The sequence below is a fragment of the Sapajus apella genome, unplaced genomic scaffold (assembly GCF_009761245.1).
Source record: "Sapajus apella isolate SASKATOON/1434 unplaced genomic scaffold, GSC_monkey_1.0 scaffold5, whole genome shotgun sequence".
NCBI classification, from domain to species: domain Eukaryota; kingdom Metazoa; phylum Chordata; class Mammalia; order Primates; family Cebidae; genus Sapajus; species Sapajus apella.
Genome location: NW_022436945.1, coordinates 2,413,138 through 2,485,226, shown reverse-complemented (window position 1 = coordinate 2,485,226; position 72,089 = coordinate 2,413,138). Strand labels below are relative to the sequence as shown.

Genomic DNA, 72,089 nt, shown 5'->3' with positions numbered 1-72,089 from the left:
GTCAAAAGTCCTAAAACATGGTAAGCACAGATATTAGGATCCACTATTATTAATGTTTGATCTTTATTAGCTTATAAAACTAAATATTTTAATGGAAAGACCAGTTGGAAGAAAAAAAAAGAAAGAATCTATTTATCAAATTCAATGAGGTTCTCATGGCTGAACTTGGCAATTTCTTTGATATTTGCTAAAAGCTTTCATAGAATGTGAGGCAAGATGATGTGCTGTGCCTGGAAGACCTTAGTAAATCTGAATTTAAGCAAAAAGAAAAACAGTCTTGGCACAGTGGCTCTCCAGCATGGGGGTTACATACTCACTTTTGTCAACATTGGGGTGCTCCACCAGCTTTCCTACAGCATTTTCATTTTGCAAAGCATTTTATTTGACAATCCCTCATTTAACCGCTCCTTGTAGCCAATCTATACACAAAAATAGGCAATTAATTCCTACATACTGCTGAAAAGTGAGACTTTTAAAGCTTCAGCCAATAGCCTCTCTTTGTTCATTGATGGGTCCCATGTTCCCATCTTCACCCCAAACTGCCCTTCTAATCTCCAGACTAAGATGTCTAATTGCTGCTAATCCATGCTATGAGGTCTCAGACTCACATCACACTTAAGATATCAAAAACAAGAATCCATCATCTTCCCTCTGTATCTTGGCCCTTGGCCCCAAGCTGTGGCTTCAATTGGATCCTTATCTCAGTACCCAAACCAGAACCTGGTGACATCCATGACTCCTCTCTCTCACTTTCCCTTTCTCTATTCCTTTCCCCAGGCATCCAGGTTCTCAGATCACTTCACCTCCCATCATCACCTCTTTTATGTCATCTTTTCCTCGTTAATAGTAAAAATCTCCCTCTATGTCTTCCTGTTTCAACTTCTCTTCTACCTTATATCATTTCTCTGTCCTCCAAGTTGAGCTCTTTCTGCTTTTTTTCATATTACTTATTATTGATCAGCATCTTCTTTTTACTGTGTATATCTGTCTATGTGTGTCTGTATGGGTGTATGTGCATGTGTGCATGTTTTCCTAAGTATGCTTCATTCTCCCTATTGCACTGTAAATTCCTGTCTTCAGGAGTCATGCCCAGAATTTTGTTTACACTCAAGAAAAACTTGGAGACCTAATCAAAATTCAGATTAGATATTTAACCAAACTCTCTGGATGTTTCTACTCCTTCATTCCCATTTGTATTAGTCTATTCTCACATTGCTAATAAAGACCATCCTGAAACTGGGCAATTTAGAAAGGAAAGAGGTTTAATTGACTCACAGTTCCACATGACTGGGAAGGCCTCACAACCATGGTGGAAGGTGAAGGAGGAGCAAAGTCATGTCTTACATGGTGGCAGGCAAGAGAGAGCTTGTGTAGGGGAACTCCCTTTATAAAACCATCAGATCTCCTTAGACTTATTCACTGTCATGAGAATAGCGTGAGAAAGACCCACCCCAATGATTCAATTACCCCCACTGGGTCCCTCGCATAACACATGGGAATTATGGGAGCTACAATTCGAAATGAGATTTGGGTGGGGACACAGCCAAACCATGTCACCATTTATTAAAGCAGAACCATTTTGAGGGGAAAAGCAACAATGAGTTCAGAACAAATATCAGTCTACTAGGGATCAGTTCAATCCCAGTTCAGAGTACAGCTGTCTATAATAGCTTATGTAGGAAAGTCTCTTGATAAGAGCAAGGGCTGAGAGGGATATCAAAACATAAAGTGAAAGAGTGGTTGGGCATGGTGGTTCACACCTGTAATCCCAACGCTTTGGGAGGCTAAGGCAGGCAGATCACTTGAGGTCAGCAGTTTGAGACCAGCCTGGCCAAAATAGTGAAACCCTGTCTCTACTAACACTACAGAAATTAGCTGGGCATGGTGGCACAGGCCCATAGCCCTAGCTACTTGGGAGGCTGAGGCATGAGAACCGCTTGAACCCAGGAGATAGAAGTTGCAGTGAGCCAAGATCATGCCACTGCACTCCAGTCTAGGTGACAGAGTGAGACTCTGTGTCAAAAATAATAATACTAATAATAATAAGGTGAAAGAAGAGGAGATGCTAACATTACAAAACACATGCAGATTCCCAGGTGCTGCTCTGGCTGTGTCTCCCCCTTGTCTGATTCATCTTCAGAGGGTGGGAGGTAGGAAGAGGGACCGGCAGGAGGTTGAGAGATGAGGCCCATCTGCAAAGGTCTGCATCCACAACATGCTAGCTACATTTTTTACCATGTTTATAATACAGTTCTAACATATATCATACAGGGATGATGATTAAAGTATTTACCTTTAAAGTCACTTTGAGAAATAAATGAAATAAAACCTCATACAGTCTCATGCAATCCTCAATGCCACTATTTAGAGGTTGTTAATATCCATTTTACAGGCAAGATAAACCCTCTCAGAACAGCTTGGTAATTGATACAAGAGAAGAGTAAAGTTGAGAATCCAGTCCTTATTGAGCCTAAAGTCCAATTAGAGGGACAAGATGGGAGGCGATATGCAGGAATAATCTCTAGGAATTGCCCCTTGTGACTCACGACCCTCCCTCTCTCTAAACACCTTTCTCCACACATTTACCTCTTTCATCTGGCCAAAGGTTTTCCTTTCTTTAAGGACCACCAGAAATAGTGCTTCCATGATGATGTCAGCGAAGCTCATGGTGCTGCCCCGTGGGCTCTACCTCAGACCCTGATTCTGTCATTGTCTTTCCAAACCTTGAGATGACAGTTACTGTGTCAGCTGTGATTTCTTTTCTTTTCTTTCCTTTTTTTTTTTTTTTTTGGCTGTCAGAAGTCAAAAGGGTTAATTTTCTGAGGAAAAAAATAATCTTTTCATCTGTCTTATTATGCATCATTTTTCAAGGAGGATATTGGGAATTACAGAGATAGTGCACACAAATGAAATGACCTTGGTGGTGCTGGCAAAGACTTGGATCTGCTCTGAGTTTAAAGGAAGAAGACGAGGACGCTCCAGGATACCTGAGCAGGCTGACTATCCTAAGCGGGAGAATGGCTGAGTCCTACCTGTCTTTTAGAAGTCAAGTGCATTTTTTCTCCCCTGAGAAAGAGACTGTTTTGTTTATGATATGGCTTTGGGTGGATTAAGTTGGGCAGGCAGCACACAAAAGAATCCTCTTAAGCCTCATCTCCTCTGAGGCCCCCTGTTTTCCACTTTCTGACAGCACAGGCTGTGACTTCAGTCTTGCTATCTAACTGATCTTTCACCCTAAGACAGAAACAAAGGTGATGAAATTGAAGGCTCAGGGAGGGAGTCTGGCTTTTCACCTTGCAGGTGTAAGGAAGAAAAGGCTGGTGTGGGGGAGGGAACTGTAAGGAATGTCCCTGCACTCTGCGGTAAGCTTTCCCAAACACAACCCAAAAAGCCCGTGTAGAGTCACACATGCACCCCACCCTCCAGCAACGGTGCAACGAGTCAGAGTGGAGGGAGGAACACTTTTGAGAATGCAGCTGGTCGACATTTTAGCTCTTAGTAGGAGAAGAAAAGGTGCAGACTAAATAAGCTCTCTGGACAAACCACGAGATGGATTAGTAATGGCTGAACTTGACAGAGAAGCCGGAGCCCAGGGTCAAAGGATAAACTGATTGGTGGGAACTTTTTTGATGCCTGAATTTTAGTGAAGCGATTAATGCCAATTAGAATGACACTGGAAAGAGGCTGGGGCCTCCGGAGCATGTCAAGAGAAGGAGTTTGTCGGCTGAGGGGCAAGAAAAGATTAGGAAACATAATTTGCTTAATTACTTATGATTTGGCTCAAGTTGGTTTTTAGGACTATTTTTGTAACCTGAAAATAGGGCCTTAGAAGCCTTTGAAATGTAGAGTGAAATAATTTCAACGCAGAGCAGACTTTAAGAACATAAAATCTGCCAGGTTAGATTGGCATCACCGTGGGCCCAGGCTGCTATTTGTCTTTGACAGAGGCACTGGGGCAGGAGGGAGTTGGATAGGGAAAGGACTGAACTGTCAAACACAAGAATTAAGGAAGTACCTGAGGTTTCTCTAGCTGTTGTCTTAGTCCACTTGCATTGCTACAAAGGCATTTCTGATGTTGGGTAATTTATTTTTTTAAAAAGAGGTTTATTTGGCTAGCAGTTCTGCCAGCTGTACAAGAATTATGTCAGCCGTTGCTTCTGTAGAGGGCTTCAGGAAGCTTCCATTCATGATGGAAGGCAAAGTGGAGCTGGGGAGTACATATTACATGGAGAAGGAGGAAGCGAGTGAGAGTTGGAGGAGGTGCTAGACTCTCTTTAACAATCAAACCTTTCAGAGACAAACAGAGCAAGAACTCACTCATTGCCTCAAGAACTGGCACCAAGCCATTCATGAGGAATCTGCCCCTGTGACCCAAACACCTCCCACTAGGCCACACTCTGGGGATTACATTTCAACATGAGATTGGAAGGAGACAAATATCCAAACTATATCAGTAGTCTATCATGGACTGTCACCTAAATCAGCCACTGAAATTATCCCTAAGCTATCATTGTGTTTGCCTTTCCTGCTTTTTGGGGTAAAATGGTGCTATGTCGACCTGACCCCTTGCTAGCTGTATGGACTCTGGCAAGCTACTTAAACTCTTAGTATCAATATCCACATTCTAAATATAGGTCAAATAATAGCTATTCTCATAGAATTGTTTTGATCAGTAAGTGAGGAAATAATAAAATATGGGTAACAATATTATAGCACTTCGGGAGGCTGAGGAGGGTGGATCACGAGGTCAAGAGATCGAGACCATCCTGGTCAACATGGTGAAACCCCGTCTCTACTAAAAATACAAAAAATTAACTGGGCATGGTGGTGCGTGCCTGTAATCCCAGCTACTCAGGAGGCTGAGGCAGGAGAATTGCCTGAACCCAGGAGGCGGAGGTTGCAGTGAGCCGAGATCGCACCATTGCACTCCAGCCTGGGTAACAAGAGTGAAACTCCGTCTCAAAATAATAATAATAATAATAATAATAATAATAATAACATAGCACTTACAACTTACCACACACTGAACTAAACAATATACACATACATTAACTCATTCTTCCTCACACACCTAGGAATTTGGATGTCATAAAGCCCATTTCAGAGAATAGGAAACTGTTTATTCTACACTTGGACTTACTTTGGGCATACAGCTAAGAGCTTTGTCTTCCAACCTTTGTGTCTCAGGATCTGCTCAACTCACAGAGTAGAAGGTATGAATGAATGGACTGGTTCTTACTTCAGTTTTAGTTGTTTCAGAAATATGCATTCACTCAGTTGCCTGAAAGATTGGGCAACTCAATGTGACAGAAACTGAGACAGTTGCATACATATTATCCCAAATAATGAAGAGTCCTTTCTGAGAAGTAGAAATAGCTGGCCTCAAACTGTATTTATAAGCCCTTTCTCCTGGGCTTAGCACACAGAGTCCAAGAACCACAGTAACCAAATTGTATAGAATAAATTAAGATATTTGAGGTTAAACAGACAAAATATTTTCTTTTTAAAAATAACTTGATATAATATTCACTGGTTGCTTCAGTCTCACTTCGTTTCTTCAAAAAAAATATATATGTTTTGAAGAAAACTGATATATATTAAAATATATAAGAAATATATATTAAATGTATTTGAAATACATATTAAAAGTGCATAAATATCTATTAAATATATTAAATGTACAAGAAATATATATGAAATATATAAAATGTATATACAAACATATACACAATACATATGAAATACATACACAAAATGTATATATAAAATGTATGTGAGATATATACACAAAATATATACATGAAATACATATATTTCAACTTCCTTCAGAACAGTATGGGACCTAAAATATAGGGATGTCTAAACTTCTGTGTAATTCTTTCCTCTATGTTTTCCACATGTATGGAAGAAAGTATATGCATTGCAGTAGGGACATTTTATTTCTAGTGATTGCCTATTCTAGACAACTTGATTTTGTCAAGCCAGATAGAAGAACTCATTTTAAATAGTGGCAATAGACATGAGTAAAATATCTGTTAAAAAGGCACAGAGAGAACCAAGAACTAGGTTGAACTGTCATCAGCAAAGATGCAAAGTTCATTGAACGTTAAACGAGTTGGATTGGCCAACTCTGGTAATCTGCCTTGAGTATTAGAAGGGTTTAACTATCAAGCTGCATTAGAGTTTCTCAGACTCAGCACTATTGAGATTTTGAATTGGGTGATTCTTGGTTGCAGAGAGCTGTCCTGTGGCTTGTTAGCAGCATCCTTAACCCCCTTCCATCAGATGTTAGTGGCATCATCGCCCCTCAGTGTTGCAACCCAAAATATTTCTAGACATTGCCAAATGGCTACTACGGGAGCAAAACCACTCCTCTTAAAAATCAGATGTAATTTATATTTGACTTACATTTATACCAGAGATTAGCAATTTTTTTTTATTTTTGCAGAGTAATGGAGTAAATATTTTTGCCTTGAGACCTACTTCTATACTAGTCATTATTGTGCAAAAACATATATACATAATATGTAAATGAAAGAGCATGATATTGTTCCAAAAAACCTTTATTTAGAAAAAAGCATTAAAAATGTGACTGGTTTTGGCCCATGAACTGTAATATGCTGACCTCCAATTTATTTCACTGAGAAATAACAGGGCATAAGATAATATAATGTGTTGCTTGTACTGAGTGAAAAAGAACATTTCCAGTCAAGACTCAAATAAATGCACTGATAGCTCTATTCACAGATATCTGCTGCAGTCTTTTCAACACACACACGCACACACACACACACACACACACACATGTGCATACATACTTTTTTTGTTAAGAACACAAATTTGAAATCTTACTATATAACTTTATATCCGAATGTTTACCTCATGACATTATTTATAATATAAGTAATTTTTGGTGTTGTATATTTTTAATAAACCCGATTTTTAATGACTTGGTAAGTCATTCATTTTACTGATATAGCACAGTTTATTTCCTATAATTGGATATTTGTATTTTTTCATTTTTTTCTTATAATGTGAATAAAAGTGCAATGAACATCCATTTATCTGATAATTTTTATAGGACAGATTTCTAAAAGAAGATTAAAGAATAAAAATAGTTTTAAATTTTCTTTTTTTTTTCCCATTTATTTATTTTATTGCATTTTAGGTTTTGGGGTACATGTGAAGAACATGCAAAATTGTTGCATAGGAACACACGTGGCAGTGTGATTTGCTGCCTTCCTCCCCATCACCTACATCTGGCATTTCTCCCCTTGCTATCTCTCCCCAGCTTCCCACCCCCCACCGTCCCTCCCCTATTTCCCCCCAACTGACCCCAGTGTGTAGTGCTCCCCTCCCTGTGTCCATGTGTTCTCATTGTTTAACACCCGCCTATGAGTGAGAACATGCGGTGTTTGATCTTCTGCTCTTCTGTCAGTTTGCTGAGAATGATGGTTTCCAGGTTCATCCATGTCCCTACAGAGGACCCAAACTCATCGTTTTTGATGGCTGCATAATATTCCATGGTGTATATGTGCCACATTTTCCCTATCCAGTCTATCGTCGATGGGCATTTGGGTTGGTTCCAGGTCTTTGCTATTGTAAACAGTGCTGCAATTTTCTTGATCATTTTTACAAATTGACATTCAGAAATTATCTGATGGCTTATATTCCCATCAGAGAATTAGATATTTGGAATTTAGTGGCATCCTAGATTGTAAACTTCCAACAGGAAGGGTGCCCAGCTTTTCCACTTTAACCATTCGCCATAGTACCCTGCACAATGTCTGCTATAACCCTCCATATGTAGAGTAGAACACAGAATTCCAAAATTGAGATATACGCTATTGTAAAAAATATAAAATTTATTTCCATTTCTTCAGAACAGCTCTGGTTTGCAGTCCATGAGACTGACTGTACGTGGACTGTCCCTACAAGTATGGGACAAGCAGTAAAGGCAACAGACTCAGTATCCAAGCAGCATAAATGAACATGTCATAGATTGAGTGGGTGTAAAAAAATGACATAGGACTCACATAGTGCAGTTATCGACATGAAAGGAAGACCAGAAGGGGTCCCATTTCCTTGAACAATTCTAGGGTTTGTGTCCTTTAAATCTGCGGAATATTGCCATTAGGAAAATATCATTTATGTGGATCATTGGATTTCCTGTTTTTAATCCCTGCAAGCATTCTGGCAATCTTCAGAGGTAGCAGAAACCACAATCATGCTGCACAGAATCTCTAGCTTGTACAGGCCACCCATTCCTATGGGGAAATTTCTTATAACTTGTTCTTTCTCACAATTCCTCCAGGCCTAGGTGAGACAGCTGACCAGACTGCAGACCTGGGCTCTGTCGAAGGAACAAGGAAAGCTAAAATCTAGCACGTCTTGTGTTTTATCCTCCACGGGTTGTGTTTAATATGGGATGAGATGTCTGAGCCACACAAATTTTTCCAGAGAAAACTGGAGAGAACTAGTACTTTGCCTCTGAATGCATATTTCTGTGGCTCTTTGGCAGTATTCCTTGAGCTCATTTCACCAGAACAGATTGTCAATATTAGACCAGTCCTCCAAAATCTCTGTCTTTCAATCTCAGCAAACTATATGTATATCTATCTCTGCAAGTGTGTTTGAAAATTTAAAGATCATGATGGAAATGATGAACCCAGTGCCCTGTGTTTACAACCTTATCATCCTGATCATGTGCTTTTAAATGTTTCAGTTACAGATTCTTCAGCCAGGAAATCAATACTGTCTTCAATGATCATTATGCACTACTAGCTCTCAGTGATACTGGTTACTGAACGGGCACAGAAAACAGATTCTGAAAGAACTGTGACTGTTTTTGGTGAAAATGAGTAAATATGACCTAACATTTTGAAAAGAACACGTCACCCATGTCAGGCTCTCGGCTTGGATTGACACTCTTGGCAGCATCTTAAGGCACTTGCAGCCTGTCTTAATCCTTCACTGAGAAGGTGACATATGATTAAAGCCCTCAGTTCCATTACACACTTACATAAATGCCATATTCCTGGATGAGGCACTTTGTGTTGCTGGAGCTAAAATTGCAGCCCGTAACCCACACTTAGCACTTTCTGTTCTCTTTCTTGGCTTTATTTTCCCCTGTAGGACCAATCACTATTTAACATGTAATAGATTGACTTCTTTACACTGAGTGTTGACTGTCCTCCTCACTGAACTCTAAGCTCGGCAAGGACAGGTTGTGTGTGCTTGTTTCTGTTTTTATTCGCTATGTGGAACCATTAACTAAAACAGTTAGCAATGTACTTTGATTGCAGAGCACACGACAGTAGCTAGTGGATAAGCTTCCTTCTTGGATAGCTTAGGAGCTTCTGTGGGCAGCCATTACGTTTAGGAGTAGTGAATGTTTAATTAATTATTGTGGCTATGATAATGGCTTTTTAGGAGAGCCCTGTCTGGAGAACATTAAGTTGAGGTACATCGATTAGGTGTGAAACGGGTCAGGCAACACAACAAAACAGAAAATGAAAGAAACATTTGATCACTCACAGGTCCATGAGAGAAGAGGTGTGCCCAGGAGGGCTGGCTGGAAGTCTGAAGACAGCATGCTGTTCAACCAGTGGGTGGACAGCAGGAGCCAGAGATGACATACAGAATGAGGACTTCAGGTCCATTTCTATTATCCATTGGACTTTCCCGTAGGGATTGTGGATCGGTCAATTTAAAGAAAACACTTGTGAACAGGAGTGCTTATCTACATGATTCTGACATTGACCACTGACTTTTATCCTGGACAGTAGCTATGGGATTTTAGGCTAGTGAAATATGAATAAACGGTCCATATTGCAAACAACAACATGGGAAAGAAAAGTTTTAACTAAGCCAAAGGTGAAGGGATATAAACAGGTTTCCAACAATGAATACCAGGTCTAAAAATGGATGCCAAGGCAACAACTATATTAAACAACTTTATGACATGTACATTTCTCATATAAATAGTCAGTCCTTTTATATGAAAAGTAACCAAATAGAGTACATTTGTCATATAAATAGTCAATCATCTTGTATGCAAAGGAAAGCATTTAATCAAATAGTCCTTTCGTATGTAGAGGGAAAGAATATTGAATACTACGTAACATCGTTAGATATTTTGCTTAATGGATCTGCTTTTAAATGAAAAGGTTACACATAAGCCACACCCCCAGTACTTGCCAACCATTATTTCAACTTTATAATGGCCCTATGAGGTCACTTTTATCTTTTTTTTTACCAATTAAGAAAATGAAAACTGAGACTACAAGGTGTAAAATGATTGCAAAAATTAGTGAACTGTGCAACTTTTCCACAGTATGAGGGTGGCCCCAAGAATTCCTTAAGAGATGTGGAGTAGGAGTAGCTTTGCATTTATTATGAAGTCCCACAGGCACAAAAGTGCCCTCTAAAGGCATGATTTTTTTTTCCTGAAAATTTTTATTGGGTCAAGACATAATAACATGACATTTTTATGGGACTTTCATCTCAGAATCCCAAAGCAACCCCAAAGCACTTAAAATATATTAATTAGCTCCCACTACTTACAAGGTAGGTAGCAAATTATTTTGATAGGAAATTAACTATAATAAGGCCAGCAGCAACAGCATAACAAGTGCTAGTGAATTGCCTTAAAAGAATGCAAAGGACTCGTTTACATTTCCCAGGTTAGAGGAGAGGCTTCTTTTTAAACGAAAGTGGAACAGGAACAAGATTTGAGAAGCTCTAGAATCTCTTTCCATGGGTGGATGACTTAGAGGTAGCAATGGTTCTTGTGCTATAATTAGTAGTGAGGTTGACTTTTAAATCTCAACAAACATACGGTCATATATCCAAAAATAATTTTTTTGAAAATATAGTTAAAGAGTTATGTGTGTCATTTAGTTCACCATATTTTACACCACTATATAAAGTTTGTAGGATGATAAGTTTTGGCTATTTTTTAAAACATCATTTTCTGTCTACTCCTGTGCATGGCATCTAAGTAGAAAATGCCAAAATGAGTTTTCCTGTGCAAAGAATCCAAGGTATCTCTTTTCTACTCTATTAATAGGAATATTTAGCCAGGTGTGATGGCTTACACGTGTAATCTCAGCACTTTGGGAAGCTGAGGCAGGCAGATCACCTGAGGTCGGGAGTTCAAGACCAGCCTGACCATAGAAAAATCCCGTCTCTACTAAAAATACAAAAATAGCTAGGAATGGTGGCACATGCCTGTAATTGCAGCTACTTGGGAGGCTGAGACAGGAGAATTACTTGACCCTGGGAGGCGGAGGTTGCAGTGAGCTTAGATCATGCCATCGCACTCCGGCCTGGGCAAAAAAAAAAAGAGCGAAACTCCACTCAGAAAAAAAAAAAATTAGCCATATTTATTGAAAGGCACATTTGTCTTTTCACTCACCTCTTTACTGAGGCCTTGAGAATAATTCCCAAATAGAATCACAAAGTTCCATTAATCTGAGAAACTCTTATGATTTGTCTATTATAACTGGGCTATCCCCAGAATAATTAAGAATCATTAACATAGTCTGTGTTGTTAAAGGTGATCCCATGTGGAAGACAGGTGAATTTGCTTGAGTAAAATAGAAACACATGGAGAAAAATGGTTACCAAAGTTACCACAGCTAAATGCTGGTGAAGATGAGATTCACCTTTGACCTCTGACTCAAATCTGGTGCTCTTTCTCTTTTACCCCACTGATAAAGCAAACTGGCTTTGATTTTAATTTTTTTTTTTTTTAACCAAGGGCTTAGCCAATTAACCTATTGTGTACAACTGATAGGGACAGGGGTCAGAGAAATTCTAGGCAGAAAAAGGCAGGTCCCTGGTGAAACCCCCACCTGAAGCTGAAAAGCCTGAAATCATGGTCCAAAGTGAGAAGTTATATCTCTGTTTTCTCACTTGAAATTTGCCTTTTCCTAATCCACCATGGCCCTCCTCCACCCCATCGTGTGCCTATAAAACTCCCAGACTCAGCCAGTAAGATGAGACTATGGCTGGACGTCAGAGAGAAGCATCTTGACTTCAGAGGAACAACTAGACCATGTAACTTTGCAGAATACTTTGGCTGGAGATGGCTGGACTTCAGGGGGAGATTACCTCCCCACTCCATCCCCTTTTCAGCTCCCCTTCCCACTGAGAGCCACTTTCATTGGCAATAAAATCCCCCTGCATTTACCATCTTTCTATTTGTTCATGCAGACTCATTTTTCCTGGATGCAAGACAAGAGCTCAGAAGCCACGAGTGCATATACAAAAGGCTGTCACACAGGCCCTTTGCCCTTGCTGGCAGAGGGCAGCTGTCTCACACAAAAAGCCAGAGGACCCACTGAGCTGTTAACATTTAAGCTGTCCATGGATGGCAGAGCTAAAAGAGCTCTGTAACACACCCTCTGGGGCTTCTGGGGTCACAGGCATCCCTGCCTGGATGTTGCCATGGAGGCTGCATGGAGTTTTGCTAAAGCATCCAGCTGGTTCCTGCCCCTGCTTTCCTGTGTGCCCCCTCCCTCAAGGGGTAGAACACAGTGGGTATGAGTGAGTGGACTTTGATCCCACTGGTGCTGAAGCAGTCAGTCTGTTGAGCTCTCATTCACTCCAGTTCCCACACTCATATGGTCACATGCTCTCTCCTGAACCTTGGGACATTATTTACTTGATCTTTCAAAGGGATCACCTGACCTGAGGTTTAGAGTTTATGTCTGTGGACTCAAGTTGGATGTATTTGTTTGCTAGGGCTGCCATCACAATGTTCCACAGACTGGGTGGCTTAAACCGCGGACACTTATTTTCTGGAGGTTAAAATTTGAGATCAAGGTGTCAGTAGTGTTGGTTTCTTACTAGACCACTTGCCTTGGCTTGTAGATGGCCCTCCCCTTGTGTCTTCATATAGCTTCCCTCTATGTCTGTGTCCTCCTTATCTCTCTTCTCATAACAACATCACTCATACAAAGTTAGAGCCCACCCAGAGGACCTTATTTTAACTTAATTACCCCTTTAAAGACACTGTCTTTAAACAGAGTCATATTCTGTGGGGGTTAGGACTTCAACAGGACATACATGAGCCCATAACACTGGATGTATGGAAAGACTGAGCTCTATAACCTGGAGGCAAGATTATGCCTATCATAATAATAATAGGCATTTTAAATTCAATTTCACCACATGCCAGGGAATGTACATGCTTTGTACCAGGTTGTGTCATTAAAGCCTCACAAATCATGTCTTACTGGGCCTGTTTTCTAGGTTAGGTAGCTACGAGAAGGTAAGTGATTTCCATGAGGTCACACAGCTAGTAAGTGCCACAGGCTGAGATTCCCAATGACCTCCAAAGCTCCTGTCAGTTTCTCTCGAGCTGGATTCAAATGCTGCAGCACACTCAGGGGATGCCCTTGCTGAAACACAACGCCAGGTCTGTCACTCAGAGCCTAAGTGTTCTTAACACACGAGAGTGGAAGCCCCAGTAGTGAGGGGAAACAGCCCAGACCAGAGGCACTGCAACTCTCAATGCGAGACCAGAAGTCTTTCATGAAAGGCCACTCAGCCAGGCTCAGGAAGGCTGAAAGACATTTAAGCACTTCATGTTCTAACATGCAGAAAGTAACAGCTCTCTAACAGGCAGGCCTGAAATCAAAAGCCCAATGCTGTTGCCTCTCTGAGGGGCAGCCTGTCTCCCAGGAATGTGGCCATGATAAACGAGAAATATGTATAAAGTGTGAGCTCTTGCCCCAAAGGGTGCTGAATAAATGCCGGGTATTATACTATTGTTTATTTGGGCTACCCAAGTGCATTGGACTGAACAAGGGTATTTATTTCACTGACAACCGTGGTCATTGTGGTGAAAAGATTTATGTTAGGACGTATGAATGATGCCTCTGTGTACATGTGTGTGTTTATGTGTGCGTGTGTGTGTGAGTGTGTGTGTGAGTGTTGCTAATATTTGGTGTCCTGTGTGGGGTAATGGGGGCTGCATTTATCCTGGAAAATGAGCTGGAAATTTCAGGAAAGTTTTGGTTACCCACAATTCCCATTTGACAGCCTTTCCGAAAGTTTTAGATTTAATCACAGAATATTTAATTTGAAGAGGAGCTCAGGGATTGCCTAATCCTTGTGTCCACCTAGTTTCAAGGCTTTACTATAACAGTCTGGAGATGTGGTTAAACAACTTCTGATTGAACGCTTCTGCTGATTGTGGGCACACTACCTCTGGAGGGACATTTGTTTCTTTTGCTGACAGCTTAAGAGAACGGAGGAAAGCAACCTGTATAGGGCACTTTGGATGTTTCAGGCACGGTGCCCAAAGCTTTACATGTGCCATTGCATCTACTTGTCTTCATGACACTTGACGTGGTTTTTACTTCTTTTATTATTATTACCAGTAGCAAGGCTTATTGGGAGCTGCATATACTTCTTTGCACTTTACAGACAGTAAGTCATTTAATTTTTTCTAACAACCCTCTGAAGTAGCTGCTTTTATTTGTCTCATTTTATGAATGATGAAACTGAGGCTCAAAGAGGTTAAACAGCTTGCTTGAGTTCACACTGCTAGAAAGTGGATTTGAACACCGGGAGTAGGATCCAGAACTCACACTTACATAGTAATGCTCTGCTGCCTCTAATTATCTTTTTTTCTCTTTGGGTAAATGTTAAAGGTTTTCCTATAAAAGTTTTACATATTTTGTTATATTTATTTAAAGAAACTTTACACTTTTAGTTGACGTTGTAAAGGTTATCTTATAATATTGTTTTTGAACATAAGTTTTTTAACATTCTAATACTTTTTGTGTTTTATTTGCATTTTGACAATTATGTTTTCACAGTATGTTTTGTGGAATTTTTGCCTTCTGGGAAGGTGCAGCAATTATAGGGGTCTTGAGGTGGGAGTAATTCTGATGCAGAGAGAGCAGGACTCAGGAACCCTCTCCTCTACACCACTTGGATTTGCTCCATTCTAATCGAAATTATATATTAGACATTCATGTTTGAAAACCATGCTACCAGAAAAACTACTGTCATATATAAAAGTATATATAAAAGTGTTTATATATATATATCACACATACACACACACACACAGAGAGAGGCTGTAGATAACACTACTTATGGGCTCTGATTACACCATTTTATTTCTTTTGTTTTCCAAAAACTTGAAGAAGTAGCCATCTTTAGTAATTACTAATCTCTGGTCTACATCATCTTCATCCTCTTTTTTATTTATTTCAGAATTTCTAATCCAATATAATAATATTACTGAATTAGGCCCACTAATTAAAATCCATTGTTTGAAAAAATATAGACACTTTAAAGCTATGCTGTGCTTTGACAGTGATTCACAAAAACAAAAGCTTTACCTCTCACTTATGCCATACATTGAGGTCTATCTGTTGGATCTGGCTTCATATGTATCTTTATTCTGGGATCAGACTGAAGGAACTTCTCTTGTTTAACCATACCACCCTCATGTCAAAAGAGATTGATGGCTGGACCATGCTATGGCTCTCAATGTTAAGATGTAGTATGCTCCATGTTACACCTGTTCCATCGACCAAAGCTTGATGTCAACAGCAAGGAAATATAATCTGCTTAGTAGGAGACAAGGCAGGTCACATAGCAGTGGGCAGGTAGGTATTATGAATAATTGAGGATAGTAAACTGTCTACAATAACACATATTGCCAAATAAATTAAATCAGTTTTTATTTTAATGTTTAAGATATATGTATATAGAAGATTTTGCCAAAATGACTTCAGAAGCAGCAACATTTTTTAGTCTTTTAAAATTTTTGAATAAAAATGGAACAAAAATAGCAAATCCAAATAGGCACAATTAGGTCCAAGCCAGATACCAAAGTATCCCCATGAACCCCAAAATGCAAATGAATGGGGACCTACAGCCACCAACCACAAAATCTGTATGGAATTAGCATCTGTACAGGAGAAGAAGGAAGCAACTGGCTGGGGTTGAGCAATCAGAACACAAGAACCTCGGCAATGCTGCAGGTATTCCCTGAAAGCATGGTGACCAAATGAACTGAAGAATGCCAGGGCTCACAGTGGGAGGACGAGGAGGCTGGGGCAATCTGACTGCTATGAACATTCTGAAACTGACTTTCTGAGGTTCCCTTCTAGGACAGAAGCCCACACTGAAGAGAAACTTCTGAGAGTGGAATCAAAATTTATGAAGCTGGAAGCAACACAGACAAAAGAGAAAGTCTGGACCAAAGAAGGCAAGAGGAGGATACAAAACAAGGAAATCGAAGGAACCAAGGCTGCACATTTTAGTGCACTCTACAGAAACAAAAAGGAGCTTAAAAATTTGAAAAGCTTTCCTGACTACACCTCTTCTCAATTCTAAAGATCACAAAAATTTATTTCTTATTAAAACGTACATCAGGAAGGTACTGAGGTAACATCTCACACAAAGTTACTACAATACTAAAGTGAATAAGTAGCAGAATAACAGCCCTACAGAGTGAAAACATGTGAGGAAGATAAGTTACAGAATGAAACTGTGACTTATCATTTGAACATGAGCTAAAAATACATTATGAAAAACAGAAGACGTGAAAGCATAGTACAAATTAAAATTATAAGAACTCAAATTAGTTGACAGATCTCAGGAAAGAATTAGAAATAAAAGAAAAAAGTTTCAGAAGAAAGGTAAACTAGAAGAGAAATTTAACACAGGAGATAATGCCTGAAGAGAACTAGAAAGTGAAAAATAAAAAAAAATGTTAAATATAAAAAAGAAATTCATAAAAGAGAGAAAAGGATTCAAGAGAAGGTGATAAATATTAAGGAGCCAAAAAAGATCAAAATGCAAATAATTAGAATGCTTGAAAAAATAAAATCAAAACAGGAAGCAAAAAAACCATTAAAAAACAATTCTCAAAAATGTTCTGAGAAAACAGAATAAAGCAACATATTAAAAGTTGTTCCTGAGACTACAGATCCAAAATGATCAAAACCAAAATATTACCTGATTAAATTATTGAACCTGAAGTCATCTTTAGGCTTCTAGAATGAAAGAGCAATTACTTTTAAGGGAGTAAAATTGGACTATCCTCAGACTTTTTTAAAACAATGCTTTATTCCAGAAAAAATAGACTAATTTAAGATACTCAGAAAAAGAAAATATCTTTACAATAAACCTGACTTTCAGTATAAAGTATTAAAGCTGTACTTTACCTGTAAGCATTCAGGGAATATTGCTTCCATGAGCCTTCTGAGGAATTTACTTGAGAATGAGCATTAGGGAACCAAAATGACTAGAGAAATAATGACACCATAACTGGTGGTGAGTTTTCAACATGTCAATATTTGTATAAATAAGACTAAATGAGAGTTAACAGGGAGAGACACTGTAATAGCTTTATATTCTGGAAATGAAGATGTAGGACAACTTTCTACATATCTGGGGGAATGGGGATCATATACAACAATCATTTTAAATGGTGTTAGTCATCATAGGTGATACCGGTTTTGTTATTTTGAGACTGTTGCTTGTATAATATGAGATGAAATAAAATCATGCTATGAAGTATTCTAATTTTATTATTCCCTGTGTCCTGAGAACCAAAATTTTCAAGGTTGAAGACAGGTGTACAGATGTAATGGGGAAGAGGTTATGTTAAAGCTCTGTAATTCTGATTTTGAATTGAAAGTGTCTATAGGTACTTATGTATGTGCATGAACACATATGTGTGTCTTCTTTGCTCTGTTCACTAAAACGTCCTCAGGACAATTATCAACCCAGTAGCAATAAGCATTCTTAGTGCCCAGATAGTGACTTTGTCATATACTTTTATGCTATATGTCATTATGAATACTAGAAATACTGCTAATTCTAGCTCTCAGGTGAGAAATGTATAAGATGATCATGGAACTATGGAAAACTATTAGGATCATGTTAGAAGACTCAAGATCCAACTTGAATAGGTTTTCACTGGCCAAATATGGCATTATTTGAGTTTCACTGGTAAGAATAATTGCAATGAATGGAAACCCATCAAATATGTTTATATCCATGTTTGAATAATGATTTTTTTAAGAGGGAGAATGAATGATCACCTTATGAAGATGATAAGGAATCAATCTATCATTTTGAAAACTAGTGAAACGACACTTTAAGCATTTATTTTACTTTTCTGTTATGAACAATATCATTAGGTAACCAAGTAGACAATGAAGGCAAGGGTCTCTTTATAAAAGTATTCAACTAACTAAAAAGATAATTTATTTAATTAGAATTTCAGCAGCTTGCAGTGAATTAACAGATATAGCATTATATATCAACAGATGCTAACCACAAAAAGGACACAACAAGAAATTATCTGTCTCCTGTAGTCTTGCCAAACACCAGCAGTCTTTCCAAGGGTATCAAACCTGAGTCTGATCAAGCCTTTGGGTCTACTTACCAACAGGCAGGAAACCCGGAGGACAGAGGAACAAGCTAATCTGCACCATGTGTATGCAGTCAACAAGTTCAGTTCAAATATCTTGGATCCTTCAGCAAATAATGTATAAGGGACATAAAAGGTGGAGAGAAAAAATCTGGATAAAAGAAGACTTAAATGTGAAAATTTAAAAATAAAACAAGCCTAATTATATTTGGTAAACATGGATGTTAGAACTGCTTTTAAAAGCTAGAAAGTCATTACTATAAAAGTCAGGAGTGATTACCTGTGTGGGAAAGAAAGGGTTGTGATTGGACTGACGCCTTGGTTGGTAAAGTTTTGTTTCTTTACCTGGTAGTGGTTCTGAGGCTGTTTGTCTTAGAATAACTCATTAAACTACACTTTTATTTTACATGGTTTTATCTGTGTTTCATCTTTGAACAAAGAGATTATTTTTAGTACTACATTGTCATAGAATGAAATTCAAATATTCTATAATAAAGTGAAATGTAAAGGGTTCCTACTGTAGCTAATTTTTAGTTTTACTTTCCAGAAAAAGTCATCAAGATCAGTTGCTCAGAAAACCTTTTGAATATTTCATGTGTATTTGTTTTACACAAGTGGGATGACATCATTCATATTGTTTCAAGATTTTAAAAAATATTTACTAAATCTATACTATTTCCTGGCCGGGCATGGTGGCTTATGCCTGTAATCCCAGCACTTAGGGAGGCCAAGGTGGGCAGATCACCAGGTCATTCTTTCCTTCATCAAACACTTATTAAACAACCACATTCTATTGGGCATTGCAAATACAGAGATAAAAAGAGCAGAGTGCTTAAACAAGACACAGCTAGTTAGATAAGCATTTGTAAATAGTCCAGAACACCACGGGAGTGTAAACAGAAGATGAACACCTACCTCAAACTCAAGCCAACGCTTGATCTGAATCTTAAAGTGTCAGTGAGAGTTAACTAAGCAGACATAGATGATAGAGGAAGGACACTGAATTATGATGAAATAATGTGGACATATGTAGATACAACAAAGAGCTTTTGCATTTCACAATTCTAAGAAGTTTCATTAACATTTTATTCTGTGTGCACCTGGATTATTGCAGCACAGCAATAATGTGGGAAACAGCATAATTTAATTTTATTAGAATTTGGAAAATGAAAGAGCTAGAGAATTAGGCAAAGCCTACTCATAGAAGAATGTTCTAGATTTTAGAATAATTAACACAATGCAGGAAATTCATATATGGGTAAGATGAAGTAAAAACATTCCATCCTAAATCTTCCACGGAAAGTAGCTGTAAAACCTGGACCAAGTGCATGGAGAAGATACTTTGAGAACTCTTAAAAAATAAATAGTAGCAGAAGCGTTGGCAAAGATGGCCAAAATTCAAAGTATTGCTGAATCAACAGTAAGTTTTTCACTCTTTTTCACTCTGGTATCCAGATGGCCTGGTGCAATCCACCCCAAAGTCTGAAAGAGGAGACAGCTTTGGACAAAAAGAACTCAAGAGAAGTACTCTAGGTATAGCTTGAGTAGTAAGAACAAATTTCCTAATGGCCAGAGAGAATATGGTAAATGCTTATTTGCAAAATATCTTGTATTTCAGCCTGTAGCTTCTCACAAACACCTAGAATTCTGAGGGAGTGGATCCTTCCTATTGGATAAAGAAGCTGTGCTTTGAAGATGGAGGGGAAAACTCTTATTTGTATACCCCTACCCCTACCTTTTCTGTCCTCCACAGCTTAACCCCAGAACTGTGCACAGCAAAGGGGAGGATGGAAGACTACGGTGAATAAATCAGCATTTGTAATGGTAGACTAAAATGGGGAGTCCTAAGAAATGAAAATATTTTGAAATTTCAGAGAGGGAGGACCTCCAAAAATTCACCTAAAAATTATTTGTGAATTTCTGGGCACATCCCAAGCTTTGCATGCATCTCATAAGGTAATATATCTTATGAGATGCTGGGTCTTGCTTAAGCCATATGGATAATCTTCAAAATATCTACAACACAATCCCAAAATTACTCAATATATGAAGAATCAGGAAAATCTTAAGGGAAACAGAAAATCAACAAATGCTAGTTGGAATTATCTCACAGACTCTAAATGGCTATCTTTAAAATGCTTCAACAAGTTAAGGTAAACACTGTTGAAGCAAATGGGAGGGTAGAAAGTCTTAACAAAAACAAATAGAAGACATAATAAAAAAAAAAAAAACGAGTGGAAATTAAAAACAGAAAAACTCATTAACCAAAGTAAACATATCACACAAGGGGTTCACTAGCAGAATGAATATGATAGAAGAAAGAGTGAGTGAACTTGAAATATGCCATAGAAATAATTTAATATGAAAAACACAGAGAGAAAAAATGGAGAAAAAGGAACAGAGTCCCAGAGACTTATGGGAAAACACAAAAAATCTAACATAAATGTCAAAGAAGTCCCAGAAGGAGATAAAAAATAGTGTGTAGAGAAAATATTTGAAGAAATAATAGTAAGAAAGCCTCTCAAGTTTGACAAAACCCATAAACTTACAGATTTAAGAAGTTCAACAAATGCCAAACAGAAAATAACAAACAAACAGAGACATTCACACTTGGAGACATCATCAAGCTGCTGGAAAGTAAAGAAAAAATATTGAAGATGACAGAGAAAATGATCCATTACTTATGAGAGCAATAATTTCAATGACAGTAGATTTCTGATCAGAAACCATAGTAGCCAGAAAGACGTAAACAAACAATTTTCAAGGGCTTAAAGAAAAACACAGTCAACTGCTATCGAGTGAAACATTCCTGCAGAAATGACAGTGAGGTAAAGCTGCCTCAGTTAAACAGGAACTAAGAGAATGTTATGCCAGTAGACTTCCTCTAAAATAACTGTTAAATAATTTTTTTTTTCAGAACAAAGCTTTTCTTTTAAGAAGAAAGCTATGGTTAACACCTAGCTATATTAAGATCAGACAAAGTAGACTTCAGAGCAAAGAATATTAAGAACATTAAGTTGGGATAAAGTGAGACGTAATGATAAGGTCAGTTTCTCAAGAGGACATAACAGCCCTCAATGTATAAAATAAGTACTGACAATAGGACTTCAAAACATATGAAACAAAATTTGACAGAACTGAAAGAAATATAAAAATCAACAATTATATTTAGATACATTACCTCTGCTCTCAGTAATTCAACCTCTGTTCTCAGTAATTGATAGAATTAAGGGATACTGAGTCTGCAAGGATATAGAAAAACTGAACATCATCATCAAAACTGGATGTTTTTACACTTATAGAACACATCAACCAACGACAGAAAAAGTACATTCTTGTCTTCAAGTAGACAGAGATCCTTTACCAAGATAGAGTGTATTCCAGGTCACAAAACAAACTTAAAAAATTAAAATCACTTGAAATAATTCAAATGTTGCTCTTTCATTCTAATAGATTAAACTAAAATCAATAACAAAGATTACAGGAGACTCTCAAACACTTGAAAATTAAACAGACTGGGTGTGGTGGCACATGCCTGTAATCCTAGCACTTTGGGAGGCCGAGGTAGGTGAATCTTGAGGTCAAGAGATCGAGACCAACCTGGACAACATGGTAAAACCCTGTCTCTGATAAAAATACAAAAATTAGCTGGCCATGGTGGCACACACCTGTAGTCCCAGCTACTTGGGAGGCTGAGGCAAGAGAATTGCTTAAACCCCGGAGGTGGATGTTGCAGTGAATCAAGATCACGCCACCACACTCCAGCCTGGCAAAGGAGCAAGAATCCATCTCCAAAAAGAAAGGAAGGAAGGAAGGAAGGAAGGAAGGAAGGAAGGAAGGAAGGAAGGAAGGAAGGAGAAGGAGGGAAGGAAGGAACGAAGGAAGGAAGGAAGGAAGGAAGGAAGGAAGAAAGAGACAGAAAATTAAACAGCATGCTTTTAAGTATTTTATAAGATTTAAAAAAATATTGTATGCATCTCAGGTGTAAAACATTATGTTTTAATATAAATAGTGAAATAGTTGCTATAGCTAAGCAAACTAAGATATCTATCATCTTACATAATGATGTATTTTTCATCATAAAATCGTCTAAAGTGCACTCTCTTAGCAAATTTCTTGTATAAAATACAATATTATAATTAGAGTTATGTGCTGCAAAATGATGTTTTAGTTAGTCAATGGCAGACCATGTATATAATTGTGGCTCCATAAAATTATAATGCTGTTTTTTTACTGTACATTTTCTATGTTTAGATACACCACACTTACCATATTGTGTTAAAATTGACTGCAATGTTCAGTATGGTAACATGCTGCAAGGTCTGTAGCCTAGGAGCAATAGGCTATATCATATAACCTAGGTGTGTAGTAGGCTGTACCATCTAGGTTTTCTATAAGTATATTCTATAATGTTCACACAATGACATAATTGTCTAACAACATGTTTATCAGATTATATCCCATTTATTAAGCAACGCATGACTGTATATTCTTCATGTTGCATGTTATATCTCTAGACTCACTCATCCTACATATCTGCAACTTTACATCCTTTGAGCTGCATCGTCTCATTTCCTTTTTCTACCTCTATCCCTGGTAACTACCATTTTATTCTCTGTTTCTATGTATTCAATTTTTAGATTCCACATATAATTGAGATCATGCAGTATCTTTCTTTCTGTGTCTGCCTTATCTTACTTAGCACGATGCCTTCTAGGTCTACTCAAATGGTAGTAAATGGCTGAATTGTCTTCTTTTTTAAGGCTGAATAATATTCCTATATGTGTGTAAGTGTTTATATAAACACACATTATGCATATATATATATATATATTTATATATATAATTTATTAATCTATTTATTCACCAATGGGTATTTAGGTTGTCTTCATATCTTGGCTATTGTGAATAATGTTGAAATAAATGTAGGTTTGCAGATAGTTCTATGAGGGCTGATTTTATTTCCTTTGGGTAGTAAGGAAGTCCCAAGAAAATTATAGCAATATTTTGAACTGAATCAAAATGAAATAAAACATTTCAAGATTTATGAAATGCAGTTAAGGCAGTTTTTAGAGAATAATTTATAGCATCAAATATTTACATTTAAAAAAAAAAGAAAAGCTTCAAATCAATAATCTATTCCCACCTTAAGAAACTAAAAAAAGTGAAATATACCCAAGCAAGTAGAAGGAGGGAAATAATTTTAAAAAGACAGAAATCAATACTTTTTTAAATAGAAGAAGAGTAGAAAAATGTTGAATAATAAGTTGGCTTTTCCAAAGATCAACAAAATTAATATACCAAAATAAGGCAGGAAAAAGAAAGAAGAAAAGTTTGGATAGCACCCACTAATAAATAACACACCTAGCATTTGATAATGCAACAGGATTACTATAGTCAATAGTAATGTAATTGTATATTTTAAAATAACTAAAAGAATGTAATTGGATTGCAATACAAAGGACAAATGCTTGAGGTGATGGAAACCCTATTTACCCTGATGTAATTATTATGCATTGCATGCCTGTATCAAAACATCTTATGTACTGCATAAATATATATACCTACTATGTACCCCCAAAATAAAAAGTAATAATAATAAATAAATAAAAACTGAGATATTTCTTCAGAACTCATAAATATTAATAGAATAATAAAAGGTACTATAAACAATATTATGTACATAAATTTTGTAATTTAGATAAAATTACCAGTTCCTCAGAAATCACAACTACTAAAACTCAAGATATCATAAGTAACTCAAATAGTGCCACAATTATTAAAAATATTGAATTCATAATTTAAAACCTTCCAAAAAAGAAAACCCCTGATCAAAGGGATATACTGAATAACTTTACCAAATATTTAAGGAGTAACACGAATTCCACACAATCTCTTCTAGGAATAGAGGAGGAGTAAGCACTTTTTCACTTAGTTTATGAAGCTACTATTACTCTAATACCAAAACCAGACAATGATAGTACCAAATCAAAAAACAAAAGAAAAAAAAATACCAACCAAATCCGACATATACATACATACAAATATTGACAAAATACTAGAGAATCAAATCTAGCAATGAATATTAATAAAAATAATACATAAGACCAAGGTGGAATTTTTCAGTGAATGCGAGATTGATTCAATATTTGTAAATCAATTAATGTAATTGATTATATTAACAGCCTTTTTTTCAGAAGAAAAAAGTCATAACAATACATGTAGAAAACTCATTTGACAAAATGCATCATCTATGACAAAATTCTCAAACAACTAAAAACAGAAAGAAACTTTCTTAAACCTATAAAAAGTGTCTCCAATGAAACCGAGAGCTAGCATCATACATAAGGCTTCTAAAATTATTATACAAAGGTTATGAATGGTTAAAAAAGTAGAATAAAGTTGTAGTACTCATGCTACGTGATTTTAAGATTTACTGTAAAGCTACACCAATGAAAACACAGTGGGATTGAAGGGATAGACACACAGATCAATAGAAAAGAAGATAATCTATAAATAAACCCACTCATATGTAGCCAATTGATTTTTGACAAAGATGCAAAGGTAGTTTGATGAACAATAGATAATCCTTTCAATAAATGGTTTTGGACAAATTGATCCTTCAAATACAATGTAATGAGCTTCAACCTCAGTCTCTTACTTAATATAAATATTAACTCAAAATCAATCACAGATTTAAATGTAAAACATTAAATGATAAAGTTTTTGGAAAATCTTTGTGACCTAGGGTTAAGCAAGATATTCTTAGATATTATTACCAAAGCACAAATCATATTTTACAAAATATATATTTTACAAAAAAGTTTACATATATTATTTACACAAAATATTTTACAAAAATATATATTTTACATACATTATTATTTCATATAATTATGATTTGTACTTTGGTAATAATATCTAAGAAAAAAATTGGATTTTATCAAAATTAAAAAAGCAAAACACAACAAAACTTTTGCTCTTTGAAAGGTACTGCTTAAAGAGTGAAAAGCAGAGTCACAGACTGGGAGAAAATATTTACAAATCATATGTCTGATAAAAGATTTGCATACAGATTGTTATTTAAAATTCATGAAACTCAACAATAAAAAACAAAATATTTAGAAAAATGGTTAAAATATTTCCATGGACACTTCACCAAAGCAGGCATATAAAATATAAACACAAAATTAAAAGATGCTCAGCATCCTAATTCATTAGGGAAATTTGAGTTAACACTACAATACAATAAGAGTTCATAAGTATTAGAATGCCTAAAATAGCAAAAAGAAAAAAAAAAAAAAGGAAGAAGAAAAGACAGAGAGAAAATTACGACTTACTGTGCTGAACATGTGGAGCAATTGGAGCTTTCATACAATGCAGGTGGGGATGCAAAATGATGTAGCTCCTCTTGAAAATATTTTGGTAGTTTATTGTAAAGTAAAACATACACTTATCTGATGACCCCTGAGTTGTATGCATAGGCATTTATCTTACAGTCATGAAAACTTGTGTTCACACGGAAAGCCTGCATGTGAATATTTCTTCAAGTCCTATTTGTAATTGCCCTAAACTGAAAACAACTGAAGTATCTCTCAGCAGGTGAATGGATAAACAAATTGTGGTACTTCCATACTGGTGTGGTTTGGCCATGTCCCATTCAAATCTCATCTTTAACTGTACTTCCCATAATTCCCACATGTCCTGGGAAGGACTGAGTGGGAGGTAATTTAATCCAGGGACAATGATCGTTATGCTGTTCTCTTCATAGTGAGTGAGTTTTCATGAGATTTGATGGTTTTTATAAGGGATGTTTCCCACTTCTGTTGGGCACTTCTCATTCCTGCTACCGTGTGAAGAAGGACATGTTTGCTTCCCCGTCCACCATGATTGTAAGTTTCCTGAGGCCTCTCCAGCCATGCTGAACTGTGAATTAATTAAACTTCTTTCCTTTATAAATTACTCAGTCTCAGTATGTCTTTTTTAGCAGCATAAGAACAGACTAATACACGTAAAATAAAATAAAATATTTTTTCAGCAATAAAAACGAATGGACTACAGGCACACCAAACAACTTGGAGGAACCCAAAAGCATTGTGCTAAGTGAGAGAAGACAGTCTCAAAGTTTATACATTCTGTGTTAGATTTATATAACAGTCTTAGGCCAAAACTGTACTGATGAAGAACAAATCAGTGCTTGCCAGGTATAAGAGAGGAGAAATGTTTGGCTGTTAAGAAATATCAGTTTTTTCAGTGTGGTGAAGCAATCCTGTATCTTGATTGTGGTGTTGGTTACAATAATTTTTATTAATACTCACCAAAATAAGGTCAATGTGTGCCAGACGCTGTGGCTTGCGCCTGTAATCCTACCTACTAGGGAGACTGATAGAAGGATTGATTGAGCCCAGGAATTTCAGGCTGCAGTGAGCTATGATAACTCCACTGCACTCCTGCCTGGGAGTGAGACCATGTCTATAAATACATGTAGAGGATGGATTGGTTAGGGGGCAAGACATGGGCATTTTAACCCCTACATTTCTAGAATTGCACTGAATGACTTCAAACCTTCCAGTAGGAACACTGAAAATCTATAGGTATTTTTCATGAAGTGTGCTTTCCTTCTGTGCAAAGGAAATTTCCCTAGCTGTAAACTCCATTATAAAATCCTCCTCTTTGAACATGGTTATTATTTTTAAATAGGAGCTCTTCCTCTCCCTAAGCCCCAGTGCTATAAGGAAAGGTGAGCTAAACAAGCTCAAGTTTCCAAGAACAGAGAAGATGAAGACTTGGCTGGGTCCAGAACAATAAGTGATAAAGACTCCAGGTGTTTGTTTTTTTTGTTTGTTTTATTGCATTTTAGGTTTTGGGGTACATGTGAAGAACATGCAGGATTGTTGCATAGGTACACACGTGGCAGTGTGATTTGCTGCCTTCCTCCCCATCACCTACATCTGGCATCTTTCCCTTTGCTATCTCTCCCCAACTCCCCACCCCTCCAAGTGTTTTACAAGGCAGTGACACATCAGCTACATCAGCTCATGAAGTAACACAATGCAGTGCACCTGGGAGCCTGCCCACATACACAGTGACAGATTGTGTTGTATGGATGGAACAAAATGCATTACAAATTTGGGGAGGAAATCAGGAAGAATTAGCCATTTGGTTGGATCAACTGTACAATGTTGAGCAGGACCAAGTGGACAAAGATAGCTTTTGTGGCATTTTTCTAAACTGTATGAATTACAAGATGTGACACGTTATGTTTTCTCTACAACTGATTCGTTTGTGAATCATTAGGATCGTATTTATTCACTCTAACATTTCATAAGGCAATCCTCTGAACCAGGCACCATGAGAGACATTGAGAACAGAAAGAAATCAGTCCCTAAAAAAGCCCTGTCTACCAGCCTGATAAATCCTGAAGGATATCTGTGATCAAAGGGACACATCATCTCATTTGACTAAAGGGTGAGGTGAGGCCACTTCCCCAGGAAGGAGTGGTAGGATTTTCCACATTCACAGATAAATTCCAGGTCTTCTACTGACAGGTGGTAAGCATGATGATTAGTCATGGACTCCAGAGCTACACAGTTCAGTTTCGAATCCCTGCTCTGTGATCACTTCCTGTCTGATTCTGGGCAGGTGACTTAACCTCTCTGTGGCATAGTTTTCTCATCTGTAGAAAGGGGATAGGTAATAATTGTTTCTACCACACACAACTCTGATCAGGATAAGAATAAAGAATGGAGACAATTAAAGTCTCAAAACATGGCAACACGTATACTCAGCACACAGCAAACATTCAACCAGTGCTCATTCTTATTATCGAATCCCTGCTTCATGATCTTGAACTAAAAACCAACTCTTCTGAGTTACTCTCTTGTTTCACTCCAGATTTGCCCAGCTTAGGTAAATAAGCAAATTTTGTCTTGAGCACTTGGTTTTCGTGTTTCCTTATCCTACGATGTAAAGAAGCTGTTCCTCTCTGGGTTTTGGTTTCTTTTGGTACAGAAAGGGAGAGGTCAGAGGAGCTTGACCTAGATGGGTCGCAAGCTCCCCTGTCAGGATTCAACACTCCAGGAAGGGAAAAATGACACAGGCCATGGCTTTATAATTCTTGCTCCTTGCTTGAGGAAACTGTTCCCTAGTGTACTGTGACTATTTAGTAAAAAGAGCAACATTTCCCTCTAGTGGTGATTTGAAAGCAGTACCTTACCTTTCAGGAGTGATTCTGTTAAAAAAAAAAAAAATGCTTTACAAGGAGGATGAGGACAAAGATGAAGAGGATGAGGAGGAAAGGAGGAAGATGAGGAGGAAAGGAGGAAGATGAGGAGGAAGATGTCCCAGGGCAAGCCAAGGAAGAGTGGTAGAGGCTTGCCTCCAGGGCTGGACTGAGGCCTGAGTGCTCCCGGGCAGAGCTGGCCGCGCCAAATAATGTCTCTATAATACTCGAGAACTTTCATTTTTTTCCAGGCTGGTTCGGATTTGGGGTGGATTTTTGTTTTGTTCCCCTCCCCACCCCCACCCCCGTCTTTTTTATTTTTAAATTTTAATTTTACTAGTGTTTTATCCTTGATTCCCCTTCAGCACTCACCTATGGTTCTCATCTTTCTTGATCAACATCTTTTCTTGCCTCTGTCCTCCTCTCTCACCATATCTCTTAGCTCTCCTCCATCCTGGGGGGCAGTGGTGTGGGAAGCCGCAGACCTGAGATTCCATCTGCTCTCCTTCCTGGAGCCCAGAGCGGGACAGGAGAAGGGGGTGGCATCTCCAGCCTCCCCAGCACTGAGAAAGAATGGGGCTCTTCTCATTTCATCCCTCCCTTTCTCCCCTGCCCCCAGGACTGGGCCACTTCTGGGTGGGGCAGTGGGTCCCAGATCGGCTGGTAAGAAATACAAACAAAATTTCTATTAAATTAAGTTTTGTGTCTCAAAAAAAAAAAAATGCTTTCAGTGTGGGACAACAGGTAGATAGCTGTAAAGTAAGACGATTTTGAGTGGTACATCGAGAAGCATTTCTTAATTGTACTATTAATAATTTACATTTAAGGCACACAAGAAGAAACAAACTGCATCAAACTTAATTGATGGCATGGATGTCATTGTTTGTTCATGGTTTCAGTAGGAAAAAAACGAGGCACTTCAAAAATGGTAACTAGTACTACAGTTAGTAGGTAGGCTAGATATCTTAAAGAGGAAGCTTGGAAAACACTAATTTGTTTTTTATTTTTATCGAAAGTGAACATGCATATGGTTGAAAAGGATCCGATGCGAGACTTGTTAAGAACCACAGACCTGCTTCACCTTCTTCCTAGAGTCAGTTGCTTGCAACTTTTTCAGTTAATTTCAAGTAATTCTGTGATGTTTGCCCTGCATTTCAAATGACATGAATATACTTCTAGATTTTAGAAGTTATATACTGACTTCCCCAAACAGAAGATGGGAGTTTGTTCTCTTTCATGCTCCATCCACTACCATCATTTTCCCCTTTATGTCTCATTCTTTCTAGTAAATTACATTTTATCTTCCCCATATATTTATCTAGCATTTTTGATTAGGTAAATACTGAGTATGCCCTTATTGTGAGTATAGTAATGCTATTTTTAGATGATCCATACAATGTGATTATATTTAGGGAAAAACGCATGAAGTCAACAATTTGGCTTATTTTCTATGTGTTTAATGATTAATTCAACTCTGAATTCTCTTCCAATTGTGTAATTCTCCTTTAAATATACAAAAATACTTTAGACAAATACCTTAGACAATTAAAAAGTGTAATCTTCTTAACGAAATTTCTTCTTGCCTGTGTCTGCCTGGCCAGGTCGCTCTCTGGGACTGTGCAGGCAACCCCGTTATTTCCCTTCCCTGTGGAAATCAATTTTGTCTCTATCTTTTGTTGGATCTCCTATTTGGATTTTGGATCATATTTCCTGGTTTATTTCCTTATTTAGAGAAAAAAATCAAGCCTGCCAGGTGGTTTCTGAGAAATAATTGGAAAATTTAAGACCTTGTCTTTCTGAAAATATCTTTATTTTGACTTTTTTTTTAAATTGAGACAAGGTCTTACTCTCTTGTCCAGGCTGTAGTGCATTGGCATGTGGCCTCATTCTCCTGGGCTCAAGAATCCTCCTGCCTCAGCTTCCTGAGTAGCTGGGACCACAGGTGTGCACCACCATGCCTGGTTTATTTAAAAATTGTTTTTTGTAGACATAGGCCTCACTATGTTTCCAGGCAAGTCTCAAACTCCTTGGTCCAAGCAATCCTCCCACTTTGGCCTCCCAAAGTGCTGAGATCAGGCGCAGCCTTTATCGTATTTTCATGTGAAATTGAGAGCAATCGTCTGTGCTTAGGGGACACATCAGTTTCCCCAGGAATTTTTAATGCATTTCCCCATTTCCTTCTAGCTTTATGTGTTGATGATGAGGAGTGCAATATTATTTTGATTCTCGTTCATATATGTAAAACATATCTTGTTTTCTCTTCAGTATTCTGAAAGTTCTTCATGGTATGTCTTGGTGTTGGTTTGCTTCCATGCAGCGTGCTAAGCTCTTTGAAACTGAAACTCACATGATTCAGATTTTGGGAAACTGTGTTCAGTTCTTTTAAATGAAATCTTTATCACTCAATTTCCTACTCTCTGACTGGAATTCAAAATATTTGGATGTTGAATCTCTTGGATGTGCCATAATGTTTTTTTTTTTCCTTGTCATTTATTCATTTACCATTCTGTTCTACTTTTTATATAATGTTTACTGAATTCTGTCTTCAGAAGCCTCTGTTGGATTTTTCTTTACGTTTTCTTCCATATTTCTAGATTTTTTTTGTATTTCTCATAATTCTAGGATTTGTTTTTAATTCTCTTTGAGAATTCCTATTTCATAGCGTCCTGTTCTTATTTGTAGATGACAGATATTCTCTTATCATCTGAAAGATACTAATGACAGTATTTGTAAATTCTCTCCCCTCTGTGTGTGTTTTGTCTTTCTCCTCCCACTCCTCCTTTTCCCACCCTCTTCTGCTACTTAGTTTCTGACTTTCATATTAGATATTCTTTTTCAATACCAAACGACCTTGAGTGATTGCCAGTTTCTAAGGACGGGCTCTGATATTTGGTGAGAAATTTCACGTGTGTCAAAGGAGTCTGTCCTTTTGATTTTTCAGAATAGGAGACTTAGCTAGGGGTTTACATCGGAGAATCCCTGAAGCCAGGTGTTTTCCCTTAGACTAACTCGATGCTTTAGAGAAGATTCTTTCAATCTCCAGGACATGTCTGGCTGCCGGTACTCTGAAAGCTCCATGTGGAGAAAGGACCAGCAGGTCTCAACATCTCAACAGTATGCTCTTTTATCGGTTGTCCATGTTTTCACTATGATACTCTCATACTCATATCTAACTATGCCATATCTAACTCATATCATCCATCTGTCGACTGGCCCTTTGTTTGACCTTTCCTAAGAAATAAGTCCTCCTTCTACCTGGGTGAGGGGATTGCCCTATGAACAAGAGGAGCTATCTAGGGATCTGATTGCCTTTGACGGTGTGTCAATTGCATCTCCTGCGTGTTGCCCCACCTTCTCTCCATACTCAGAAGTACATGATACAACACATTTCTGAGCCTTGAAGGGGCTCAGTGGCGTAAATCAACTTGCTTCTCAGCTTCCTCACTGCCAGCAAAAGGATCTGTTGGTGCAGGTCTGCTATGTTAGTTACTACAGATCAGGCATGTGCTTTCCAGGTTTCAAAATTGTAGCTCCATTCTCTCCACTTTGTCTTTATAGATTTATGCCTCTAAAAATAAAAATAATTTGCCTGTTCTTTTAGTGGTTTTCTTTGGGGGTGGGTGTTGGGGCAGGGTGATAGAAGTAAATATGTACATGTGATATGTGTTTGTGGTTGTATGAATGTGTTCTTTTATTACTACTTTCAGGATTCCCTTTTCTTTCCTTGGTAAAGCAGTTTTAGTGGCAGTCTTTCTACAGTGTGACTAAAATAAATATCCAAAAGGTAGCAACTGGGTGAAATATCTCTGAGTGTTCTTTGAAAAATGCATAACTGTTGTACTCTAGTGTGATTATTACAGCCTCAAAGAGTTTGTAGGAGGAGACAAGGATGTTTTAGAGTCCTCACTATGTGTCTAGCACTATGCTCCTCTCCTTAGGATATGCTATCAAATTACATTTTAATGTAGTAAAAATATCAGGAAGCAGATATTATTAACTTTGTTTTACAAAAAGGAAACAGAAGGTAGCCCATAGGCTAAAGAAACACACAGCTATTGAATAAAAAATAAGGACTCAACTAAGGTCTGCTTGAAACCTATGCCCATAATCTTGCCACAGCAGCAAACTAAATTCATTATGTGGCTAAAACTCCACAAAGTAATTGAATAGTGCACTGTTACTCACAATTATCAGAATTCTTTCTTGTCACCAACTCATGCTTGACTTAAAAGAGGGAAAGGGATGGCTGAGAATGTAGACTCTGATTGGAAATTCTAACTCATGCTGTGACCTTGGGAACATTGCTTTACTTTCAGGGCCTCAATTTCTACATCAGTAAAACAAGGTCATCAGAATAAATGGTCTGTTACATTCTGATGATCTATCCTGCAGATGGTGAGCTGGAGGTGCTGAGAGCTTCAACAACGCACCCAAGTCAGATGGGAAGTCAAATGCTTGGCCACCCTCAAACTCTCTGTTTATGCTCTGCAAGAAACTTCCCAACAGACAGTTCGACAGCCTCCCAAATGCCAATGGGCATGAAATATGATTTTCTCCCAAGTCCCTCTTCAGAACTGAATCTTTCCATGTCTCCTTCAGGGACTGCAGGGCCTCATCTAAACTTAAGATAAATAAATACTCCAAGATGTGGGATAGAAATGGAAGTCAAAAGGAGAGACTGGGGAAGGAGTTAGCGAACCTTGGACCTTTTACCATATGGCCTCAGCACTTTTGATTATTTTATGAATGCATGAGGTGACACATTGGTTTCTTTAAAGCCATTTTTACACATACACCCCTTTTAGGGTTATAATTCATGTGAATTTAGATAATCAGGTAATGGGGTTTAGTGACTGAAACAGTGACTCTGGAAGGAAAATATCTCAAATTATTTATAATAATAATTGATTCTTATACTTGTGTGGTATTACCAAGGCAACACTAAAATGGCAATAACTTCCATTTGAGAGATGGAAAGGACCATAGACACAATTTTCCCAAGTCCCTGTTTCAAATATCTAAGGAATCTAAGACTCAGACAGGCAATGTGACTTGAGCAAAGAATTGACCAAAGCAGTGGTGAGTCTTAATTCAGTGCTTTCCCCGCGACACACCATTGCTTCATCGCATGTAGTGTCAGCACACCTCCCACTACAAATATCATAGTGTGGATTTGGAACACCACGACTGATGTCTACATGATTGGATACTTCTCAATTTCCTGATTGCTTTGGTTAATAATGTTCTAGGCAAAGTAACTCTTAGATCATTAATAGGGAATACAGATTTCAAAGAGAAAACGTGGTGATAGAATCCTAATTTTAACATCAGAAGATGTCTACCCACCATTGTGGCTGTCTTAAAATGAAATAAGACCATTTTATATTTTGATGTAAAATAAACAAGTTTAGTAAAGTTTGTTTTCATTTAGTAATTGCATGCTCTCTAAATACCTTCAGGCATTTTCTATATGCCTTGAATGAATTATCTCATTAAATCCTCATAACACTAAATGAAGTAGGTATAGTTCATACTCCCATTCTCTGGAGCCCAGTGATATGAGTTTCTTAAGGTGCACACCTCGTATTTGGTAGAGTTGAGATATAAACACACACAGATCTACTCTGGAGCTCAGGACCTTTGCATCTGAGCTATCTTCCCACCTCGAGAACTTTTACATGAAATACATTGAAGAAAGATTTTACAAATCGTTAAGGTGGGCCATTTTATTACAGTTTTGTCAACTTTATCATCACTATGAAGTCTGAGCCAAATGTTTCACTCATATTTGGTGGCTATTTGTTTAGCAGTGTCTTTCTCAGCTCTTGGGTCTCTATTTTCTTCCTGTTTGTCAATGAACTGCCTGATGACATCAAAAGTGGTCTATGACTTCTTAGGACATTCACTTATAAATTTGTCAAGAAACATTTTGTTTGTTTGTTTAAGATTAATTTACTCCAAATGATGGCTCATTGTAATTTCTTATTGGCAGTTTTCTGAAATTTTCATTTGTCTTGTGAGAGAGAAGATATCAAAATTCCAGCATTTATAAGACTTGTAAAAATAGGTAAATTCTTCAATGTCTTTGTTTCTCAGCTTCACTAGTTGAAAAATAAATAAAATAAAACGAAAGGACGTATTTTTTCTTTTATTCAATAGTTATTATTTGCATTTTTAATTACAAATAAATGTTTATTGAGTTGTTACATAAATAACCCATTTAGAGAGACATCGGTTTAAATGCTGACTTTGCCCCTACTAAATGGTTTCATATATGTTTTCTCGTTTACAATTTGTAAAAAGTAGTACCGTTTATTATCACTTCCTCCCAGGGTGGCTGTTCAGACGAGATGAGATCACATGTGGGAAGAGTAAACCACAATGCTTATCTCATAATTGGTGTTAAATAATTGTTTCTCATGTATTTACCCAAACATATTCACGTCCAACACTGCCTCTTTCTAGTGTAAGACCTTGTTACTGACTAAGCAGATTGCTTATACAAGGTAAGCTGTTCCAACATTTGCCTGAAATGTTTTCTTTCCCATTCAACATTGCTTGTTTACATGGTGTCGGATCAAATGGAAGAGAGAACAATGTGATTCACGATCTTCCTCCAAGGAGGCAGCTGCAACATAAAGGATGTCTCAGGAAACAGGATAATCTGTTTATGTGGCCACAACTCTGATCCCTGACCTGTCTTAATCCTCAGCAGTGGATATGTGTGGCACATTTTCCTCCAGGTGGAACTGAACGTTGGAGGGGGTTTGGGGGAAACACTTTCTGTGTGGGTACTTTTCTTATATTGTTGCTGATAGCTTGAAAACCTGCAGTCAATGTTTTAAATAATCTTTTTCTTTGTCAGGCTCAAGAGTTCACGTCTCTTGCTTTGCAAAAGACACCCAGATTTTCTTGAAATCCCATCTCTCTTGAGGGTTTGGGATGCTCTTGGGTATCTGCCACAGTAAGAAAACAAGCTGAAGGAATGTGGAAATGTGAAGCCATCTGGCTGCTGGTCCACTTTCACACCGGCTCTAGGGGTCACTGAGACCCCTGCAAGGGCTGTTGAGACCCAGCTCCGACAGGAAACATTTGATCTCATCCTTGCAGTGCCCGGACATGTGTACTCAGATACGTGGATTGTCTCCAAACTGGGTGGTGAGAGGAGATTTGAATTGGGGAACTTGAAGGAGAACTATCCACGTCCCAAGTCCCAAGAGGTTTGATTAATATCACATTTTGTTACAAGTCCATTTTTTTACCCTTGAATGTGTTTCATTGGAAATTGCAAACAGTTAGCATAGGAGGGAATTTGCTTAATGGTAGATGCATGACAATGAATGAATGACATCCAGTCCCTGCTTTCCAAGGTCCCTGGTAGTAGGCAGACAAATGAGCAGGCATTGAGAATATGGTGTGATGTGTTAAGACAGGTTCTAGCAGAGACAGATTAAGACATGTTCATTCATAGAACAGAAGGTGGGTATCTGTTTCACTTTGCAGGATCCAAAATGACTAGACTTGTCATTTATTCAATAAATAATGAATACCTGACTATGTATTGTGCTTGTGTGCTAACTCCCTGGTGTGCCGTTTTAGTCTGGTTCAGTGGCTATGAGAGAATACCATGGATAGAGTGGCTTGCACAACAGAAACATATTTCTCCCAGTTTGGAGGCTGGGAAGTTCAAGATCAAGGTGCCAGCAAGGAAGATTTCTTCCTGAGGCCTCCTCTCTTGGTTTGCAGGCAGCTGCCACCTCACTGTGTGCTCATGTGACCTTTTCTTTGTGCACATGCTCCATGTGGTGGGGAGGGAGAGAGAGCATGCTTTCTGGTGTCTCTCTTTTTTTTTTTTTTGGAGACAGAGTCTGTCACCAGGCTGGAGTGCAGTGGTGTCATCTAGGCTCACTACAACCTCTGCCTCCCAGGTTCAAACGATTCTCCTGCCTCCACCTCCTGAGTAGCTGGGACTATGGGTGCATGCCACCAGGCTTGGCTAATTTTTTGTATTTTTAGTAGAGATGGGGATTCACCTTGTTCGCCAGGCTGGCCTCAAACTCCTGACCTCAGGTGATCTACCCACCTCGGCTTCCCAAAGTGCTAGGATTACAGGTGTGAGCCACCATGCCTGGCCTGCTGACTCTTCTTATAAAAACTGTAATCTTACTGTATTGGGGCCCTCCTCTTATGGACTCATTTGACCTTACTTACTTCCCTAGAGGAACCTGTCTCCAAACACAGCCGCACTAGGAGTTAATGCTTCAACCTATAAATTAGGAGGGGCACAAGCATTCAGTGTCTAGGGCTGATGGGAATTTATAAAGTGCAGAGAAGTGACAAGTGAGACAACTATATTTTAAACATAGTACGGGTATTGATCGACTTAGCACCTATGCAACTTCCGACCATTTGACTTTACGACCACAATCGCTAGCCACGACTGCTCCGCGTCTGGCAGCACAAACGTTGCCCAGCTGGGCATACAACAGTGCGGACCAGCTTCTGGCAGCACTACCATCTCTGCGTGCACCATTTCAACTGTACATATAGCCTACTCAACTTACGACCAAATCGTGTTACGACCAGTCCGCAGTCCCGACCGTGGTCGTAAGTCGATCACTAGCTGTATGTATATATCCATGAGGGATTGGAGTAGGATTGGCAGATAAACAGAGGGTACCCAGTTACATTTGAATTTCCGATTAACAACAAATACCATTTTAGCATAAGTGTGTCTCAAATATTACAGGAGGCATACTTATCTTTATAAAAATGGTTATCTGAAATCCAAATATAGCTGGGTGCCCTGTATTTTGATTTGCTAAATCTGACAATTCTTGTCAGGGAATCGTTACCTTCAGTGAACTCCTTATGGCATAGCGAAACTGGCACATTGTGGAGGACCTGGGAGACGCAGTGGGGACCTTGTTACAGTTTGTTAAGGAATGTTGGATCATAAATCATCACATCATGCCAGCCCATTCACCCCTTCTCTCAGACAATTTGGTAAAGTGAATCTCTATTTTCCAATTCTGTGGTTTGTATCATCTCAAAGACCATGTAAAATTACCTAGTCATTTTTGTTTAGTTCTACAGTTATGAGCTGGACTGTGTCTCCCAAAGTTTATATGCTGAAGAGAAGACTGTGTTTAAAGATAGGGTTTTTAGGCCAGGCACAGGGGCTCACGCCTGTAATTCCAGCAGTTTGGGAAGTCAAGGTAGACGAATCACGAGGTCAGGAGTTCGAGACCAGCCTGGCCAACACGGTAAAACTCCATCTCTACTAAAGATATGAAAATTAGCTGGGCATGGGGGCAGGTGCCTGTAATCCCAGCTGCTTGGGAGGCTGAGGCAGGAAAATCACTTGAACCCAGGAGGTGGAGGTTGCAGTGAGTGGAGATTGCGCCATTGCACTACAGCCTGGGCGAAAAGAGCAAGGCTCCATCATAAAAATAAATAATAATAAAAAGATAGAGTTTTTAAGGAAGTGATTAAATTAAAATCAGGTAATTAGTGCTGGTCCTGATAGAGTAGGACTGGTGTCCTTATAAGAAAGGCCACATGAAGACGTGGGGAGAAGATGGCCACCCATAGGCCTCAGAGACAGGCATAGAACCAGTGCTTCCTTCATGGCCGTCAGAAGGAACCAACCTTCTGTCGCCTGATCTTAGACTTCTAGACTTTAGAACTGCGAAGAAATACATTTGTGTCTCTTAAGCCACTCTGTCAGTGGTATTTTCTAATGACAGCCCAGGAAAACGAATACACCTACTTTTACAAAATAAAATAAGAAGAAATATTGGAGTTCATTTAATGTTAGAAAGCACTTTCTGAACCTCCAGTGGTGAGTTATGCGTCAGTTGCAACAGCTGAAAGGGGTTTTACAAACCATCAAGACCTGCTTTTACCGCTTTCACCTGAGCTTCCACTTTTACCATAGATAAGAACATCTCTAACTCTGAGGATCACAGGGTTAGAGATTTACCTGAGTGTGCCCTGAATTTAGAAAAGAATCTGAAGAACAGGAACATTTATAGATTAGCAATATTAAAATGAATGTGAAAATGGAAGTAAAACTCTTTTCACAAGTGGGTGAGGAAAGTCCCTTAGACCTCTGGCTGTGGTCTGAATGTTTGTGTTCCCTCAAAAGTCATGTGTTGAAATCCTAATTCCCATGGTAATGATATTAGGAGGTGTGGCCCTTAGGATGTACTTAGATCATTTGGATGAAGCCCTCATGAGTGGGATCAGTGTCTTTATAAAATAGGCACATGGGAGATCATTTGCCCTTCCCACCACGTGATGACATGTTCATCTATGAACCATGAAATGATCCCTCACCAGACTCTATACCTGAGAGTGCCATGGTCTTGGACTTCTCAGTCTCCAGAACTGTGAGAAATAAAGTATTTTTTTTCTACTTAGTTTATAATATTTTGTTATAGCAGCAAAAATAGACAAAGACAACCTCTAAAGATAGGGTTGAATTTGCAAGTTTAGAGACAAGAATTAATTCACACTGCTATTAGTTACCTACAATTTACATAGTTATAAAAGAGCTTGAAGACAAGGAAAGACTAAATCAGGAAATTTGGAGGATGAGCTGTGTACACAACGTGTAGTTTTCCATTGACACCTGCATTGTTCTCCACACGAGAATTCCTAGGTATCATATAAAATTTGGAAACAAAACTTATTACTTTGTGTTGCAGAGCAAAATAATATGCATGATCAGCTGCCCAGAAACCAGGGCATGTGAGCATCTAAGAAGAAAATCCGGGAAGAAAGACATCTCTCTCTCTGGCCAGCTTCTTTGGAGAACTGATAGCATCAAACAATATTAGAGCTGGAAGGGTCTGGAATATTGTTCTATATGCTCATGTTATGGATGAGGAAAGGGAGGTGCCAATTGTTGAGTTGACACGGTCCAGTTACATGGGATGGGATACCTGGGTTGCCAAGGCCAGGCAGGATGCTTCTCCATGATATTCCAGGGTGTTGGTGTCTGTTACAGCTTCCTACCCTCTTTTATTTTTCTTTTTTCCTGAGTCAGGGTCTCACTCTGTCATACAGGCTGGAGTGCCGTAATCACGGCTCATGGTCGTTTCTACCTCCATGAGCTTAGGTGATGCTCCCACCTCAGCCTCCCGAGTAGCTCAGATAACAGCTGTGTGCCACTACACTCAGCTAATTTTTGTATGTTTTAATAGTGATGGGTTTTGCCATGTTGCTCATGCTGACCACAAGCTCTCAGGCTCAAGCTATCTGCCCTCCTCGGCTTCCCAAAGTGCAGAGATTACAGGCATGATCCACTATGTCAGGCCCCTGTGCCTCCTTTAAAGTTGTGTATAAATTAGACTTTTATTTTATTTTTATTGGTGAGGTGGAGTCTTGCTCTGTCACCCTGGCTGGAGAGCAGTGGAGTGATCTTGCCTCACTGCAACATCCGCCTCCCAGATTCAACTAATTCTGCCTCAGCTTCTGGAGTAGCTGGGATTACAGGCCCCGTGCCCCAGTCATGCCTGGCTAATTTTTGTATTTTTAGTAGAGATGGGGTTTCACCACGTTAGCCACGCTGACCTCAAACTCCTGACCTCTGGTGATCTGCCCAGCTCTGTCTCCCAATGTGCTGGGATTACAGGCATGAACCATCATACCCAGCCCAAAATAGAATTTTTACATGGAAAAATCAAAGGTGAAACTGGAGCAAAAGTAGAAGTCAAGTGTCCTGGTGTCTGTTTACTTAAGCTGGGAGGCTGCTTCAGGAAGCTCCACTCCATGTGTCTTTTGTATGCCCAGAGCACTCTGCTCTTCTACACCTTTACTATGGTTGTTCTTCCTCCCTGCAGTGGGGTGCTTTCCCCTGCCACACCATCCCCTTCTCAAATCCACCATTTTCCTCCAAACTCTAGGCACTTTTATGATTGGCTTTATTTGTGCCTAAGCTCTTTCCTCCTCTGAAGACTCAAAAAAAGTCCTAGAGTGAATGATCCATGTCTTATGAATCTTTTTTTTACTTTTTATGTCCAAGGAAAGTTGCTCATTTATTCAGTCACTGTGAGTGCCTTGCAGGGACTGGGTCTGTCATGAGCAGCTAATACAGAATAGCCTGGAATAGAGCAGGTACTCATTAAAGGTTCTTAGAATGAATGACACTCATGAGTTCTTTATTACATATTTTCCTTCAAAATTGTTGGAAGAGCTTGAGATCCTGTTAATGTCTAGTGATGGGTGTGAAGGTGGAGATGGAATATAATGGAGAAACAATCAGAGAGTAATTTAAATATTAACTGAATGCTCTCCCTTCTCTGAGCACCCACATCCTTTAGCTGTTCCTCTCTACTAGCAGGGCTCATCAGTGCATGTTAGCTTGCACAGTACTCCACTTAAATTGGATTAATTCACTAAACTAAATCTGTACTAATGTACTTAGGCTTTATTTACACTGAATACTTAAATTTACACTCTAGTGAAATAAGTGTTTAACCTAAACATGGAACTCAAATGAAATTAATAGTACAATTTTAAATATACTTAATCACAAAGTGAGTATTGTCTTCTCTTTGCCAAATGGAAATGTTTAGCCCTGTGGCTCTTTAGCCACTCATGGAAAATATAGATTTGACCTTGACCATGAGGGGTTGGTCAAGTGAGGAGGATGGAAATGACTCTCCTTCGTGTTTTGCATATGTTACATTTAAGATGACACAAGAGGCTGATGCTTTTACTTTCATTTTACACATAGAGAGTATAGGTGACCTGCCCAAGTTTAGCCCATTGATAAGTGTAGGACACAGATTTAAAGTCAGGGCTGTCTGAACCATGTCACTGCTAATTCTACCACTCTTCATGTCTCCCCAAATCTGATACATTGTCATTGTTTTTTGTCTTGTGTGAAGAGTCCGTGGATTAGCTAAATTGTTAAATGACCCACAGAGAGAAAAGACAAAGCAGATTCAGCTACTGGGCCCTAGAACAATGAATGTCCACATCTAATTTCTCACTGAAAGTTGCTTATGAAAATTGCCTCTGAGGTTCAGTACACTTTTACATGTGTACTTCTCCAAAGCATCTAGCAAAGCCAAAGAATAATAGTGTGTGTTGTTTAATGATTTTTATTACATTTATGATTTATTCCCACCACACTCTGATGAGGATGAGTAATCATCCCTGTTTTACAGATCAGGAAGCTGATTCTTAATTATAATGATTATAAAGACAGGATTAGCTAATACTTGTTAACTGTTTCTTGTGGGCCAGGCACTGCTAAAAACACTTTATTGCATCAGGACATGTAATTGTCTATGGGAATAGATACTATTATTATCCTTGCTTCATAGACAAGGAAACCAATGCATAGAATGGTTACTGGATTGTCCAAGACTTCATAGCTGGTAAGTGGATGTGGCAGAAGAGAAATTCCAGCTCAGGTAGGTGGGCTGAGAGCTCACATTCATAATCCCTGAACAAAGATATTGAGTGACTTGCTTAGGGTAGAAAGGTTGGCACACAGGAAACCGTAGGGAATGGATCTGGGTCAAGGCTCTGGCTTCAAAGTCCATACACTTTGTAACATCCTCCCACTGTAGGTTACATAAGAATATGAGTTTGGAGATAGAGTTCGGTGTATTACTTTCCTCTGTATGGTCCCAGATGAATGTAATAAGCTCTTTGTGCCCCAGTTTTCTCTCCTGTTAAATGAAAATAATCATCTTCCGGTCTGAATGTTTGTGTTATCTTAAAATTTATATGTTGAAATTCTAACCAACAAGGTGATGGAATTAGGAGATAGAGGTTTTGGGGAGATGATTAGGTCAGGAAAGGAAAGCCCCCATGAATGAGAGTAGCACCCTTTAAAAGAGGCCTTAGAAAGCTTGTTGATTCCTTCCACCATCCACAAACCTGTGAGTTCCTTGATCTCCAAATTCTTATTTTACAAAACTGTGAGAGATAAATTTCTTGGCTGGGCATGGTGGCTTACGCCTGTAATCCCAGCACTTTAGGAGGCCGAGGTGGGCAGATCACAAGGTCAAGAGTTGGATACCAGTCTGGCCAACACAGTGAAACTCCGTCTTTACTAAAAATACAAAAATTAGCTTGGTGTGGTGGCACATACCTGTAATCCCAGCTACTTGGGAGTCTGAGGCAAGAGAATTGCATGAACTTGAGAGGCGGAGAATGCAATGAGCTGAGATCGCGCCACTGCATTCCAGCCTAGGTGACAGAGCAAGACTCTATCTCAAAAAAGCCGAACAAACAACAACAACAAAATGATGATCTTGGCAGCCTGTTGGCAGTGCACTCCAGCCCAGGTGACAACACGAGACTCCGTCTCAAAAAAGAAAAGGAAAAAGATTACATATGGTCATATGTGTGAAAGCTTACTATGCCATCTGCTATATAGAAAACTAATAAATGTCAGCTGCAATGATTTTTTTAAATAATTCAATTATTTTGCAGCCTTCATTCAACTAATTTTACATTAGTGTTTATTGAATCATAGTTATTTTCATTAAAATATAAGGTATCTCCCTGTGATGAAAAGTGTCATGGGAACTGGAAGTCCTGGGCTTGCTCCTGGCTTTGAAAATAATATGTGAAAGAGCCTTATTTTTTTTTATCTAAATAAATGGGAAGCATCAAGAGACTATGTTTCTGGAGAAAGCTAAAACAAAAGCCAGACAGACCATCCAAGGTTCTTGTCGAATGGCAGGGACTGGAGAGGGTTAATCCAGGTGCCAGGGCGGTCTGTGAGGTAACCAGGGGAGAGTGGCATGCTCAGAACAGAAGAGAAACGTGAGACTGGAGAAACTCCTTTATCTAACATGGGTAAGCCCAGCTTTCTTGAGGCATTTGTGACCTCTGACAAGGGTGTGGTAAAGGCAGCATTAAAGAAACCTAGCTTCAACAGAAAAAAAGTTTCTTGACATCTACCTTTCCAAAGTAAGAAGCCATATAGAGATACGGGCAAAGATGTTGGCAGAAATAACGAAGAGGCATTGCCTGTTAGGTTTCTTGTGTATGCGTGTATTGAGGAACTAAGAAAGTTGTTTCTATAAATGACCTCTTCTGATAGTGACACTAACACCAAAAACAGAAATATACCTAAAGCCAGCTATAATGGTCTAATCTGAGTAAACCCAAGTTGGTTCATTTGTAAAGTGACAGTAGTAATGCTTACGTTGTGGATTGTTAACAGAGACAAACAGAATGCAAAGTTTCAGGGAAGTCACTGATGCTCAAAAACAATAGTGTTATTGTTATTATAACAATTAATTTCTAAGAAATAACCATCTCCAATGTCTCTCCCATGGTTTGCTGTGATAAAACTTGTTGCAGCTTAAATAGATGGATAACCCAATCAAACTCTTGTCAACAAGGGCCAAGATGATAAATTAAGATGAAGCCAGTGGGTCTGGTATGACGGCTTCTTGGGGCTCATCTTGAAGTGCTTCGGTGCGGTCTGTTTTGTTTTACTCGTTTGGGATCATTTCTTTTGCCACTCCAGCTAGGTAAAGATAATAATCGCACCAATAGAACTGGTGACCTTTCACCCTATCTCCCTTTGATAAAGTCTCATTTTCTAGCAAAACTATGACAAATGTCTCTTCCTTCACCTTTAGTAAACTAGTGGATAATCTGTCTATTATACTTAATAGCCTTACCGCCAGAAGTCATTGGTATTTGGTTTGGATCCCTCTGAATGAGGTGAACATTATATCTCTAACCTATGAAAAAGCTTTGCTCCTTTGCAGTGTTGGTGGAGTTAGATTTGTTTTCACAGCTGGTTGTACTTGGAGAAGGGTTAGCTGCCGTCTTGAAGGTTCTACCACACCAGTTCATCACTGAGCCTGCTGTGTGGTGGGGGCTTTGAGCTGTTAACGGGAGGCATGGAGGGAAGCCTAAATTAATCATTTATGATTTATTTATTCTTTTTTTCCATCATGGAGTGAAACGAGCAGATGCCAGCGTTTCTAGGGCCAGGACTGTCTAGGTGATGTGATGTTTGATAACTAACTCCTAATATTGATCTGCCAACAGGACCTATCTGTAGGACTAATAACGAAACCATACACTTAAAGGCCACTTCATAATTTACAGCTTTGTTTCCCTATTCTTGGTTTCAATTGATTCCTATTAAAAATTCAGTGAATTAGAGGCTGCATTCTTTTATGTCATCATTTCCATGTGAGGAAACAAGCCCAGAGGTGGCTTTGTGGCTTGCCTGAGGTCACACAACCAGTAAATAGTAGGTGAGTATCTTTAATCTCAGTTACCTAAGCCTAAAGATTTGTACTATTTCCATTTCTGCATTGAAGGGAAAGCACAGTGTGGTGACTTTCTCCACCAGAGAGTTTTATAATCTGAATATCCGTGTCACCCTAAAAGTCATATGTTGAAATGTAACTGCCAAGGAGATAGTATTAAGAGGTGGGACTTTTCGGAGATGCTTGGATCAGGAAAGCTGTGTCCCTATAAGTTAGATGATTGACTTTATAAATGAAGCCAGAAAGAATGTGTCCTTTCTTCCATGTGAGGATGCAGCAAAAAGAAGCCGTTTTTGAAACAGAATGTGAGCCCTCACATGACACTGAATCTGCTGGCTGCTTGATCGTGGACTTCCCACCCACTGGACTGTGAGCAAAAAATTTCTGTTGTTTGAAAATCACTCAGTCCGAAGAATTTTGTTATAGCATTCTGAACAGACTTAGACATGGAGACAGCGATTCTCACCGTACCATCATTCAGTGCTACTCTTAACTCAAGAATTACAATCAGCCTTTATAAGTACCTGTGCTGCATCAGAAACTTGCTGGTACTCAGAGGGTTGAGATAAACTGAGACATAGAGACTGTCTTAAAAGAACATTCATGCTAGAGCTGCTTTATCTAATATGGTAGTCACTAGCTACATGTGGCTACTTAAATTTAAATTATAGTTGATCCTTAAACAAACTGTGGGGGTGAGTATGAAGGGTACTTTCACATGGCACAGCTAAAATCTAGGTATAACTTTTGTCTACCCCAAAACTTAACTACTAGTAGCCTACTGTTGATCAGAAGGTTTACCAACACATATTTTTTAGGTTATATGTATCATATGCATATGATATGTATTATATTACAATAAAGTAAGCAGGAGAAAGGAAAATGTTAGAACGAAAATTATGAGAAGGGGGCTGGGTGTGGTGGCTCATGCCTGCAATCCCAGCACTTGGGGAGGCAAAGAGCAGATAAGTTGAGACAAGGAGGTTGAGAACAGCCTGGCCCACATGGTGAAACTGCGTCTCTACTAAAAATATAAACATTAACTAAGAATGGTGGCACATGCCTGTAATCCCAGCTACTTGGGTGGCTGAATCACAAGAAGCACTTGAATCTGGGAGCTGGAGGTTACAGTGAGTTGGGATTGCACTACTGCACTCTAACCTGGATGGCAGAGCAATATTCTGTCTCAAGAAAATAAAAAAAAAAAAAAGAAAAAAGTAAATCATGAGATAGAGAAAGCATATGTACTATTTGTTAAGTGGAAGTGGCTCATCAGAAAGGTCTTCATTTCCATCATCTTCACATTGAGTAGGCTAAGAGAAGGAAAAAAAAAGAGGGGTGGGTCTTACTGTCTCAGAGGTGACAGGTGGAAATCTACATATAAGCAGACCTGCAGTTTAAAACCTGTGTTTTTCAAGGGTCAACTGTAATATTTAAAATGAAATAAAATTAAATATTTACTTCCACAGCTGCACTAGCCACATTTTAAGCACTCAGTAGCTACATATAGCTAGTAGCCACTGTATAGGACATCACAGGAATTTCTTTGGGACAATATTGGCTTAGAATGAAAACAGGTAGGCAGGATCAAGGAGGTGGCTGCTAAGGAAAATAGTCTTGAAAACATTATATTAAGTTTATTTGAAACCTGACAACTTCTCCCACAAATTTTGAAGTTTTTAATCCCTGTACTAGTCAATAAGATGATGTGATTAAGCATTCAATAAACAAATAGTTGAGTGTCTAGTATATGCACTGTTTGAGCCACTGGGAACATAGTGATGAATAAGGCCAACAAGGCTCTGCCTTATATCAGAGAAAGTCCCACAATTAAAGGAAAAATGAGCAAGGAAAATACTATATGAATGATTAGGGATAACTTGAAAACTAAAATGTGGTGCTTTTTCTTTTTGAGACAGGGTCTACTGTGTCAACCACACTGGAGTGCAATGGTACTAGCTCGGCTCACTGTAACATCTGCCTCCCAAGTTCAAGCAATTCTCCTGCCTTGGCCTCCGAAGTAGCTTGGACTACAGGTACCCACCACCATACCAGGCTATTTTTTTAATTTATTTGTTTTGTATTTTTAGTAGAGATGGGGTTTCACTACTTTGGCCAGGTTGGTCTTGAACTCCTGACCTCATGATCTGCCCACCTTCGCCTCCTAAAGTGCTAGGACTACAGACATGAGCCACTGCGAGTGCTGATCTAAAGAGTGCCTGTGTAAGACTTTAGATTAGGGTTGTTGGGAAGATATCTCTGGTGAGATAATATTTAAGCTGAGACTTAAATGACAAGGAGTCAACTATGAAGAGAACAGGGAAGACCAATACAAGTAGTGGGTACAGCCAGGAAGAACATTCTTCGTGTGTTTAAGGGATTATAGAAAGGAAAGCTTGTCTGGAGCAGATTAAAAGTTGGAAAATAGTTCTACATATTGAATAAATAAGCAAGACTAACAAGAGTAAGGAGTTTGTATTTATTCTAATGAGATGGGAAATTTGGGGGCAAAAACCTTAAAGCAGGGATATGGCATAATCTAACTTATTTAAAGCATGGTTGATATGGTATGGCTGTGTCCCCATCCAAATCTCATCTTGAATTCCTATGTGTTGTGGGAGGGACCTGGTGGGAGGTGACTGAATCATGAGGACAGGTTTTTTCTGTGCTGATCTCATGATAGTGAGTAAGTTTCAGGAGACCTGTTGGTTATTACAAGGGGAAGTTTTCCTGCACAAGCTCTCTCTTCGCCTGCTGCTATCTGCCTAAGACGTGTCTTGCTCTTCCTTGCCTTCTTACTTGGTTGTGAGGCTTCCCCAGCCAGATGAAACTCTCAAGTCCAATTAAACCTCTTTTGTAAATTGCCTAGTCTCAGCTATATCTTTATCAGCAACATGAAAACAGACTAATACAATGGCTCTGCTCACAATGTGGAAAACGGGTTGTGTGGTGGGGTATGAGGAAAAGAAGGAAAACTATTTTCTGAATTATTACAACAATGCATGCGAGAGAAAATAGTGGTTTGACCAGGTAGCAGCCAGATAATATTGAGAGAAATAGTCAAGCTTAAAATATGCTTTAGAAAAAGAGTCAACCTGATATACTGATGAATTGGATATTACAGAAAACAGGGTAGATCCTAGATGTTGGGTCTAAGCAATGGGGCAGATGGTGCTGCCATCAACGGAGACTAAGAAGACTAGTGAATGTACTGAAAGAGAGAAATGAAGGAAGATTCAAGAGAGAATTGAGTTAATTTTGAGGTACGTATCAGAAAACCAGGTAAAGATATCAAACAGTAATTTTATATATACATTTTGGAAATAGCTTAGGACTTGAGGAAACATTTTAGATTCTTCATATGTGAATGATGTTTAAGGTAAAACATTGGTTAAATGACAGAGTAAATGCCGATGAAAAGTGAAAGCCCAAGAATGAATTTAGGGTCACAGAGGGAGAAAGGAATCAGCAAAGAATTGCTCCAGGTAGGTAAAGGGAAAAACCAGAAACACGGAGTTTCAGTCAAGCCAAAAAAGGTGACAATTTCAGGAAGGATGGAATCATCAACTGTCAAATAATTCTATGAGATCAACTTCACTAAAAATAAAGTAATAACCATAGAAGTTTGCAATGTAAAGGTCGTGTGAAACCTTGCTAATTGTGGTCTTGGTACTGATTGGGGGGTGTAGAGGAGAGAATGTAAGGTGAATAAGTGGAGACAGTAGCAATTAGCCATGCTTTTAAGACTTTTTGTTATAAAAGAGAGCAGAGAAATGAAGCAACAATGGATAATACGTTTCATTGAAACTCATACATTTGTAATATCATTTTAATGTGTAATCAATTTAAAAATTTTGTAAGAGAAATTTGCATTTTTTAAATTAAACCAAATCTTCAAAATCTGATGTGTTTTTTACACACATAGACATCTTAATTCAGACCAGCCACATGTCAAATACTCAACAGCCACAGTGGCTGTTACCATATTGGACAGCACAGGCATAGGGCTCTAGAATTCCTGTTCCAGAGGCTGCTGAGGCTGGGGGTAGAGCAAAGACTACCTCATGAGTCTTCTTTTGCTGTTAATAACTTTGTTTTATAGGTGGTGGTGTTCTGTCACATATAATTGCTTCAGAATTGTTTTATTATTTTAAATATCTTTTGTACAATATTTTCTCTCTCAGGCACTCATAGCCTCTGCTAATTACATTTTAAAAACAATTGTTAAAAACATTGGAATCTGTGAAATACTAATGCTAAACTTACACATTTAAGAGTAGTGCCTGAGAACTTGTTATGTAAGAGAAACAAATAAGGTAAACAAGAGCTTCTCTTTTTGGTGTCCATAGTTAAAGGAATGTTGTTTACTGGGAGATGAGGGTAAGCAGAATTTGGAGAACACTGGAAAATACAGTGATATCATGGCTTGTAAAATCTTTTTATAAGTTGGCCGTTCTGAGTCCTACTCATATTAGGACAATGGAGATAAACAGAATCTCCCTTTCTAAGTGTCTGGTTGGTCCTAGGAATTTAAAGAGCCTCATTAACGTGAGGAGGTTTTCAGGTGGCAGCCACAAACACAAAGGCAGATGCAGAAAAGATGTGCAGCACTGGTTTATTGAAGTGTTTTGAAGATCCATAAGAAAGAAGAAAAGACAAATAAATGTTGGACTATTCACCTAATGATTGTATCTGTTCATTTAGACTATTGTGGCATTATTTAATCATTCAATAATTCAATGATTTGGCAAGGGTTTATCAAACACCAGTGAACTAGGTCCTGGGCTAACCTTTGTGAATATGGAACTGCATAACTAATTTTGTCTTCAAAGGGCTCTGTATTAGTCCATTTTCATACTGCTATAATGACATACCCACCAGACATGGTGGCTCAGCTTGTAATCCCAGCACTATGGGAGGCAGAGGTGGGCAGATCACAAAGTCAAGAGATCAAGACCAACCTGGCCAACCTGGTGAAACCCCATCTCTACTAAAAATACAAAAATTTGCTGGGCATGGTGACATGTGCCTGTAGTCCCAGCTACTTAGGAGGCTGAATCACTTGAATTCGGGAGGTGGAGGTTGCAGTGTGCCAAGATTGCACCACCACTCTGCAGGACAGAGTGAGACTCTGTCTGGAAAAAAAAAAAAAGACATATCCAAGACTGGGTAATTTATAGAGAAAAGAGTAAAGAGAGGTTTAATTGACTCACAGTTAGGCATGGCTGGGGAGGCCTCAGGAAACTTATAGTCATGGTTGAAGGGAGGAGGCATGTCTTACATGGCGGTAGGCAAGAGAGAGTGTGTGTGAAGAGGGAAGAGCCCCTTATAAAACCATCAGATCTTGTGAGAACTCACTGAATATCATGAAAACAGCATGAAGGAAACCACCCCTGTGATCCAATCACCTCCCATGGGGTCCCACCCTTGACACATGGGAATTGTGGGGATTAAAATTCAATATGAGATTTTGGTGGTGTATTAATCAGGGTTCTCTCAGAGGGACAGAACTAATAGGATATATATATTACATGATCACAAGGTTGCACAATAGTCTGTCTGCAAGCTGCAGAACAAGGAATGCCAGTCCCAGTCCCAAAACTGAAGAATGTGGAGTCTGATGTTTGAGGGCAGGAATCATCCAGCATGGGAGAAAGATGTAGCCTGGAAGATTAGGCTCCTTTCTCTTTTTCATGTCTTCTCCCTATTTTATATTTGCTGGAAGCTGATTAGATTGTGCCCACCAAATTTAGGGTGGATCTGCCTTTGTCAGCCCACTGACTCAAATGTTAATCTTTTTTGGAAACACCCACACTGACACACCCCGGATTAATACTTTGTATCCCTCAATCCAATCAAGTTGACACTCAGTATTAACCATTACAATGGGGACACCCAAACCGTATCAGGCTCCAAAGCTGCTTGAAAGACTGACGAATAGACGTTTAAGTAGAAGGTAATAAGTTCCTGGAAAAAAGAAGGCACAGCATGTCCCAACAACAGGGAAATTGGTGTAGGTTTTAAATACGGAAGGTTTGGGAAAATGTGGAGTAATGTTTAACAATGTTTCATTGTTGAAAGGAATAGTGAGATTTGAACAAACATTTTGATAATTTGTGAGCGTTTTTATTTTCCTACTCCATTAATCTATGTACCCTTCAGTGCTCACATGGGCTTGAGGCTTTGTTGCAACTGAATAGCTCAATCATTTTATTTCTTTGGATTTGTGCCAAAGTAGTTCTACGGAACTCATTACAGTATGCTGTACCAAAATATTTATATGTCAAGTGATGAGAAAAAAATAATCAAGGACAGAATAAAAATGCAGCTGGTATGACTAGAATTGAAGCAAGGAAGAGGCCCAGAGGCTGGCTGATGCAGTGGGGCCAAATCACTGTATTGTTTGTTGACTAAATAATGCCACCATAGTCACAATGAACATACACAATCCTTAAGTGACTAGTCTAACATTCATTTGTCTATTTTTCTGAGGTAAACAAGAAGGTCTTCATGCAGTCAAGACCAAGCCAGAGTGCTTATGGTCAGTGTCAAGAACCGGTCTTGCTGAGAGACTTCAGAAAATGAATTAATATATCAAGAAAAATGGAAGACAGGCTTATTACTATTGGAGAAGGAGGGTAGAAATGTGGAACGGGGGAAGGCTAGACCATCCCTAAAGTTTAGATTACAATTGGAAGTATTGGAATAAACTCATGATTTTTAATAAATATGTAAATAAATACAAAAACAAATGTATCTATATAATATATATATGCATATACATACATATTTTCTAGCTTTGTCTATTAAGTGGGCCTGACAGCAATAAGGCCCAAGTGGCGGGAAGTATACAGAGAGTCCAGGTCTTAGTTTATGAATACCATTGTCTACTAAAAGAAACACGTATTCCTTACAGAAATGATGATGTTGAGTTTGAGACAACAAAAGTACACACTGAATGGCTTAGTTGGGACTGCTATAAGAAGTTACCATAGACTGGGTGGCTTAAACAATATTGATTTCTCATTTTTCTGGAGGCGAGGAAGTCCAGGGTCAAGGTGCTAGCAGATCAGTGTCTGGCGATGACTAGTTTTCTGTTGGCAGATGGCCAACTTCTCATTGTATCTTCCTGTAGAGTGGGTGAAGGGAGCTCTGTTCTCTATCTCTTTACAAAAGTACTAACACCATTAAGGACGGCTCCATCCTCAAGACCTAATCAGCTCTCAAAAGCCCCACCTCCCAATACTATTCAATTGGGGGTTTAACATATGAATTTGGCAGGGGGCGGGGAGTGGGGGAGACACAAACAGTCCACAGCACTGGGCATAAAACAACTTTTTTTTTTTTTGTCACAAAGAAGTGTTTAAAGAGTAATAATGACATGTCAAAGGTATATAGAAGTCAGCTTAAAGGAGCTTCCACTGTCCCAAATCTAGGACAAATTGAGCATCAAAATAATATTATTGAATTTTAATCCACTAATAAAAAAGAAATACAGGAGTCTATGTTAATATAAATGCATTAATAGAGAGAAAGGAAAGCTCTTTCTAGTAGCAGATTGCCAAGTAGCAAACTTATATGGAGTGATAGAATTATAAAATTACTATTTAATAATCATCATGGGAATAAGTGATTAAAGCATGAATCATCAATGATGTTAAAACTAATGGATGGGATTTTCATGAGAAATGGGATATCTTAATAGTCTTAAAGTATCTCTCAACAAAATATTAATTACAAAGAAAGACAATTACTTTACAGTGGAGAAACCCAGAAGATGCCAATTTAATCATGTGGTCATTGTTTAACTTGCCAATACTAGAACAAATCAATATTGTATACTACCTATTTGGGTACTGAGAACATAGCGTAATTTCTGTGATATTGCTGCCTAAAAATGCATGACCTAAACATAATTATGAGAAAGAATTGAGTCAATGCTGATTTTCTGATTTGAGGGCTATAATTGCCAGGTTATATTATAGTTTTTGCAGGTGTGTGTGTGTGTGTGTGTGTGTGTGTGTGTGTGTGTGTATGTGTATACTTAAGTATTTAAGATATACCTACATCTTTAGGATAGTGGTAAATCGTGTGTACAAATTAATGCCAGCTCTTTCATTTAAAAATAGTATGTGTTAATGTAACATGGAAAAGAAAGAGAGACTAATAAAATTATTGTGGTAAAATATTATTTTTTGAGAAATATGGGAATTTTATTACAACCTTTCTGTTAGTTTGAATTGCCTCTTCAGTAAAGTAAATCTGGAAATCAAAACAGAAAAACGAAGACAGTCAACTCTGGTGTTTGTCTAAACCCAAACTAACGTCAATTTTCATTTTGTTTCTGATACCAGGAAACACTTAACCTAAGAGTAGTAGATAGACAGCTCAGTTGTGGCTTATGAGAGGAGCAATGAGGTTCAGGAGCCTTTGGGGAAAGATTCTCCTCCATAAAAAGAAGCACTGGAGGTAGAAACTTTCTGTTTCATGATCCGCTTGCTCCTTGCTCCCATATCCAAACCTGTTTCTCAATGCAATTGTATAAGTATGTGATACTTGGAGCAGCTGCAGCCAGAGATATGAGGTCAAGTGAATCTTAGAGATGCTAACCCAGAGCCCAAACATTTTGATGCTAAACCAAAACAGACCTTTCACTATTAGAGAAAAACTAAAACTTGATTTTAGGTGAAGTCATTCCTAACCGGTACAGATAAACTGTAGCCACAACACCAGTGACTTCCAAAAATGACTTGGTGGAAAGATGTAAGCCATCACTCTGGAAAAGCATAACCTGAGGTAATAGCTAATAAACTGTGTGCAGGATTTCCTGTGCAGAATGATCAACTGACCTAAAGTGGGGCCTTGTAGACATGCAGATTGGTTAGAGTCTTTAAGAAAACAGCTAGCCATTCTGTCTACGTATATCTCATTGCTTTAAAATGCTGTGGGAATTTTGAGTACTTTATTGAAACAATGTGAAGAACCCACTGAGTTTTGGGAGGCCAAGGAAGGTGGATCACCTGAGGTCAGGAGTTTGAGGCCAGCCTGGCCAACATGGTAAAACCCTGTCTCTACTAAAATTACAAAAAATTAGTCAGGCGTGGTGGTGAACTCTTGTAATTGCAGCTACTAGGGAGACTGAGGCATGAGAATCGCTTGAACTTGTGAGGCAGAGGTTGCAGTCAGCTGAGTTCACACCACTGCACTCCAGCATGGATGATAGAGCAAGACTCAGTCTTGAAAAAATAAAATAAAATACACTGAGAACACTTGCATGAGGCCAAATTCAATAATCGCAGTGCCTGTACCCTGTGCAGGGACTTTGAAGACACACCTCCAACATTTTTGTAGGAGGATCACTATTGCCTGAATATTAGGAATGTACTTCCATGACAGGAGGTGGTCATCTGTTAAGACAAAGATGTCTTTACTGAATTTTTGGGAATTCATTGTTCCTTCCCTCATTTTTGGGTAAACTTTATGTAAACTTAAACTGTGCCGTGTTTTCAAATATCCAGTTAAAACCTAGACCTGACATTATTTATTTTAAGGATTCACGTAACCACTTGTGAAAGACAGGCAGCTACTGTGCGACATCTTGGAATTAGCATAAGAAAACAGAGCAAATATTTCTAGTAATAGAACAAATCTGTAATAAACTCTTTAGTTGAGAGGAAAACGTGGCATGACTCCACACAGTAAATCCTCTTTAATTTGTTTATTTTTATTTTTTTTAGCCAAAGCTATTGCGTATCAGTAAACCAACTTTTCCCTGGATGATATGGCTGCCAAGTGGCAGGGCTCACACTCAGACCCGGGGGTTATGACGCTGACTCTGATACTCCTTTGACTTCAAAATTATTGACATTTATAATTTATTCATGATCTTTTTCTTGTTTATAAATATGTTGTTAATAATTGCTCTATATCATGTGATATACCACTTAATGTTCTATGTATTTGCATATATTGACTTTTTAATTGCCATAAAAATATTTTGTAACAGCCACCATCATCTCCATTGTATGGATGAAGAGGTTGTTAAATAAACTTTAAAACAAACTAAATTTAAGAGTTTAATTTAGCAGCCCCCAAACCAGAAAAGATTCCCAGTATAATATTCAGCATTCATAAATATTGAATAATATTTATGGACAGAAGAAGGAAACCATATACAGAAAATGGAAGTGAGATAGAGAGACAGCTGATTCTTGTTATTACAAAAGCAAATTCCTGGGTTGGATTTCCAGTTTGTTTATGTCCTGAGTTAGGAGGCAGTTTGTTATGTAGGACTTATACGGAGGCTTCTAAGGCCTAAACTGAGATTTATTTAGCAATTCTTTGCTTTTGGTCAGCCTCCTAATTTTGAGGGATTGACCAAAACTTCGAGCATCGATGTCACTCTCTGTTATTATTATAAATGGACATATCTGGTCTCAGCTCCCAGTGGGTTTTGCATGGTGGCAACAAGAAAATAAAATGATAGAAAAGAACGAAAAACAAAAAACAAAACAAAACTGATTGGTCAACATAAGGCCACCTCAGGCCATCTCTCTGCAAAGTAAAAGTAGAGGAGGCTCTCTTATGCTCACTCACGCAGACAGGAATCTCCTGTTTTCAGCAAGAAGAAAAAAGATCTGTTTTGAGATCTCTCTGCTTTCTTAAAGTTTCAGTTTGATTATGTGGTATTTAGCATGAGTAACTTCATTTTTGCTTGATTTAATTTGTTGGGGCTCACTGTAGAAGCTCGGTATAAAATAATGCCTCCCCATAATTTTGATTAACAGTTTCTTCCTTTTTGTCACATTCTCAGTGATGTGAGATTGTGACCAAATCTTAGGCCATTAATAGTACTCTGAGTTACCATAATTTTGGAGTTTTGGTCTCAACATGCCATTCATAGGTGATGGTGTTCTCATGATCACATATTTCTTTGGGATTTGTCATTCCAGCACCAGAGAGATCATCTGACATTCTACAGATGACTACAAGCAAACATTAAAACTTTTGAGAGAATATAGTGTGCCCAGGAGATTATTACGATTATTTGACAGATAACAACAAGAGTTTGGAATATGCTCCTTAGACAGGATCTCTGTGAAGCAAACCACAAAAAACCAAAAAGATAAAAAATGATCCAAAGAGTCTCCGTGTTTTAACCAAGCAGCCTGTTTATTAATCCCCTTCAACTGAGTCTCTGTAATGCCAGACATACTCATGCATCTGCAGCAGGAAGTGTCAGTAACTACATAGACTTTTTTCTATTTAACTGGTAGGTAAGCCAGAGAAATTCTATTATCCAGTACAACTCTAACAAGAAAATTTTAAAAACCTGTTGTGCAACCACACCTTTTGCATTACAATATACTGTAGAGCCAATTGTGAGGAATAAGCTTCTAATCATTGCTTCATTTATATTTACTCCAAACCATGGAGGAGAAGAAGTGACTTAAACTGATATCCTTTCAGAAGGATTAATGACCCCGGCAAGAGTATTTTTAAGCTAAGTTAAGAGAAATGGACCAAAGTTCTGTTTCTGATTGATTATAGATTAACAAAGACACCATTAAAATTCTGAGATCATTGGCCCTTCAGCTTCCATTCATGAAAGCATAAGGTTTTCAATGGATAAGTTTCACTTTGAAATCCTCTGCAAATAAAACTATACCCCATGAGTGCACACAAGGCCTCTGTTTTAGTTCTATTATTCGTGGATACATTGCCTTAAATAGTGAAATCTACAGTTTCTAGCCAAGAATCTAAGGCAGAGTTATTACAGATTAAAAGAGAACTATAGTATCCTGGCACATAAGTCAGTTTTCAAAGACACTCCATTTTGCATGTTAGTGCAAATTTGTCTTGTAATATACTTATTCTTCTAGGTTTTTGTATAGAATGACCAGGTTAAAGTAGAAAAGTTTATGAGAACAAGGAGGTCTAGGAATCTAGTACAATTTGAACAACAGTTACATTAGAGGTGTGGCTGAAGTTACTGGCTGAACTAAATGATTCTTTAGATCATGCACAGATCGAGGTTTGGCATGACAGATTCAACTTTTCATCAATTTACCCACAGATGCTAGTGATTGCAAAATTCTATTTACAGCATTATCCTGCCAAGCCAAAGAGATTTGCATAAGCAAGGAAAAAATTCAGAGGGGCAAGAGTTTGATGATGGCATAGAAGTCTTGATCTGTGATCTTGGAAAAGCTGTCCATATCTACAATTCTCTCTGCTTCAGGGGAGAAACTTCCCTGGTTAGCTTTACAGTAAGGTCTCCCACGGATGTACAGTTCCAAGAATCTGGAAACCCTTTTAAGTTGTGAGATGCAGACTCAAGATTTGAGGCCCCAAAGGGTTTTGTTTTCTTCAGTTTGTGTGGTGAGAAGACCTTTGTATGGTCCCTTTCAATGGGGTACAAGGGCAGGCTTTTTAAAATGTCATTTACAGAAGACCTAATCTCCAGGTTTTAGATTATAAGACATTTGATTGTCCTTGATCAGTAGATCACATAATGCTTTTCTTACCTCAAGAAAATATTCTTTGGCGTAATACAATAAAACGTTAAAGCATTTAGTCATACCGGAATTCAGGAAAGCAGAAGATACGTGACGTTCTGTTATTGGAACATAGGCCACACAATGACTATACACAGTCAACTTATATTCTCTATTGGAAATGAATCTTATTTTCATCATCTGCAGCACCTTTAACTAAGGAAATCCAATTAATTCAGCTAGCTTTACCTAATACTATTGCATTTGTAATTCCTTATTTAACTGTTTTACAACTTGTACTGTGAAACAATTACTTCTAATGGTGGAGATTTCTCCAGGAATGCCCAATGAGCAAAATATATTTTCTAATAACCATTTAACTACTTTTATAGCATCAGCCTTCATACATGAAAAACCTTTTATACAATGAGAAAACATGCATTGAAATGGCAATTGAATGGAATCCTTCTATTAATGTTCATACATTAGATAGCAGAAATGAACAAAAAATTTTCATTGACTTCCAAGGATTATAGATTTGACAAGCCAAACATGGGTCATAAACCATTTCAGCAATTTTAGAACAGTCATCACACAATATTTTTGTAATTTTGATAATTTTATGTCTTCCATGATGAGTCGTGAAATGGAGAGCTTTTAGTAGTGAGTGCTTTAAGAACTCAGTAAGACCAAAAAGCTGTCCAGGCTCTTCATGAGTTCACATTTAACATTTGATTTATAGCATCTTAAATATCAATTTTGTTTCTCTAATTTGGGTTCATAGAAATATTTATTAAATGAATTATCATAGGTAATTTGAATTGGATCATGAAATTTATTCAAATCACTTAAAAACTTCAGTATTGGTGGACTTAGAGTAAACATCTGCCTATTTCCTTAGTATTTAATTCATTCGTCTTCTGTCTGATGTTGGGTTAGCAGTTTTATAAACCACGTGGTCTCTTCACTAGAGTTCTGGGAAATCTTACCCAGTCCAATTGTATAATCTTGAGATTATTATAAAAATGTGTATTTATCAGACTCCCTTCCATCCTTTCTTTCTATAAATCTCCTTGAATAAGAAGCACTTTTCTTTTTTTAAAAAATTTTACTTTAATTTCTGGGGTACATGTGCAGATCTTGCAGGATTGTTACATAGGTATACATATGCCATGTGGTTTGCTGCCTCCATCCCCCTGTCACCTAATTAGGTATTTCTCCTAATGTTATTCTTCCCCACTCTCCCCACCCTTGCTACCCCTCCCCTAGACCCCTACCGGTTAACAGACCCCAGTGTGTGATGTTCCCCTCCCTGTGTCCATGTATTCTCATTGTACAACACTCACTTATGAGTGAGAACATGTGGTATTTGATTTTCCGTTCTTGTGTTAGTTTGCTGAGAATGTTGGTTCACAGATTCATCCATGTCTCTGCAAGGGCATGAATCATCCTTTTTATGGCTGCATAGTATTCCATGATGTATATGTACCACATTTTCTTTCTCCTGTCTATCATTGATGGGCATTTGGGCTGGTTCCAAGTATTTGCTATTGTGAACAGTGTGGCAATGAACATACTTGTTAATGTGTCTTACAATAGAATGATTTATAATCCTTTGGGTATATGCCCAGTAATGGGTTTGCTGGGTCAAATGGTATTTCTGGTTCTAGATCCTTAAGGAATCGCTACACTATCTTCCACAATGATGAACTAATTTACATTCCCACCAACAGTGTAAAAGCATTCCTATTTCTTCACATCCTCTCCAGCATTTGTTGTCTCCAGTGTTTTCAATGATCACCATTCTAACTGGTGTGAGATGGTATCTCAATGTGGTTTTGATTTGCCTTTCTCTAACGACCAGTGATGATGAGCATTTTTTCATATATTTGTTGGCCACATAAATGTCTTCTTTTGAAAAGTGTCTGTTCAAATCCTTTGCTCACTTTTTGATGGGGTTGTTTTATTCTTGTATACTTGTTTTAGTTATTTGTATATTCTAGGTATTAGCCCTTTGTCAGATGGGTAGATTGCAAAATTTTTTTCCCATTCTGTTGGTTGCTGGTTCACTCTAATGATTGTTTCTTTTGCTGTGCAGAAGCTCTTAAGTTTAATTAGATCCCCTTTGTCTATTTTGGCTTTTGTTGCCATTGCTTTTGATATTTTAGTCATGAGGTCCTTGCCTATGTCTATGTCCTGAATGGTATTGCTTAGGTTTTCTTCTAGGGTTTTTATGGTGTTAGGTCTTATTTAAATCTTTAATCCATCTGGAGTTAATTTTTGTATAAGGTGTAAGGAAGGGGTCCAGTTTCATCTTTCTGAATATAGTTAGCCAGTTTTCCCAACACCATTTATTAAACAGGGAATCCTTTCCCCATTGCTTGTTTTCGTCAGGTTTGACAAAGATCAGATGTTTGTAGGTGTGTGGCGTTACTTCCAAGGTCTCTGTTCTGTTCCGTTGGTCTGTATCTCTGTTTTGTTACCAGTAGCCTCCAGCTTTGTTCTTTTCACTCAGGATTGTCTTGGCTATGCAGGCTCTTTTTGGGTTCCATATGAAGTTTAAGGTGTTTTTTTCCAGTTCTGTGAAGAAGATCAATGGTATCTTGATGGGGATAGCATTGAATTTATAAATTACTTTGGGCAGTATGGTCATTTTCATGATATTTATTCTTCCTAACTATGAGCATGGAAGGTTTTTCCATTTGTTGTGTCCTCTCTTATTTCCTTGAGAAGTGCTTTGTAGTTTTTCTTGAAGAGGTCCTTCACATCCTTTGCTACTTGTATTCCTAGGTATTTTATTCTCTTTGTAGCAATTGTGAATGAGAGTTTGCTCATGATTTGGCTGTCTGCTTGTCTGTTATTGGTGAATAAGTGCTTGTGATTTTTGCATATTGATTTTGTATATTGAGATTTTTGTTGAAGTTGCTTATCATCTTAAGGAGATTTTGGGCTAAGATGATGGAGTCTTCCAAATATGCAATCATATCGTCTGCAAATAGAGTCAATTTGACTTCCTCTTTTCCTAATTGAATACCTTTATTTCTTTTTCTTGCCTGATTGCTCTGGCTAGAACTTCCAATACTATGTTGAATAGGAGTGGTGAGAGAGGGCACCCTTGTCTAGTGCCATTTTTCAAAGGGAATACAAGAAGCAATTTTCAACTGCAGCTGATTGAAAGTCCTTTTACAGAAGAAGCAAAACCACTGTCTGTGGATGACAGTGACTTAGATTGGCCAAGGTTAAAATCTTAGAGTTAATGATAACCACCACTTGACAAGGAAATTTGGTTGTTTCTGTGGTGGAAAATATTTAAAAATGGTTACCAAACTTATGACTAAGTTAGATTCATAGAAATCTCATAATTTTTTTAGAACACTCATATCAATAATATACCAATAAATATAATCTTAAAAATTTAGTGTCACCTATCATTTGATGGTACTTTACATATAATCTAAAATTTTAAATTAGCCTTATTAGTTCAGTATCATTGTTTCGCAAGATGAGAAACACATCTTTCATTCCCTTGGGGGAGCCAACTGTAAAATGCCAAACTCAGTTCCAGGTCAAGAAAATGACTTAAGCTAGAACTGGATTTTGTGAAGTGTCAAAATTAAATATTTTAAACACTTGGTCAGAGTATGATCACAGATCCCTGTAAAATAATACCCATCCATTTAATGAGAGTGATAACAAAAAGAGTTAAAAGTAAATACAGAAAGTTACATTGCGGTAGAAAAACCTTAACTCTTTAACAGTAAGGACTTAGTTTCGTTGCCATCAAAGCCTAATAAAAACAACATAAAGCACAGGAATTTACGTAGATAAAACACAGAATCTTTGTTGCTTTGGCCAGTTACTTAAAAGATTAAAAAAGAAAACTTTCACTATTTTCTGTGAATAGCAGATCAATACTCCGAGAAAATATTGTTGTTTTAATAGAGAGAACCGAACTCCAGTTTTGTATTGTATATTTTTGATATTAATGGTCAATTTAAAAAAATTAAATAATTATTTTGTAATTTTAGACAGCTGAATTACAAACAAAATTCCTTTTACAATTTTCATCTTCCACAAATCTTTTCTCCTTCTTACTTTGCAACAACCAGTCTATGTTAAAACAAAAATTACCTTTATTTTCTTCTAATCTAAAACACCCTACCATGTAAGCTTCATTTACCAAAAACATATATTACTTTCCTCACACAAGGAGTTATGTTTTAATGCTAATAGCCTTACTCTAATGAAAACTTAGGAAGTAAAAATTTTGAACTATTCTATATCAGTATTTTGTAGACAAGAACCATTTTATAAGATGCAGAAACATGTTTTCTCATAACATCTGTTTTTCATGTTTATTAACAGACGCAAATATGTTCATATTTTCTATATTGAATAAAGACAAGATGTTGATGCTACAGTTTGAATGTTTGTCTCCTAAAACTTCATAATGAAATCTGATTCCCGCTTTTGGAGGTGTGTCCTAATGGGAGGTGATTGTGTCATGGGGGTGGATCCCTCAAGAACAGCATTGTGTTGTCCTTGTGGAGATGAGTAAGTCTCATGCTATTAATTCCTGTGCGAGCTGGTTGTCATAATACAAAAAGCCTGGCACCTCACAACCCTTTCTCTTGCTTCTTCCCTCATCATGATACCTCTGCACATGCCAGCACATATTCTATCATGAGTGTACTTTCATCCAATGCCCAATACTTCAATCAGTGGAATTATGAGCCAAATAAACTTTAAAAAAAGTTACCCAGTATCAGGTATTCGTTGATAGCGATATAAAATGAACTAAGAGAGTCGAAATAGATATACTTTAAACCTACATTCAGCAATTAATATTTTAATATTTTAAATTACTTAGGAATGACTCAGACATGTAATGAGTACCTGTCACTTATTCTAACATAATGCTAAGACTTCAAATTACTGAAACATAATTTTGAAACTATAACATGTTTATCTATAAAATTGTATCTCATTCCAACAAGGAGTCAAAGGACTCCTTCCCTTTTCTTGATTAATCTATGTGACTATAGTTCTAAGCAATTGTTATTTAATTACATAAATAATTAAAATTGCACATTGTAAGTTCCGCCTTATAACTGACTTATAATTTAAAGAATTTTTCCAAACGAGTAAATAAAATGCACTGGTTTGTGGCCCTGTAATGTTGGAGAACCAGTAGAAAGCTCTCTGATCCATAAAATCTTTGATAGATCTAATCCTTGTTTTTTTTAAGTTCTGGGATACATGTGAAGAACGTACAGGTTTGTTACATAGGTGTATACATGTCATGGTGGTTGGTTGCATCCATCACCCTGTCATCTACATTAGGTATTTCTAATGCTATACTTTCCCTAGCCCTCTGCCCCCTGAACAGGCCCTGGTGTGGGATGTTCCCTTCCCTATTGTCCCTGTGTTCTCATTGTTCAACTTCCACTTATGAGTGAGAACATGCAGTGTTTGATTTTGTTCTTGTGTTAGTATGCTGAGAATGATGGTTTCCAGCTTCATACATGTCCCTGCAAAGGACGTGAATTCATCCTTTTTTATGGATGCATAGTATTCCATGGTGTATATGTGCCACATTTTTTTCATCCAGTCTATCATTGATGTGGATTTGGGTTGGTTTCAAGTCTTTTCTATTGTGAATGGTGTCGCAATAAACATATGTGTGCATGTGTCTTTATAACAGAATGATTTGTAATAATTTGGGTATATATCCAGTAATGAGATTGCTGGGTCAAATGGTAAGACTTAGGTCTTACATTTAAATCTTTAATCCATCTTGAATTAATTTTTTAATTAATTTTTAATTAAGTTTGTGCCTTGGTTAGTGCAGGACACACTTCATTACTGTGGCAGCAGAAAATCACAGCCTTACTAGCTTAAGATGTCAAAAAACTAAATCTAGTTTTTGAAGAGAGTTGCACCTAAGATCTGACTACACAGTATGTGTAAATTCTTGACTGATCTTGCATACTAGTGTGAGACTCAGGAGACTCAATTAAAATGCAATTAAATATAGAAAAGGATCTATCCTTTAAAGACAGAACTGTACTATGTGAAAGCTATGAGTCTGCTAATTTTTAAAATAAATGCATTTTCCAAACATGTATCTCACATGGTGAAAATATGTGTGAAGCCTTACTGACTTGAAGGGGTCATGAAACAGAGACTGAAAAAAAATGAGAGAAGCTGAAAAGTAGTAATGAAGTTTTCAAAACTCCATGGAATTGAGAAAGAGTAAACTGAAAAACCTGAGTAGATGCACCACCCACATCTTCGCTGATGATTTAGCAAATCATAAAGTGGGGACCTCAAGATAACCAGGCTAAAATAGTAGCAGGTTGAATCTGGAAGGAGCGTGCAGAGATTTCACCTGCTATACACAATAGAAGAGATAGAGATTGCAGTCTGGGTTCAAGCAAGTTAACTGCCTACTGGAACAAAAACATAAAAGTAATAATAATCAGAACAACATGAGAGAATGCAAAATAACCGTACAATAGCATCTTAATTGTCCAATTTAAAAAACAGAAACAACCAAACAAAAAACATAGAAACTGTGTGATTCATACACAGTGTGATCTATACACAGAAAAATAAGGCACAGTCAATAGGCAAAAACACTAAGCATGTCCAGATGTTATATTTCTCAGAGAAAAAAACTGCAAAATGGCATTGTTAATTTGATAGGAATTGCATTGAATCTGTAGATTGCTTTGGACCATGTGGACATTTTAACACAATTGATTCTTCCAACCCAGGAGCATTAAATGCTTTTTCATTTGTTTATGCCATCTGTGATTTCTTTCAGCAATGTTTTGTCATTCTCTTTGTAGAGATCATTTATCTCCTTGTTTAGATGTATCTCTAGGTATTTTATTTTTGTGTGTGTGGCTATTGTCAATGGGACTGTGTTCTTGATTGGGTTCTTAGTTTCAACTTTATTGGTGCATGGAAATGCTAATGATTTTTGTAAGTTGATTTTGTATCCTGATACTTTGTTGAAGTCACTTATCAAATATGGGAGTCTTTTGTCAGAATCATTGTGGTCTTTTGGAATAGAATTAAATCATCAGTGAAGAGAAATAATTGATTTCTTCTCTTATTTAATTGTTTCTTTTCTTATTTGGAGGCTTCTTATTTTTTTCTCCTGCCTAATTGCTCTATTTTGATTTTCAGTATTATGTTGACTAGGACTGGTGAGCGTTTATGTCATTGTCTTGTTTTAGTTTTTAGGGAGAGTGCTTCTAACATTTCCTATTCATACCTAAGGCAACCCTAAGCAAAAAGGATAAAGCTGGAGGCATCATATTACGTAACTTAAAGCTATACTACAAAGCTGCAGTGACCAATATGGCATGGCATTGGTAAAAACACACACATACAGGCCCATAGAACAGATTAGAGACCCCTAAAACAAAGCTGCACACCTATACCTGACTGATTTTTGACAAGATTGACAAAAATAAACAATAACGAAAAGATATCCTATCAATAAATGGCTCTGGGAAACTGGCCAATCATATGCAGAAAAATGAAACTGGACCATTATCTCCCACTCTGTGCAAAAATTAACTCAAAATGGATCAAAGACTTACATGTAAGACCTCAAGGATAGAAATCCTAGAGAAAAACTTAGGAAATGCTCTTCTAACCTTTGGCCTAGGAAAATAATTGATGACTAAGTCATGAAAAGCAAATGCAACAAAACCAAAAATTGACAATTGTGACCTAATTAAACTTAAGAGCTTCTGCATAACAGAAGAAACTATCATCAGAATAAAAATAAACAGACAACCTACCGAATGGGAGAAAATATTTGTAAACTATACATCTAACAAAGGACTAATATCCAGAATCAATACATTAAATAAATCCATTACAAATAACTCCAAATAACTCCATTACAAAGTGGGCAGAGGTCATTAATACACGTCTTGAAAGAAGAGATGTAAGTGGCTGATAAATAATAATAATGGCTATGCACAGAGCAAATGTGGTCCCTAAATGGATCATTAGAGACAGGCAAAGTCCCCTGCTCTTCCATTCTCTCCCTGTTTCCCTTCTCTACCAAGAACAGGAACTTGGTTAGCAGGAGTTCACTTTTGATTGGCTGTGTGGTTGGAAATGGAGAACTGTGTAATAATACAACAGTGTATACTGGCTTTCCCTACAGTGTGTTTTACAATGAGATGTGTGATCTCTATCAGATGGGGGTGGAAAAGTGAAACAGGAAAAACAGAGCCATCTACAAATCCTATAAACTAACCAGGGACAGAGCACTGGTGTGCTCATTGCATGATCAGATTCCAAAGGCTTTCAGATAATATGAAAACTGGGCCCTATCTTTCATCTGTATAAAAATTAACCCAGAGTGAATCAAATACTTAAATGTAAGACCTCAAGGATAAAAATCCTAGAAGAAAACCTGGGAAATTCTCAGCATCACTACTCATCAGAGATGCAAATCAAAACCGCAATGATATACCATCTCACACAAATCAGAATGGTTATAATTAAAAAGTTAAAAAAATAACACATGCTGACAAATTTATAGAGAAAAGGAAATGCTTATATACTGTTGGTGAGAATGCAAATTAGTTTAGCCCCTATGGAAAGCAGTTTGAAGATTTCTCAAAGAACTAAACTCGAATTTCCATTTGTCTCAGCAATCTCATTACTACATATACAGTCAAAGGAAAATAAATCAATCACTCTACCAAAAAGACACTTGCACTTGTATGTTTACTGCAGCACTGTACATACTGTTTGCTGTTCAAAATGGCAAAGACATAGATTTGACCCAGTGCTCATCAATGGTAGATTTGATAAAGAAAATATGATAGATATACACCATAGCCATGAACAAGAATTAAATCATGTCCTTTGCAGCAACATGGATGCATCTGGAGGCCATTATCCTAAGTGAATTAATGCAGAAACAGAAAATCAAATACTGCATGTTCTCACTCGTTCACTCATAAGCAAGAGCTAAACATTGGGTACACAATGGACACAAAGATGGAATAACAGACACTCAAAATTCAAAAAGGGAAGAGTGAAGAAAGGGGACAAGGATTGAAAATACCTATTGGGTACTATGTTTGCTAATTGGGCAACAGAATCATTAGAATTCCAAACCTCAGTATTATGCACCATGCCCATGTAACAAATCTGCATGGCTTAATCTAAAATAAAAAATAAAATAAAATGTAAAGTAATATTAAAGTGGAATCTAAAGCAGTATCTCATGTAGTAGCAACACATTTTTCTGTTAGTAAATTTGAGCATCCTTTTATATGTTTCTGACCATTAGTATTTGCAGTTTCATAGTACCTACTCATATATTTTTGTCAATTTTTTACTTTGAGGTCTTTGTTTTGTTATCTTTTCTTTATGATTTTTTCAAACTTTGCAAGGTATCTTTGTTTTTGTTTTAGAGTATTGCTCTGTTGCTTAAGCTGGAGTACAGTGTGGCATGATCATTGCTCACTGTAACCTCAAATTCCTGGGCTCAAACAATTATTCCACCTTGGCCTCCCAAGTAGCTGGGCCTACAGGCATGCCTGGGTAAGTTTAAAAAAAATTATAGATATGGAATCTTGATGTGTTGCTCAGGCTGGTCTCAAACTCTTGACCTCAAGCGATCCTCCTGCTTTCACTTCCCAAAGTGGTGGGATTACTGTGCCCGTCCCTAAGATCATAATAAATGTAGATCATAACACACTATCTGTCAAATGTATTTGTAATCCATATTTTCTCTATATTATATAATCCACCATGTCTCCTTCTTTTTTATACATTTTGGAGTCTCCATTTTAATTAGGAAAGTTTTTCTCAAATCCTGGATTGTATTTTCAGCTTCACAAGTTATTTTTTTAACAATTTTTATTGTTCTTTTTAAATACGAGCTTTTTAATCCATTTAGAATTGAATTCTAGAATAATATATAAATTGGAAACCAATCTGAATTTTCTTTAGGTAAAGAGCCGGTTGAGCCAATGTCTTTGATTAAGTAACTAAACTTCTCTCTATTGAGTGGATAAAAAGAAGTAAAAGATAGGCTCAAAAAATGAAGAAAAGAATAGCTTCAATAAATGAATGAGAAGATCTCTGCAGAGAAGCAAAATCTGTATATAGCCATGAATGGTAACTCTGGAGCTGAAAACTACAAAAAAAGAATAAAATGTTTACAAGATAGAATCAACAAAAGAACATTAGTGAACTTAATAAGTAAACAGAAATTACTTAATCCAAGGAACAGAGAGAAAAAATGCTAGCTAAGCTGAGTGGGCCCAAGCTTATAGCCATAAAAATAATTCCAAGTGTTACATCTGAAAGGAAAATAAGGTGAATGAAATACACCTGGAAATGAGATAATGGGATGTGTGGTGGAATTACCCATTTCTGACAAGTTCAGAATAGAATAGCTGTCTAATCTCCTGAGTACTATCTGTAAATATACAAACTTTACTGCTCACCGAGCCTCAGTCCACTTACATTAGAAACAGTTTGAACTAGTACTCTGTGCCATTCAATTGCTTGGGAAGATGTAAGGTATTTTATGTGTAAAGGTTTAGGAAGTAAATGATAAAGTTAATATTACATAGTATTGTACAAATGAGTGTTTGTGTTGTAGAATGTGTTATTGGCCCCAACCTATTAGTTTTCCCTATATCTATGTTCTTTGCTCTTTAGTTTTTTAGTATATTTATACTGAGGAAAATGGATTGGAGGAGTACATTTCTACCCTTAGTCTTGACATGAGATTTACTTTGGCCAAGTAATATGTTTTCAAAAGTCAAGCAAGCAACGTTGTGTAAAATGTTTGCATATGACGCTTGCTTGCTCTTTTGCTTCTACCATTTCCTTGTAAAGAACATGCCTGAGATGGCTCACGATGGCTGCGAGGATGACGAAGGGCATGTGAGCAGAGTTGTCTTAGTTAAGTTGCTCCAGCCAATACCAATCTAGAGAAGGCTGCAATCCAACTTTCAGACGTATGTATGAGTCTGGCCAAAATCAGGTCACCCAGCTGAACGCAGATGAGACTACACTCTGCCATCCCACAGACCTGTAAACTGTAGTAGTAGAGATCTATTGTGTTTATTTCTTTCCCAAAAGGTTTCCTTCCTTTTTTCCTCCCTCCCTCCCTTCCTCCCTCTCTCCATTCCTTCCTCCATTCCTCCCTCTCTCCATTCCGTCCTCCATTCCTTCCTTCCTTCCTTCCTACTTCCTTCCTTCCTTCCTTCCTTCCTTTCTGCTTCCTTCCCTCCCTCCCTTCCTCCCCTCCTTCCTTCTTTCCCTCCCTCCATTCCTCCCTCCCTCCTTTCTTTCTTCTTTCCTTTTCTTCTTTCCTTTTTTCTTCCTTTTTCCTTCCTTCCTTTTTTCCTTCCTTTTTCCTTCCTTCCTTCCTTCCTTCCTTCCTTCCTTCCTTCCTTCCTTCCTTCCTTCCTCTCTCTCTCTTTCTTTTCTTTCTTTCTTTCTTTCTTTCTTTCTTTCTTTCTTTCTTTCTTTCATCTTTCTTCTTTCTTTCTTTCCTACCTCCCTCCCTCCCTCTCTCCCCCTTTCTTTCTTTCCTCTCTTTCTTTCTTAAATCGACAGATAACATTGTATGCATTTGCCAAGCACAATATAAAGTTTTGAAGTATGTAGACATTATGTAATAGCTAAATCTAGCTACTTAACATATGCATCACCTCACAGTTATTATTTTGTGGTGAGAACACTCCACAACCACTCTTCACATTTTTCAAGAATATGGTATGTTGTTAACTATAGTCACCATGTTGTACAATGGATATCTTGAACTTATTTCTTCTACCTAACTGTAATTTTGTATTCTTTAATCAGCATCTCCTGACCCCTTCTTTCCTCCAAATCACTCCACCAACCCTTGTTAACAATAATTTTACTCTGTACTTCTATGAGTTCAAAAACTTTTGGATTTCTATTGTTTTAGGACACTGAATCTTAAGGCAGTCTGTTCCAACAATAGCTATGTGATAAGAGTATTTAAAATGTGTCAGGCAATGTGCCATATGGTTTACAAATATTATATTGTGTAACATTTTTGAGTATTTTGACATGCTGATGAAGTAGGTGTTATAACTGTTTTTTTTTTAAATTTAGCAGTACATTTTCAGATGAGAAAATATGGACCTTAAATGCTTTTTTACTTTCCGACATTACAGAGCTATAAGATTCAAATTTAGGCAGCCTGTGTCAGATATTCTAAGTACATGAGAATTTGTATCAAATTGGTCTTGTCTGTTGGAGATTTTCCTATCTCCAAATTGTCAGGATTGCATGCTGAGAAAAAGAACCAAAAATAAACTATGTTGTAGAAATATAGAACATTTCAAAATATGTTGTAACAAGAAATTTCTTTTTAATCTTTCTTTCTTCTTCCACCACTGACATATATACAACACCTTAATAAAAATGCTTAAAGTAATGAAATACCAACTTATGTGTTTGCTTACATTCAGAGTTAAAGCATGCCAGGAAAAACATATGCCTGCTGCTGTGGATGGATATTAGTTCCTGGACTTTCAGGATGCCTCCTACTAATTTATTTTCATCACAGGCAGTTTAAATTATATCCCCCCTCTTTTTTTAAAAATCATTTAGCACAACTTACAAAAAGTAGAAGAAAAAAGTAAAAGTCTTCACTTCTAAAATTTCAAACATATGGTTAGATGGAGCAGATTAGGTGGGGTTGGATGGCAGGGGACCTGAACTCTTGACTTCTCCTACCACTAGGTAACTATAATTTATCTGGCAAATTTCTGCACATCTCAGGGCGTTGATTTTCTTTTCAGTCAAATGAAGTCATTACTAGCTCTGGGAGTCTATAAAACTCACTCACTTATTCATTCCTTCAAAACTTGATTGCTATACATCAGCTACATGTCAGGTGCCACACCCTTCATGGGTGACAGATGGAATAAGACAAATCCTTCCAAGAATCCTCAGTCTGGGTAGGGATGGAGCCAATAAGTACATAGTTCCTGAAAAACATAGTAAGTGTTTATTATTCTTTCCTTAAAAGTAATTGCAACAGAAACAAAAATAGACAAATGGGACCTAATTAAACTAAAGAGCTTCTGGACAGCAAAAGAAACTATCAACAGAGTAAATAGACAACCTATAGAATGGGAGAAAATATTTGCAAACTATGCATCTAACAAAGGACTGATATCCAGCATTGATAAGAAACTTACACAAATTAGCAGGCAAAGAAACCAAATAACCCCATTAAAAAGTGGGAAAAGGACATGAACAGACACTTCTACAAAGAAGACATACACATGGCAAACACACGTAGAAATGAATACTTAACATTACCAATCATTAGATAAATGCAAATTTAAACCACAATGAGACAGATGCTATCTCATACAAGTCAGGATGGCTATTACTATACAAAGTCAAAAACAACAGATGCTGGGGAGGCTGAAAAGGAAATACTTATACAGGGTTGGTGGCAATGTAAATTAGTTCAGCCACTGTGGAAAGCCGTTTGGAGATTTCTCAAAGAACTTAAAGGAGAACGTATCATTCAACACACCAATTCCATTGCTGAGTTTATATCTGATATGGTTTGGATATTTGTCCCCTCCACATCTTATGTTGAAATGCAAACCCCATTTTCAGAAGTGGGGCCTCGTAGGAGGTATTTGGGTTATATGGGGGTAAACCCTCATAAATGGTTTGGTGCCTTCTTTATGGCAATGAGTGAGTTCTTCCTCTGAGTTAATGCAAGATACAGTTATTTAAAAGGATATGGCACCTCCCTGCTCCCTTGTTCCCACTCTTGTTCCCTGCTCACCTTCCGTCATGATTTCAAGCTTTCTGAGGCCCTCACCAGAAGAAGTTGCTGACACCATGCTTCCTGTACAGGCTGCAGAACCATGAGCCAAACTAAACCTCTTTTTCTTCAAAAATTACTGAGCCTCAGGTATTCCTTTATAGTGATGCAAATGGTCTAATATAATACCCAAAGGAAAATAAATTGTCCTTGATGTGGGCAGAGCCTTCCATGGCAGATGCTGGGTGCTTGTCACAAGTGATAACAAGATGGCGTCAGTGAAGAAAGCTGCTCTGAGCTGCTGAAGCGCTGCTGTTTCACGGTCAGAATCCTAAGGCGAGGACTCAGAGTAAAATGCTGTGCTTATTTTAGGTCCTTGTCTAGTTGGATGCAGTGTTTATTATTATTTTTTATTTGTTTATTAAGCAAGACATTTTGTCCTTATTGGCGAAGTGTCCTAATAAATGTAAAACAAAGTCTTCTAAGCTGGAGTCACTTATGTCAAGGGTGCTCTGTAAAATCAGAGAAGTATAGAACAGCAGAACATAGAATGACACCATAGAGCACAAATAAAAATCATCCTAAGGAACATCACAAACTCAAACTTTCCTGCCAGTGGGTATTAATTTCTAGAATGGATAAAATAAAACAAAATGATATTTGATTAGAGAAATACATGTGATCAAATGATTCAGAGAAAAAAAAAACCTAAAAAAGAATAAACAAGATTATTTTATTTTCACTCAAGCTTAAATGTAGGAAAGTAAAGGTGCCAATATTAGTGTCAGATAAATTAAAATTAAATTAAAAGTAGTAATAAAAAGCTTTTTTAAGTTATGATGAAAGATATTTAACT

General features: G+C 37.7%; 1 long non-coding RNA gene across 1 annotated transcript; it reads right to left on the bottom strand.

Moving 5' to 3' along the window:
- Positions 1-20,838: 20,838 nt before the first annotated feature.
- LOC116545802 lies at positions 20,839-37,160 on the bottom strand. Its single transcript, XR_004266456.1, has 3 exons — positions 37,007-37,160; positions 22,674-22,679; positions 20,839-20,849 (listed from the first exon to the last, which is right to left on the bottom strand). It is a non-coding gene; the product is annotated as an uncharacterized LOC116545802 (long non-coding RNA).
- Positions 37,161-72,089: the final 34,929 nt, after the last annotated feature.